This window comes from Phocoena phocoena, chromosome 1, assembly GCF_963924675.1.
Source record: "Phocoena phocoena chromosome 1, mPhoPho1.1, whole genome shotgun sequence".
NCBI lineage: Eukaryota > Metazoa > Chordata > Mammalia > Artiodactyla > Phocoenidae > Phocoena > Phocoena phocoena.
The window spans coordinates 1,343,224-1,406,732 of record NC_089219.1 but is presented as its reverse complement, the minus strand read 5'-3'; the positions used below and the strand labels follow the sequence as shown (position 1 = coordinate 1,406,732).

The 63,509-nt window shown below is 59.2% G+C and overlaps 2 protein-coding genes across 3 annotated transcripts; one reads left to right on the top strand and one right to left on the bottom strand.

Moving 5' to 3' along the window:
• The first annotated feature begins 8,041 nt into the window (after window positions 1–8,041).
• MMEL1 (membrane metalloendopeptidase like 1) lies at window positions 8,042–37,744 on the top strand. The gene is made up of 23 exons (XM_065881244.1): window positions 8,042–8,195; window positions 19,850–19,927; window positions 20,597–20,656; window positions 21,666–21,827; window positions 22,004–22,084; window positions 24,682–24,777; window positions 25,107–25,225; window positions 25,816–25,881; window positions 27,299–27,433; window positions 27,516–27,605; window positions 31,624–31,760; window positions 32,117–32,210; window positions 33,377–33,505; window positions 33,910–34,008; window positions 34,426–34,509; window positions 34,880–34,983; window positions 35,263–35,321; window positions 35,529–35,648; window positions 36,122–36,255; window positions 36,353–36,418; window positions 36,957–37,052; window positions 37,500–37,576; window positions 37,645–37,744. The coding sequence occupies exons 1-23, from the start codon at window positions 8,042–8,044 to the stop codon at window positions 37,742–37,744; spliced, it is 2,340 nt and encodes a 779-aa protein (XP_065737316.1).
• Window positions 37,745–39,137: 1,393 nt separating this feature from the next.
• Window positions 39,138–42,491, bottom strand: PRXL2B (peroxiredoxin like 2B). 2 transcript variants are annotated; one of them, XM_065879830.1, is made up of 7 exons: window positions 42,285–42,491; window positions 41,860–42,064; window positions 40,939–40,990; window positions 40,316–40,379; window positions 40,157–40,232; window positions 39,787–39,905; window positions 39,138–39,293 (listed from the first exon to the last, which is right to left on the bottom strand). In XM_065879830.1, the coding sequence occupies exons 1-7, from the start codon at window positions 42,345–42,347 to the stop codon at window positions 39,270–39,272; spliced, it is 603 nt and encodes a 200-aa protein (XP_065735902.1). In that variant the 5' UTR covers window positions 42,348–42,491; the 3' UTR covers window positions 39,138–39,269. The 2 variants fall into 2 exon arrangements, with proteins under 2 accessions (XP_065735902.1, XP_065735910.1); XM_065879838.1 differs by lacking the exon at window positions 39,138–39,293 and having other exon boundaries at window positions 39,860–39,873; window positions 42,285–42,347.
• Between the last annotated feature and the right edge of the window lie 21,018 nt (window positions 42,492–63,509).

The following is a 63,509-nucleotide window of genomic DNA, read 5'->3' as shown; positions in this document are numbered from 1 at the left end:
ATTAAACTGAACCACCCCCGCTCACCAGGTTGCTTGGAAAACCTTCTCTCCTGGCGGGAGCGGAGAAGCCCACCCTTCTCCCATCACTGAGGTTTCAAGGAAGCCAGGTCCGAGTTACGCAGTTTTTCTCTCCTGTTCCCGAACGCAACTGCTGGACGGGCCATCGGGTAAAGCCGGGGGCCATGGGGTGCGTTCGCCCCTGCTGTCCTCCCCCCAAGACGTCCTGCCCTCATCCGTCCCCTCAAGGGCAGAGATCCCCGCGATGAGCCTGCAGGTGCCCGACTCACCACAGCTCTCCAGGACCTGATGCTCTTTGCGGAGCCCCCGACGTGCCTCCCACCCCCGGCTGCTCACTGCTGAGCTGGAGGCTGAGAAGCCGGGCCTGGATGTGTCCCGACAGAAGGCACAGAGGGCAGCCCTCTCCCTGCAGCCTGGCCGCCTGGCCTCATCGCCTGCCCCTGCTGGGCGCCAGGACTGCTCACAAGTGTGCCTCTCAGCCCGCGGCTTCCTCTCCCCCCTCCTCCAGGGCAGAAGCTGGGAAGGTGGAGCTGACTGCTCTCAAGTCCCTCACCACCGAGCGCATCTCCCAGAAGCTTTTCACGTGTTACTGCTTCCTTTTTCTCACTGGAGGCTGAAGTAAGCTCGTCCTGTTCTGAAAGCTGAGGCTGGAAATGTCCAAAGGTTCACAGATGGTCACAGTCAAGTTAGCCGGGATGTCTGGGGACCACTCCCAAGCTCCCAGCTCTCCGGGCAGCTTCAACAGAAGCTGGCCTACGGGACCAGCTTCTGCAGGCCTACGGGACCTGCAGAGAGGGCTCATCCTCCCAGCTCCACGGGCCAAGTCTGCCCTGCCCCGAGCCATCCCCGCCCACCTCCACCTGGGCAGGGGGTGGTTCTCACATCTGTAGGTACACGTGAGGCCACTGTCCCAGCCTCCTGTTGTGGTGCCCAAGTGGACAAGGGCTAGCGGGCGCCAGACGGCCTCCAGAGCAGATGATCAGGTGGGTCTGACGCAAATCAGACTCCTCCCCCAGAGCAGATGCTGCACCTTGTTTTCTCAAAATCACATTTCAGGTCACCAAGAAAATGTTTATGATGTGGTATAGAGAGTGTTACCTACTCTCAAGGCGATAAAGCTATAAATTAATTTTTTTAAATTCCCTGCACGAGGGGCTTCCCTGGTGGCGCAGTGGTTGAGAGTCCGCCTGCCGATGCGGGGGACACGGGTTTGTGCCCCGGTCCGGGAGGATCCCACATGCCACGGAGCAGCTGGGCCCGTGAGCCGTGGCCGCTGAGCCTGCGCGTCCGGAGCCTGTGCTCCGCAACGGGAGAGGCCACAGCAGTGAGAGGCCCGCATAACGCAAAAAAAAAAAAAAATTCCCTGCAGGTAAAACACCTCTTGGATCCAACAGGAAATCAAATCTGGAATTGCAGAATATTGGAAAAAATAATTGTGACAAAAACAGTCCAGGGAAACCCCTAAGGGATACAGTGTCCAGAGGGAAGTTCACACCCTGAGTATATAACTGACCAACGAATATGAAGCACATCTTCATCCTGAGAAGTTAAAAAAAGACAATAAAATAGAGAAAATCAGCAGGTAGGAATTAGTAACAATAGGAGCAGAAATTAATGAATTAGGAATAGAAAAATGGAAGAACTCAGAAATCCAAAATACAATTCTTCAAATATCAAATAGGTGAACCAGTAGCTAACTTAATCTAGAAAGATGGAAAAAGCACAAAGACAAATTTTTTGTAAGTAATAAGGACAAAATAACAGGAAATTTAGAGAATCATAAGGCATTACTTTTCTCAATTTCTGTGCAAATAAATTTGAAGGGCTGGATGACATGTATAGGTTCCTAGGAAAACATTATTTAACTAAACTAAGTCCAGAGTAGACGTAAACATTACACAGGACAATTACCGTGGAGGGAAACAGAAGGTGGTTAGGGAGCTTTCCTCAAAGCAGCTCCAGCTCCAGATGGTGTCAGGGAAGATCTGCCAGCCTTTAAAGAACAGTCAACTCGTAATTGCTTTAAACTCCTTCATAGCCAAGAAAAAGAAGAAAAGCTTCCAAGTTCTTTTTTTTTCCATCGAAGTATAGTTGATTTACAATACTGTGTTAGTGTCTGGTGTACGGCAGAGTGATTCAGTTATACATATATATGTATATATCTGTATTCTTTTCTTTCGATTCTTTTCCATTATAGTTTATTACAAGATAGTGACTACAGTTCCCTTCCAAGTTCTTTTTTGAAGAAAGCACGATCTCAACCAAATGAAAGCCACAAACCAATTTCATTTAGAGATTTCCAGTTCAGAAACCCTAAATGAAATACCAACAAACCTGAATCCAACAGCACGTTAAAAGAATAACACACCACAAGCAACGTACACGGGAATGCAAGGATGGTTCACAATTGGGAAAGGTGTTCATATAGTTTGTCACAGAAATAGACCTAAGGAGAAAGTAAGTCCCGTGACCCTTCCTGGGTCTGTAGCGGGGGCACGGGTCACGTGTGGTAAGTCCACTCCAACATGTCATCTCCTTGTGCCATTGGGTTCCTTCCTCTGTGGCACACAAGGGAGGTTCTGGCATCTCAGCTTCATTAGCTACAGACCACCATTAAGTCCAGATAGAGTGACTGCCCGCAGCTGCCGTGAGGCAACACACAAATTCAGAATCTTTGGCAGGTGCACCCGTAGGAATGGAGCCAACCCAGCCCAGTGCTGGGCTCCCTCCACTGTGGTCTGACACCCCTAGACCCAATCCCCGCACATAATCTTCAGGTTTCTCAGTGTCGATTAATTATATCTTGAAATTCTTTGGGTGGATACGCTATTTCCTTCTGGGAAAGATGTACTTTCCCCCACCCTGAGCGTGCTGAGACTGGACCCTACTTATGGGTCTGGGGTCAACAGGGGCTGGGGGGTTGAGTAGAATGAGGATCCTCTTTCTAGGCACCTGATCCACGTGAGGTTCTCGCAGGGTTTATAGTGAAGAAGGGCTCGGGCTTCCCCGGTGGCGCAGTGGTTGAGAGTTTGCCTGCTGATGCGGGGGACACGGGTTCGTGCCCCGGTCCGGGAAGATCCCACATGCCGTGGAGCAATTGGGCCAGTGAGCCACAACTACTGAACCTGCGTGTCTGGAGCCTGTGCTCAGCGACAGGAGAGGCCGCAACAGTGAGAGGCCCGCGCACCTTGATGAAGAGTGGCCCCCGCTCGCCGCAACTAGAGAAAGCCCTCGCACAGAAACGAAGACCCAACGCAGCCAAAAATAAATAAATATAGTGAAGAAGGGCTCATCTCCTCAGACCCTGGAGGGGCTCAGAGGACCCTGGGGGTTCAAGGTTCTCAGCTTCATCTGAGCCCAACCAGACATCCCATTCCTCGTTTCAGGGTCCCGTTCCTTCCCAGTCAATGCCCGAACTTCCTCGTAAGAAACTTGGTGAGGCTGTGAAGGCACCAACACTGCTGGGATCGTACTACTCACAGGGTCAAATGCTGTGTTTGCCTTTCAGCCACATCAGCGCTGTGCTGCTGAGAAATGAGGGACTCAGGGCCGTGGCTGGAGCTGAGGGCAGACCTGAGCTCGCGAGTGTCCAGGACACCAGGGACCTCGGCTGCTGTCATTCCGTCAACAGTGGGGGCGGCCCTCAGCTCCCGAGGCCCAGATTCAGCTGTCACATCACAGCCGAGCTCGGTGGCAGCTCGGTCACTCCCAAAGCCACCATGTGCCACGAGTCACATCTCCCACGGCCTCAGGCCCAAGGACACAACTAGGCCAGTCCCCAAACCCCATCTCTGGAGGTACCTCCTGGGGCCACTCCTAGTGCCAACTTATGTGTCATCAGGGTCCACTCAGGAGACAAAAACCACACCCAGTGATTCAAATAGCGAGAATTTAATATAAAGAACAGTTAGTTACGGGGGTAAAATAACTCTAGGGTCACGGAAGTAGCAGCCGAGCTCCAAGACAGGCAACCCGGCCCTCGGCACGGGCCCCTCCCGCCCCCAGGTGTTTCCCAACCACGCTGTTGGGCCAGGCACTGCACATCTGTCTTCTCTGACTCCGTGGCAAACCTTGTAGGGGAGGGGACCAGTGTTCCAGCTATTGGGACTGGGTTGGGCACTCAGTGACGGAGCCCTGGGGCACAGTCAGACCGCCCTGGCCCCTTCCCTTCTGCCCAGGAGGCCCAAGGCCTGGCCTCAGGACGCAGCGAGCAGGGAGGGGGTGCGGGGCCTCCCAGAGGCCCGGCTCTCATCCCAGCTCTCCAACTGCCTCAAAACTATTTAACCTCTTCTGGCCTGGAGGTCTTCTCCAAGCGGGGCACCTCGTGCCTGCCTGCCGCGTGGATGGGCAGGGCCAGGAGAGGTCCGGTTCCCGTCGTGCTGAGGCCCAGAAACACGCCTGCCAGGGGATGCTGGGCTTCCTGCAGAGGACAGGACCTACCCCAGACCACCCAGCCCGAGAGTGTGGGGCAGGGAAGGACTGGACCCAGCAGTAAAGGGCAGGCGTCTACAGGGTCTGAGGGTAGCCCCAGGAACAGAGGCTACTCCCTGCCTGCCGTGGTCCCAGGACTGATGAGGGAAGGGGTGCCCACCACCTGCCATCATGGGGGGGCTGCCTTCTTGGACCCCAGAGCTGACGCTGGGCCTCAAACCTCCACATCCCGCATCTACTGACTGAGAGACAGGGAGGGGTGGGCAGGGAGCCCGCACTGACCCCTGAGCTCACCTAGGAGAAAAGACTAAAATCCACCTGACGGAGGTGTCCTGAGCAGCTGGGTCGCTGTCTGTCTAGGGACCTGGCTGGGGCTGGGAGTCTGTAGCTCCTTGGCCTGTGGACTCCCCCGCCCCGCTTCCCAGCTTCTCTTGGAAGGGAGCCAGCACTGCTAGGCTTGGCAGCCCCCAGAACCTGCCGGCCTCAGCGCAGGGCCTGCTAGGAGGCCGGACCAGGGCCCCAGGCTCCTTGCTCCCTCAAAGTTTCTATGTTTCACTGATGGAGCTATAGACGGGGAGGACCCAGAACGGGGCAGTGTGGGTGGGAAAGCACAGCTGAGCTCCTGAGACCAGCCAGCCTCTGCATCCAAGCAGCCTCTGGCAGGGATGGGGGCCGCTCTGGCCGCACTGCATCGAGCGTAGGTCCCCAGGGCCGTCACACTCTGGGAAGGAGTCTCTAGCTGGCAGGCTGGACCCTGACCCACCTCCGGCTCCCAGGAAGGGCAGCTGCAGCTTCTCAGTCCCCTGACCTTGACCTCATCCCCATTCAGGCCAGCAGCCCAGACAGCTTCCAGGCCAGGCTGCCAGCCCCTCGCTCTGCTGGGTTCGGGGGAGTGGAGGGCTGCCAGGGCAGCCGGGGGCTGAGGAGAGCCTTGCCTGGGGGTCGGGATGGGTTCTGGATCTGATCCCCGGAAGCGCTGCCCTCCTCCCAGGGAGGGGCAAACCTAAGAGGCCATCTGAACGTGGACTGGAATATTCCAACGAGGCCCAGTGCGGACCTTCTGGTGAGGGGTGGCATGAGCGGCTGTGTACCCTCAGACCCTGGCTCTGTGGCCTGGTCCCTGGCCTTGGACACCCTTACAGAGTCCCAGGGGCCTGGGTGGATCCCTCCGTCCGTGGGATTCTGAAATGGAGGCAGAACCATGCTGATGACTGAGTTGGGCCCAAAGAAGGGACATCTGGGTCCTGACTGGGGCCCACTCCGCACACAGCCCCCCAACCCGGCCCCCAGCCCTGGGCCAGGGGCGCCCGCCTAACGCTCTGAAGCACTGGGGTGCCTCTGCGAAGCCCGGAGGGCCCCTCCTGTCCCCCAGCCGGGCCACCTGCCTCCTAGGGGTTAGGGTCTGAGCCTTGAGACCCCCCAGGGGCGGAGAGGCAGCTGAGCCCCACACCAGCTGAATGTGGGTGTCTCTGGGAGAGGACCACCCTCATCATGATAAGCAGGGACGCCTCCTCCCCTGACACCCCGGCAAGACCCCCAGAACGCACCAGCCTCACTGGAGATGGAAGGGAAAGGACCCCGCGGCCCGCGTGCTTCTCTGGTTCCGACCTCTCTCGGGCAAGGCGGGCAGGGTGAGGAGAGGGGTCTGGCCTTCCTTCCCAGGAGCCGTGAGGCCCCTTCGGACTCCGAAGGGAGGGAGGAAGGAGGGCCGGGAGGCGGGGTCCTCAGCCTCCGGGGGGCGCCGCTCAGCAGGGAGCCTCGTGCCCCTCCCCCCACACCAAGCCCGGATAGAACCTGCCAGCTGTGAGCAGGGGGCGTCCAGGCCTCCAGAGAACCCATGACCGCATCACAAAGGAGGCCCGGAAGGAGCCACACCCCTGGGAGCCCTCCCGACCCAGCCTTCCGAGACCTGCCTGTGGGTAGCGGCCTTTCTGAGTGACCCGCAGGTGAGCCGGGCCAGCTTTCCTGGGCGGTGCGGCGGGGGGCACATTCTCCAAGCGCCGGCCCATTTCCCAGGCCGTGGGGCAGGCAGCCCAGCACCCCGGAAGTCAGCAGGACAGAGTGAAGTGAATTAACTGAGTGATGAGCGGACTCTAGTTCTGATCAGAGAAAGAAGACGCCAGAGACCCCAGAGCCACAGGTGCCGGGCGAGGCTCGGACCTGGCCGTTCATTCATTCGACAGTCGTCGATGGATGCCTCCAAGGTCGTGGGCACCCGTCTAGGTCCTGGGGGCCAGGCAGAAGGAGCCCCCTGCCCCGGCACTGACGTTCCCAAGGGGGCGGTGGGCAACAGAAATAGAAATAAAGGCCATAGAGGCTGAGCCGTAGGCGAGGTGGTGAAGCAGGTCAGGTCTGGGGGCAGGTGGACCCGGAGAAGGTCTAGCTGAGGTGACCTTGAGCATATGGACTTCCGGGGGCGAGGGGCTCAGGTGGGGGTCCGGGGTGGGGAGTGCAGAGACAGGTGATGGGGGCCGAGGGGGCTCCTGAGATCAGAGCGGGCCTGGCTTCTCCTCTCTGGTTGGGTCATGTGACAGGTGATGCCAGAGGTTGAGGGACCCAACCCCCCCACCCCCCAGCAGGTGAGAACAGCTAACCCAGCCCTGGGCGATCTCCGGGCTGTGCGGGCGGGTGGGACAGGGTCTGTCCTCTGTCCTGGGGCGGGGCTGGGCTCCCACCGACCCCGACCCCGACGTCAGGAGTGTGAGCTTGTGTGAGGACTGAAGCTCGGCAGAGCAGCCAGCTCTCCCCCGGGGCCCGGGCACATTTCTGGGTCAGGGCTCTGTGTGCCAGCAACAGCGGCATGCACACGTACACCCAGGAGCACGTGCAGCCCTTGGTCCGCCGTCCCCACCTGACAGGACACCCTGTCCTGCACACAGCAGGAGCCCTGGGTGTCTTCCACCGCTGCTCACCGCCCGGCTGTCACCGCCCAGCTGGCTGGAGAAGGCGTCCCTTCTGTAGTGACAGGGTGGGGAGACGGCGGGAACTGCGCGCCAGCCAGGTGACTCCTGGAGCTGCCCCGCCGGGGCCCGTCGTGGCCTGCGTGGTCACCGCTGCGTAGGTTCCAGTCATTCTCGCCTCCCCCTTGCCCCTTGGGCTCCAGGCAGGAAGAGTGGGCAGGGAGCCCAGTGGCCCAAGCCACCTCCCAGAGCGTGTCCCTGATGCACCCAGACCCACAGCTTCTCAGCACAAGAACCCCAGGCAGGCTCCACTGCAGAAGCCTCTTGACAAGCCTGGGAGCTGGGCCTCTGGGCCCTGCGTGCCCACCGCAAGCTGTGAGCAGAGCCCCGGCCAGAGAACCAGCTTGGAGGGGACTCCCTCCAGAAGGGACGGCCACCAGGGCCAGCAGGCCAGTCCCGCCGCACCCCCGGCACTCGACGCTGGCCCCGGGGGAGAGAGGAAAGCCCTCAGGCACAGGCCAGCTGTGGCCTTGGGATGGAGAGAGGTGCTGAGCATCCGCCAGCCTCAGGCAGGGCCTCGGGAGCTCCACGCCCGTCCTCCGGGCCCTGGCGCCCCAGGCTGGGTGGACGCCGCCCCTGGCCTCGGTCTTGGGGCTTCTCAGCTGTGCACTTTCCCCGTCTAGAGACTTGCGATGAGGAAGCCCGAGAGCCCGGTGGGGACGGTGGAGATCGCAGGCCGCGCAGGGCAGGAGCACCGAGGCTTCCTGGAGGGAGGGCTGCTGCTACTGCTGCTTCTGGTGACAGGTGCCCTGGTCGCCCTGGGCCTCCTCTACGCCGACAGAAGAGGTGAGTGAGGGCGCCCTCCCCTCGGGCCCGCCACCGACACACTGCTCTCCGCCTCTTCCCCACGCGGCCTCGGCAACGTCTGCGTGCCCGCCCACCTGGATAAGCCAGCCATCGAGCGGGCAGGTGGGGTCTGCTCCGGGCACCAGGGGCTGCCGGGCTGTGCTGCAGCCTGGAGAGAAGGGGCACTGACCTGCGGGGGCCGGGGCCCTTCCAGAAGGCTCTGCCCAGGCGCCGGCCGGCACAAGGCTGGTTCTGCCGGCTCTGGGCTGGCGGGCCCCTACGGGACTCCCGATGCGGCAGAGCGGTTCCCCACGCCGCATCTGCGCGGCCCCTCCCCTCCCCTGCCGTACAGGGCGCTGCAGTTCCCGGCCTGCCCAGCAGCAGGAGCCCGCGCTCCAGCGCTGGGGACCCGCGGCACGGCATCCCTCCAGCCAGCGGGGCTCGCCTGCCGCCTCCCGGGCAGCCATCCTGCAGAGAACCTGCTGGGATCCTCCTCGCGGCCTCCTGAAGACCTGGGCCCCCGGGGCCTCGTGGCTTCCCAGGCTCTGCTTTTTGCACAGTGATGGGTGGGGGCCAGGCCGGAGTCCTAGGGAGATGGGGATGCCAGGGCCACCCTGCAGGAACACCCCCACTCACAGTCCCTCCCCCGGCTCACCAAGGCCAACGTGGAGGAGCCTGGACTGTTCCCCCCTCGTGTCGGGAAGCACTGCGGGGGAGGGGGGAGGTGCTCGCCTGCCTGCACCTGGGCACCAGGTGGCCTGGGTCAAATCCCAGAGGCACCTTACTCCCAGCAGGCACAGCCTCGGGCACAGCTGGGAGGTGCAGTTGGTTCCTCCTGCAGGTGGGTGGGTGGACGGGTGGGCTCAGGACTCGGGAGGATCTGCAGAAGCCCTCCCCACGGCCCCAACAGTAGCAGCCCAGGCTTTGTTACTAGAATATTCCCTCACTGGCCAGAGCCACCTGCGCTGTGGTGGGACCATCCATCCACCACTGGACAAGGCTGTTTTTGAGAACCAGACGCGGGTGCTGCCTACAGATGTGGGTGCTGCCCAGGGCTGCTCCCACCTGACCAGGTGCCTGGCCGGACCCTGCCAGCCGCTGCCGTCTCTGGCCCCTCTGGGTCTCCTGGCAGGGTCGATGGACACTTCATCTCCATGGGCACGGGCCATGGGGAGAGACTGCTCACTGCTCGGAGAGCCCAGACCCCAGGGAACCTCTGTTCGGGACTACTGGGCTGCAAACACCTGGTTGAGAGGCTCCCAGGGGAAAGGGCTGACCCCCCCCACCCCACCCCCCAGTCCTCATCTAGGTGGTACCAGCCTGACAGCAGGGACCCTCCCTGCCCAGCCTGCCTCCTCCTCGTGGTCCCCTAAATACAAGTGGGGTCTCTGCCAGGGCCCCTCAGGCAGGACTCTGTGCCCCTACCCCCCCGAAATGACGCAAGCCGATCTTGGCCTCAGGTCCTGATGGAGCCCGTGGAAGAGTTTAAATGCTGCATTTTTATTTAGTTCTAAAGACTTTCTCATCCACTATGGTTTTGTGGGGTTTTTTCATTGATTTATGAGTTATTTAGATATCTCTCTTTTTTAAATTTCTAGATGCTTGGAGACTTTTTCTTAGTTACCTTTTTAAATTGGTTTCTAATTTAATTGCATTCTTGTCAGCAACCGTGGTGTATGTGATATTGATTCTCCGGTATTTGCTGAGGCTTGCTTTAGGGCCAACACACGGTCAGTCTTATACATAATCCACGTGCGCACGTGCAGTGCACACAATCACCCTTAAGTGGAAGTGGAGATACAGACAGCGGCTTAGAGGCATCCGTCAGGTCACTCAAATCGTCTATATGTTTGTTTTTTTCCATTTTCTTGACCTTTCAATTATTGAAAGACGTGTGTGTGCTAAAACCTTGCCCTAGAGAACTATCAGTCTTCTTTGTAGTTATGCCAAGTATTAATTTGTGTATTTCAAGGTTAAACTATGGGAATTCCCTGGCTGTCCAGTGGTTAGGACTCTGTGCTCTCACTGCCGAGGACGCCGCCAAAAAAAAAAAAAAAAAAGCCGCATTATTATGTGGATGTAAATTTAGAATCAGTGTATCTTCACTCTGTATGATTACGTAGCGCCCCTTTCTATCTTAACTGTGCCTTTTGCCTTAATATGTTTTGTTGTAAATTCTGTTTTGTCTGATATGAATTGGCATTTGTTCTCTATTTTTTCCATCCTTTTTCTTTGAGACTTTGTCTCTTTGGCTTTAGGTGTGTCTTTCGGAACCGTGTACAGCTGGATTTTGTCTCCATCTTGTACCTGGAGGATTTAGTCTAAGTGCATTCACACAGAAATGTACGATTTTTTTCTGTTGTGTTCTTCTGTGTTTCTGATGCCTCTTCTTTCTCTTTCCTTGCCTTCTTTTGGATTGATCTGTTATTTTTCACTCTGTTTTCCTGCAACTAACTTGAAAGTTTTATATTTCTAATCCTTTTAATGGTTACCTTAGTTTTTTGTTTTAATATTTATTTCAAAAGTTATAGATAAACCTTTTTCAGAAAATTGAGTGTTTTTTTTAATAAAACTTTGAGTGGGAAATACAATCCTACACCCACAATCCTGCCTCCTGGAATTCTGCTCCTCAGAAAGAGCCATATTCATTGTCTAGTGCAGAGGTCTGCAAACTATGGCCTGTGGGCCAAATCTGGCCCACTGCCTGTTTTTGTAAATAAAGCTTTATTGGAACACGGCTGTGTCTCCTCACTTAATGTATTGTCCGTGGATGTTTTCAGGCTACACGCGCTAAGTTGAATAGGTGAGACAGAGTCTGTATATGGCTCACAAAGGCTAAAACATATATTGTCTGGCCTTTTACAGAAAAATATTGCCAACCCCTGGACCGGAGTGTCTAAGCCTCATCTTTGGACCCTTCTCTCTTTATTGTCAGTGTTAGATCACAGGGAGGCATCGAAAGGTTGTGGTTAATGCCCAGGCTCCTGAATCTGACAGCCTGGTTGGGCTTGCCAGCCCCCCAGATCCCAGCTGTGTGACCTTGGAAGGTTTTCTTCACACCTCTGTGCCTCAGTTTCCTTATCTGTAAAATGGAACATAACATAGAGGCTTATTGGAGGGTTCAATGATTTAATACATCAGTAACACTTAGAAAAATGTCTGTCATGCTATCAGATCCGATTTAATAATAAAATATTAGATTTGTCATTGGTTCCCTATCCATGTTGTTATTGACATCCCGAACGGGCGGCAGATTTCGTTCCTTAAGCCACCCAGGCTTCCACTGTCCCAGTGTAGGTACATCATTGCTTTTGGATAAATCCATACACATCATTACAATAGTTCTCCTGAGTATTTTTCACAGCTGAGCTATGAAGGATAGTTGGATTACATTTCCTTTCCTTGTTATTATTTTGTTTTCTTCTCATTAATAGCTATCTTGTTTAAGGAGTTTCATTTCTCTCCTACCTCCCTCTCTCTCTCTCTCTCTCTCTCTCTCTCTCTCTGACTCTATATACATATCTGTGGGATGGTTTGATATTATCCCACAGTATTGGGGTGCCCTGTTCAGCTTTTGTTCATTCTTTCACTCTTTGTGATGCAGTTTGAAGAGTTTGACCCTAATCAGTCTTCAGTTCCACTGGTTCTTTCCTCAGCTGTATCCAGCGTGCTGCTCAGCCAGTCAAAGGAATTCTTCATCTCTGATAACATGCTTTTTCTTTCTGCTATTTCCATTTCCCTCTTTTTTATAGTTTCCATCTCTTTGGTGAAATTTCTTTTCTGTTCATGCATGTTATCCACCTTTTCCATTAGATGGAAACATATTAACGTATTAGCCGTAGTTATTTTGCAGTCCTTCTCTGATAACGCCAATATCTGAGCTACCTCTGAGTCTACTTCTATTGATTAGTTTATCTCATGGCAATGGATTGTTTTTCCTTGCCTCTGTGTGTGTGTGTGTGTGTGTGTGTGTGTGTGTGAGATACATTTTTACTGAAGGCTAAACATCCAGCAAAAGAGCAGAGACTGAGGTAAACAGCATTTGCACCAGAGACAAGCACGGTTGTTCCGTCTGTTAGTGTGAGAGATTGAATCCATCCAGTCAGGAGTCAGCTGATTCGGGGTTTTGTTTTCACTTTTGTCACCCTCGGTGCCCCACACACTTCACCTTTCTCTGGCTGTGAGCAATGATTACCTGTGCTTAGAGAAATGGGCCTGGGGGGGGGGGGGCAGAGGTTCCCCATTGTTCCTGCTCCAGCCTCAGCTCTCAGCAGTCCCTGGATGTGTTCAACACAGAGGGGTTCTGCCTCTGCCCCTCCACAGATGGTAGGTTGCCCTTGCTTTTTAGTGCTTGGTTCATGCTGGCGTGGGGGATCTCTGGTGTCCTGGCCCCGTCTCCGTCTTGGAGTGGGGGTGCCTCAGTATCCCTGCCCCGATCCCCATGTCCATCAAACTTTGCCTCATGCCTGAGTCCCCTGCCCCTCTCCTAGTGGCAGCAGACCTCAGCTTGACGTCAGTCTAGGATCCTGGGCCCACAGGGGTCTCCTGTGCCTCTCCCGTGAGCAGAGGATTTTTAGATCTGACTCTCCTCTGGGCCAGTAGGTTTTCATCTGGCCCACGGGAGTGAGAGGGTTTACTACGCTCCCCTCAGTGGTTTAAAGCTCTTGCTTCCTACAAGAGGAGGGTCCTACAAGCAGGAGACGCCTCACGCTGGCACCTCAGCAGAAGCAGATAACCTCCTGCATGCCTGTGCCACTGAGGGGGACTCTCTGGTCTTCTGAGACCTGCCCCAGTTTTTCTCATTGGCACCTGGTAAGGATCCATGGAAATAACTGGTGAATGAGTGCAAAATCCCCCTGTGTTGGGGCTTTCCTGGTGGCGCAGTGGTTGGGAGTCCGCCTGCCGATGCAAGGGACGCGGGTTCGCGTCCCGGTCCGGGAGGATCCCACATACCGCGGAGCGGCTGGTCCCGTGAGCCATGGCCGCTGAGCCTGAGCTTCCGGAGCCTGTGCTCTGCAACGGGAGAGGCCACAACAGTGAGAGGCCCGCGTACCGCAAAAAAAAAAAAAAAAATCCCCCTGTGTTGAGGCTCCAGCTGTTCCACACTGACAAGCTAACTCGCACTTGGCCTTCAAGAATTCAGTAAAATGTTAGCTGATTTCTTCTTACCCACTTGTGTGGTGACTGTCTCTTACTCCTAGGTCCTGTCAGAGTTCTCAGTTCTGCTTGGTGGGACGTGTCACTCTGTTTTCCTGGTCACCCTCTTACCTCAGGTCCTGGATGAGCTCCAGAAAAGCTGTGATTTCTGTAGACTATCTGGACTTTTCCTGTTGTTCGAAAGGGAATGATACTCTAGTTGGCTTTTGATGTTGTAAGCGGAAAGCAGAAGTAATATACCTTAAATTTTATATGCGTATTTAACTTAAAGTGTTCAGCTAGTCAGTATCTTCATATTTCTTCCAAACAATACAAGCATTTAGAACAGTTTAAGTCGTCCTCCACCCTGATCACACGTTATTGTGGGTGAGTCCGCGGTTTCTATCTTATTTTTTACTTACTGCACACAGGTAACATTCTCTAATATACTCAATTTAATTTCGATTTTCCCAAGTCCTTATCAGTTTCTTTTTTTTTTTTTTAATTTACTTTTGGCTGCGTTGGGTCTTCGTTGCTGTGTGTGGACTTTCTCTAGCTGCGGCTAGACTTCTCTTCGTTGTGGTGCGTGGACTTCTCGTGGCAGTGGCTTCTCTTGTCTCAGAGCTCGGGCTCTACACGCACAGGCTTCAGTAGTTGTGGCACTTGGGCTCAGTAGTTGTGGCTCACGGACTCTAGAGCGCAGGCTGAGTAGTTGTGGCGCATGTGCTTAGTTGCTCCACAGCACGTGGGATCTTTCCGGACAAGGGGTCAAACCCATGTCCCCTGCATTGGCAGGAGGATTCTTAACCCCTGCGCCACCAGGGAAGCCCCTTATCAGTTTCTTCGCTCATCGTTCTCCCTACTTCTCAGGTAGCCCTTATGAAATCATTTACCTTCTTTCTGAAGTACATGCTTTTGGAGACTCCCACACAAAGTGTGTCCATGGACCAGTGGTGTTGGCCTCACCTGAGAGCTTGGTAGAAATTCAGAAACTCAGGGCCCATCTCAGGCCTACTGGATTAGGATCTGCATTTAATCCCCAGGTAACTCATCTGCACTAAAGTTTGGGAAACGCTGATTAGGACACAGCATTTGTTGATCTTGCTTGACAATCAAGAGTAACCTGGGGCAATTGTTAAAAAGCCACACCTTGGACCCTGTCTCCATCTGCTTGGGCCCCTGTAACAAAATACCATAAGTCGGGGTGACTTAGCAGCAGAAATCTATTCTCCCCTAGTTCTGGAGCCCAGAAGTCCAACATCACGGTAGCAGCCAATTCAGTTCCTGGTGAGGACTCTCTTCTTGACTTACGGACAGCCACCTTCTCACTGTGTCCTCATGTGGTGGACAGGGCAAGTTCTGGTGTCTCTTCCTCTTCTTATAAGACACCAGCCCTACTGGATCGGGGCCCCAGGCTTACGACCTTATTTAACCTTCTTCGCCTCCTCGCAGGTGCCAACGCCAAATGCAATCACATGAGGGGTTAGGACTTCAACATAGGAATGGCGGGTGGCGGGGAGAAGATGCAAAAGTTTAGTCCATAACAGGACTCAACCTAGGCAGAACCAGGAAATCTTACAGGGTAAGACCCCCGATTCTGTACTGTAACCAGCATGTGAGGCCTTTCTTGTGATCAGGCAGATTTGGGGAGCACAGCTTTAAAATACTCTTTCAACTGTAAACCTTCATTTTTGTTTACTTGAAAATGACGTTATCTGGTAGTCATCCTTCAGTGATAGTTTAACTGGTTACACAAATCTGGGCTTAGTTACGTTCTCAATATCTTGAAGATTTAGTTTCGCTGTCTCTGACTTCCGTTGCTGCTGTTCAGAAATCTGGTTCAACCTAACTGGCCTTCTTGTCAGATGAACTCTTTCCCCTCTGAGCTGTTTTCTCCCTGGTACTGTGCATTTTTACCACGAGGTATCTAACTATGAAGCTCTTTTTATTTATTCTGCTTTGCATCTGTTGTGATTCTTGAATCCGAGCACTAATGACATTTATTAATTTTGGAAACTTGTAGCCACTGTCTTTTTAATATTGTGCCTCCCACATTATCTTTATTTTCTCCTAAAATTATGATTACATGTGCACTCAATTTTTCTCACTCTATCTTCCATATCTTTTAGAGAAAAGTTTCCATCTCTTTGATTTTGCCCCACATTCTGGGCAAATTCTTTAGAACTACATTCAAATTCACTAAATCTCTCTTCAGCTCTGTTGTATCTGCCACTTAACCCATCCATTTTGGATTTTTTCTTTAAAAAAATTATTTTCAACAATTTCATGTTTTTTATTTCTGGAGTTTCCAAGCGATTCTTTTACAAATGGATTTTTTCAATTTTTTCTTTGCCCTTGTTTTTAATTTTTATTTCTTTCAATGATTCAAACATAGTGGGTTATTTCTGCATCAGCTAGCCACTGCTGCCTAACAAATCACCCCAATACTCAGGAGCTTGAAACAACACTTATTTATCATGACACACATCCATCAGTAGGCTGCAGGGCTCAGCTGATGTAGGTCAGCCTCAGCTGGGGCAGCTGTTCCATGAATTTCATCCTCCTACAAGGACCAGCAAGCATGTCCCTCTCCATACAGAAGTTCATCGGGACAAGTGGAAACACACTTAGGGCCTAGGCTCAGAGCTGGAGTACATTATTTCCACCTCATTCTATTACCAAAGCCATAGGGGCAAACCCACAGTGAAGAGAGGGAGGAAATATTCTCTGCCCCTTCAGGGGAAGCAGCTACAATGGCATGTGCAAAGGCACAGATACAGAGAGACATTGAGGTTTGGGGCCTGTGATGCCAGCTTCCACATGTTATGGGTCAGATAATCCCAAACTATGAATCCTTGGGGTTCTAGTCCTGCTGTTTGCTGTTTCTCACTCATGGAATCTGGTCCTTTCATAAACCTCAGTCCATGTTCAAATTGGCTTTATCTGCGAGAAGCCTTTGTTACTTGGGCTAAGTTTCCCTCCAGACAATATGTGTGTTTGTTTCCATCAGGCACCTGGGAATACTACCAGCCTAAATTTAATTTCTCAGCTTGTGGTTTCCTTGACCACAGGGTCATGTAAGCTCACACCCCACACCTGCATGACAACCAGCCTGTGATGATACATTCTCCAGGGAGGACGGTTATTTTCCACCCAATAAAGTTCTTTGTATCCCTCTTTTGTTAGGTAGGGAGAGACAGAGACAGGAAGAGGAGAGAGACAGAAAGAGGAAACAAATTATTCACATCAAGGCCAACCTTTAGGAGAACAGATCTTTCAAAGGAAATGTCAGGTTTGTTTTTTTTTAATGTAGAGAGTCTATGTGAAAATAATTGGCATATTACAGAAGTTATTCAAGCAAATATAAAAATGAACAAGAGTAGACACATGTCAACTGGGCACAAGGAAGTCTACTCCCTTCTGGAATCATGAAGGGGGGAAATATCCCTGTTTGGGGTCTGTTTGCTGTGTGTCCTGTTGATCCTATTTTAGCATTAGAGGAAGACTTCATTTCTATTCAGCTTTTGTGTCAAAGGCCTTGCTGTTTGCCTCTTCTCTTGCTCAGAAGAACAGATTTTGAATGAGAATATGGGTGCTGGAAGTCCAACCTCCACCAGTCGCTAGTGACTGGCCGTGGGTGCATCACCCCACATGCCTGTCAGTTTTCTCATCAGAAAAATGGAGGTGGTGACCCTCACAAATGAGGTGGTGTAAGTTAAAGGCAAAGTGCACAAACATGGTGATCTCATCTCATTCAATTTTGGAAATGTTTTCTCAAGAGCCCACTGCATCCTCAGGAAACTCTTGAGCTGTAGCATCAGATGAACTTACCCCAGGAATTTCCCCCAACCAGAAGGTTACGGCAGCCCGTGCTGGGAATACAGTGGAGGAAATGGGAGGGGGACATAAGCATGGAGAAGGCATGAACTTACCTCCCCAGTGTTGGGTGTTTGTTCTGGTTTCGTCTGACTAGACTGGAAGCAGATCAGTCAGATGCACTGTTTGGGTTCCCACAATGCTTCATTCACCCTGTTTACCCTGCGCTCCCCTTTCTGGTCCTGGTCGTTATTCCTTCCCACCAACCTGGACTCCCAACTGGTTACCTGCTCTTTCTATGGGAAGACTTTCTTTGGTTATTTGTTGTAGTGAGTGTTGTGTACTGGAGACAAATTCTATCAGCTTTTGCCTGAAATGTCTTTATTTCACTTTCACTTTTTAACTATATTTTTGCTGGATATAGAATTCTAAGTTGGTAGTTAGTTTTCTTCAAGCATCCATTCAAGAGTTTGTTCCATCGTCTTCTGACCACCACTGTTTGTGATGACAAGCCAGCTGTCACTCTTCTTGTACCTCCCATGAATTAATATCTTTTTTCTCCTCTGACTGTTTTTATGAATATCTCATTCTCTGTAGTTCTCAGCAGTTTGACTTGATGCTGCTGCGTGCATGGTTTTCTTTGTATTCGTCCTGCTTGGGATATACTGCCCCTCTTGGATCTATAGGCTTATGTCTTTCATCAATTTTGAAAAATTATTAGCCATTATCTCTTCAAAGATTGCTGACTCATACCATCCTCCTGTGGGGCTCTAGCTACATGGATGTTAAGCTATTTAATATGGTTCCACAGATCTCAGATCCTCTGCTCATGTTGTTTCAAAGTAATTTTTCTAAATTTCTTTTTCTTTTTCTTTTTCTTTTTTTTGGCCATGCCACATGGCATGTGGGATCTTAGTTCCCTGACCAGGGATTAAACCCAGGCCCCTTGCATTGGAAGAAGCATGGAGTCTTAACCACTGGACAACCAGGGAAGTCCAACTTTTCTAAATTTTAAAACAGCTTTAGATTTACAGAATTATTGCAAAGAGAGTACACAATTCCCATATACTTCATCCCACATCTTATATCACATAAATGTGATACATCTGTCACAAGTAATGAACCAATGTTTATATATTACTATTAACCCAGTCCATGCTTTATTCACATTTCCTCAGTTTTCCCCTCATGTCCTTTTCTGTCCCAGGACCCCACATGATTTAGTTGGCAAATCTCCTTGGACTCTTGGCTGTGATGGTTACTCAGTCTTCCCTTGATTTTTATGATCTTGACAGTTTTTAGGAGGACTGGCCAGGTATTTTGTAGAATGTCTCTCATTTGTCTGATGTTCAGACTGGGGTGATGTTTTGGGGAGGAAGCCTACAGGCCAAGGGGACATAATTTCAATGACTTACCATGTTGATGTCAACCTTGAGCACATGGCTTGAGGTAGTGTTTGTCAGCTTTTTCCACTGTATAGGTACCTTTGTCCCCTCTCTTTCCACACTGTCCTCTTTGGAAGGAAGGCAGCACATGCAGCCCAAACTTAAGGGGTGGGGAGTTACACTACACATCCTTAGAAATGGAGTATCTATGTAATCTATTTGGAATTCTTCTGTCTGGAAGACTTGTCTGTTCCACCACCACCCCCATTTTTTATTTATTCAACAATTTAAAAAACAATTTGTCAGTACTTTAATGAAGTCTCACTTGTCGATTTTTCCTTTCATGGATCATGCTATTTGTGTCGTATTTTAAAAGTCGTCACCAAACCCTTGTTGATAATATTAGCAAATGTTGGATTCATGGATGAACAAATGGATGGGTGGAAAGAGCAGCCACTAACAGGTGGAGGACAAACACCTCTCCCCACCCCCTACCCCCCAGATCACACATCTCATAAACACTCCCTCCAATGGCCAGGCCCCCAGGGGACACCCAGCACATTCAGGGCCTCCTACACCCTCTGCGGTCTCAGGGGCCGGGCTGAACCGGGTCCCAGGCTTGCCCACAGCCCTGACCTGAATGAGGCCCTGTTCCCTCCTGCCCACCTCTCCGTGGGTCTCCCTGGTAGGGAAGGTGGCCATGCCTGGTGGGCTCTTTCCCTGGACCTGACCCCCTTCCCTGCACTCACGCCCCCTTCCTGCACCCCCTCCAGGCCGATGATGACCAGGCAGTGCCCGCCCCCCTACGTGGTGGACAAATGAGGGAGGGCAGCTTTGCACTTTCAGCTGCCTGCACAGGTGGAGGGGCTGGAGTTGAGGCCAGTGGGTCAGGAAGATTCCCCCCAGAGGACATCCTTTCCCCCTTAAAGGGCTTATCGTCCCTGTCTTGGTAGACCCCAGGAGCTGCCCACCCTCGCTTGGGTGAGGCCCATGACCCCGCGGTAGAGGAGGACGTCAGAGGGCACTTCTTAGGGGAAGAGGTCCTGCCTCAGGGCCCCTCTGGGCCCGGCAGCTGCGGCCCCCGGGCCGGTGGGCCTCCCCCTCTGCTCAGATTTGAGTTCTGCTGGAGCCCCTGTGTCTTGGTGTGCCTGGTGACCAGCCCTCACTACAGCGGGAAGGGGCCACAGCCCTACACAAGGAATCCCCAGAGACCCCAGGACCCCCTCCACAGGAGAATGCCTGTGCTGCCCCAGGTCGGCCCCAAGGCACCCGGGAAGCGGTGGCAGCAGGAGAGCTGACTTCTGTGTTTCTCCCCAGGGAAGCAGCTGCCACTCTTTACTAGCCGGCTCTGCTTCTCAAAGGAAGAGAAGACCATTGTAAAGCGAACACCCCGAGGTAGTCCCATCTTCCCTCCCAGCACGACCCGAGCAGGGGGGTGCTAGGAAATGGCACCCCGCATGGGCAGGCTGGGTTCCACTGCAGGCCCGGGGTGTGCGGCAAGACAGGGGGCCCTGCCCAGGGCGCCAGGGTCCCGTGGGAAGAAAGGGCAGTGGCAGGGATGCAGCCGTGAGCACCTGCTGGATGCAGAATGCTTCCTGGGCGCCTGGGAACCGGCAGTTTCAGGGAGCTGCACATTGATACAACCAGCAGGTGGGGGGGGGGTTGGGAGAGAGTAAGGGCGTGCAGGGACGGGGCAGCACAGGCAGGCTGTCTGGAGGAGGTGACGCCTGATGGGTGAGCGCTGGCTGGGCCGACAGGCAGGAGGGCAGAATGGCCAGCTTCAGCCCTCAGCTGTGGGGATCACAGGGTGTAAGGGGCTCCTGGGTCACTGCAGGGGTCAAGCCAGAATGAGCTTACCCTCACTTAAGGCCACCCAGGGAGGATGCGGGCTGCCCTCCAGATGCCCTCAGGGCCCAGGCTGGACTGCCCATGGGGGTGGGGGTGGCCAAGGTTTAACCCTGCCGGCCCCATCCCTTCCCACCCCACCTGTGCCCCGCCCACCCCTGCCAGCCCCACCGGCACCGACCATCCTCGCCAAGTGCTCACACTACTCCTTGCCCGCAGACATCCAAAAGCCCAGGGACACAAGCGAAACCTGCACCACCCCTGGCTGCGTGATGGCAGGTAAGCCCCCCTTCCCTCCGAGCCTTCCACAGCCCTGCCAGGGGGCTCGGGGCCCCCCGTGATGCTGGCACAGGCGCTGCTCGAGGCCACGGGGAGCCACCGCACTCCCGAGTCGCGGCATTGGGCTGGTGGGCAGACCCTGGATGTGCCTGCGGGCAGGGACTCTACTGCGGGTGTCTCACTTCCCCTGCCCCCCAGGAAGCTGCTCCCCTGCCTGCAGAGGCCCCCGTGACCACAGTGAAGCTGGCACAGGGACCCCAGGCGCTCTTTTTTGCACTTACAGAAAGAAGGTCACACACACACACACACTGTCTCAAGTTTTCTCCCAGGAATTTGTCTTAAAGTTGGGTGCCACGAGCCGTTACTTGCAGATAAAACACAGTGAAAATGGTATGAAGAAGCAATAGTGTAAAAACTCAGAAATGTGATTTTTCTGCCCACGTTGGGGTAGTGGATGGGCTCCTGTGGGGCTGCCCCCTGCGAGGTCCCAGCCAAGCAGAACAGAAGGCGAGGGAGGGTCCTGGGTGGGGGTCCAGCCTGGCCACCTCTGCTGAAAGCATCCTGCCGGGAACCTGGGGGCCCCACTGTCCGCGCCACATGGGGTTCTGGGAGCAAACCCATCTGCTCCAACAGAAAACAAACCCCTATGGTGGGCGAGAGCCGCCCACCCCCCACGGATGCACGGACCGGTGAGGGGGCTCCAGGGCAGGGCCAGTGCTGAGCGCTCGCGGTGAGCCGGGCGGGCTTGGCCAACACCCGGCCATCTGTGTGACCCAGGCGTCCCGGATTCGCAGATGTGTGAGTGGAGGATCAGAGAGGTCACGGGGTCCAAGCTCACGTGGCTGATAAGTGGGGTCCTTAAAACTGGAGGCCCTGCTGCTGACCTCCCTGAGGTCCCAGGCTGACTAACGCTTCTGAGGGCACAGGGCCGTGATTGAATACCCGACAGCCCATCGGGCTGTCCACACCGGATCTCCCCTCTTCCTCTGCACCCCCTGGGGACGAGCAGCCGCCAGGATCCTCCAGAACATGGACCCGTCCAAGGAGCCCTGTGACGACTTCTACCAGTACGCGTGCGGGGGCTGGCTGCGGCGCCACGTAATTCCCGAGACCAGCTCGCGATACAGCGTCTTCGACATCCTCCGGGATGAGCTGGAGATCATTCTCAAAGGTGAGCGTGGCCTCCACCCAAGGAGTGGGGACAGCCCGTCAGGTCAGTGGGCACAGGGGAGAGGGAGTCCCCTGGGATGAGGGCCTCCTCTGGGTGCGGCAGGGACACGGGCACCTTTGACCTGACCTCCCCAGCAGCCCCCTCAGGCCTCTGTCCAGTTTCTCCTCTGCCCACAGGGGTGCTGGAGAATTCTACCACCAAGGATCGGCCGGCTGTACAGAAGGCCAAGGTGCTGTACCGCTCCTGCATGAACGAGAGTGAGTGGCCGAAGGAGCTGCCCCGCCAGGACCCTGTTCCAGGACCCCATGGCCCTGAGACAGAGCACGGTGGAGTGGGCGCCTCTCCAAAGTCGTGCCGGTGGGAGCTGTGTGCTCCCCCTGGCTGGCCACCGGGCCCCAGGTGCCCTACGGGGTCCAGGCTGACTGCCAGCTGCCCGGGACCGGCTCACACCCTGACCCCAGCCAGCTACACTGTGCCCAGGGGAAATGCACACGCACACGCGTGTGTGTGTGCACGTGCCTGTGTGTGGTTTGAAGGAAACATTATTCAGGACGCTTGGTAAAGATAGAAAAAGGCAGACTCTTCAGGGCCATCTCAGTAGGTGCAGGCATCACCGCGGTGGGGTCTAGCAAGAGGGGAAGGAGATTGGGCTCCACTCCAAATACAGCGAGGGCAGGCAGGTGAGGGTTTATAGCCGAGGGGCAGGAGGGGTCAGTGAATGGAAGATTTTACTAACAGGAAACAATGGGGGGGGGGCGTGTCTGGCAAAACTAACCTAATGGGATTCTTGCTGAAGGCAGGCCAGGCAGTCAGACATCACCTGGGGGACAGTGAGGGGCGAGGACTGCGGTCAGCTACCTAGAGGGATCAGATATTCAAGGGGCAGGGGGACTTCTGGTTAAAACGACCACGCAGAGTTCTTGCTAAAACTGGATTTTACCAGGAGGTGTGGTGATGGGCCCAGCAGAAGCTGCAGGAGCCTGACTGAAGGCAGAATCGAGAGAAAATCTTACTGTGTGTGTGTGTGTCTGTGTGTGTGTGTGTCTGTGTGTATGTATGTGTTTTGTGTGTATATGTGTGTACACGTATATGTGTATTATGTCTATGTGTGTGTGTTTGGGTATATATATATGTCTGTATGCCTGTATGTGTGTGTGTGTATGTCCATGGGTGTATCTGTGTGTCTGTGTATGCGTTTTTGTATGTGTGTGTACATATATGTGTATATGGGTATTATGTCTATGTGTATGTCTGTGTATCTGTGCATGTGTGTATGTGGGTACGTATATATGTGTCTATGTGTGTCTGTGCGTATTTATGTGTTTTGTGTGTATATATGTGTACATATATATGTGTATATGGGCATTATACCTCTGGTGTGTATGGGTGTATATGGGTATATATGTCTACGTGTGTGTGTGTGTGTATGTCTATGTGTGTCTGTGTGTATTTATGTGTTTTGTGTGTATATGTGTGTACATATATATGTGTATATGGGCATTATACCTGTGGTGTATATGGGTGTATAAGTCTACGTGTGTGTGTGTGTGTGTCTGAGTGTGTGTTTGTGTGTATGTGTGTGTTGTGCGGCAGGGGTGGGGGGAGTTTCCCAGTGCTTTGGTTCCTGTTAAGAGGATTCACACACTTGGGGCCCCTCTAGCCCGTCTTCCCTTAGGCGCCTGCCTGGGGGCCTGCAAACACAGCCTGTGGTTCCGGCTGCTCTGGGGGACTGCCTCCCCTCCTCGGCACCAGGGTTTGAGGCTGGCTGTGTCCCCAGGGGTCTCCTGCAGGGTGGGGTTTGTTTCTGGTGTACCTAGTAGCGAGACTTGTAGGGCCCCCGGGGTGTCTCCATGGGGTCCTGGGCTGGCGCACTCCTCTCCTCCCCATGGAAACAGGAGGTCACGTGATCCAGTCTGGCCAGCACCTGCCAGGTGAAGGAGATGCGCTGTGTTCCCACCTGTATAGAGTTTCTGGCCTGAGAGACCAAATGTATGAAAGGGCAAGGGCCAGACCGTGTATAAAAATACAACTCTGACCCCCGGTCTGCAGCCAGGCGGCCAGGCCGTCACCTACAGGAACCAGCGCAGGAAGCCAAACAGTAACTCCTGTAACGATCTGCGACACGGCCAACCTGACCCGTCACTGGCAGCTCCCTAGGTTTTGTCCCTGCTCCCAACTCAGGACCCAAGAAAGCAAGCCCAGTGTGCCCCCACCAGCCACGTGGGACACTCTGCTTCTCGCTCCCCCAGGCCCCGGCCCCCATCAGGGTGCCCTTGGGGCCGCCCCCCTCCCCCTGGACCGCTCCCCTCCCAGCCCACCCCTCCAGGTCAAGCGACCAACCGGCGAGGCCCTCCCCGCCCCAAGCCTCCACCCTGTCAGCAGCGGGCCAGCTCTATTCCCACCTTCGCGGGTTCTTGTGCCAAGTTCTCCCAAGCTTCCTGGGCACCCCCATGCTGGGAAGCTGTGCTCCGTGCTCTGTCAGCAGTTCAGTCCACCCGATGCTGGAGCTGGAGGGCACGCGGGCTTCCCAGCCGCCGGTGTGGACCCCCACCCCTGCCTGTTCCTGGCCTTCCAGAGTGCCGCCTGGGCTCCTCTGAGCTTCGGGGCCTCCCCTTCCACACCCTCGTCCTGGTGGCGCCTGTGCTTTCATCAGCCCCAGGCCCCTTTCCCGCCTGCGTCCCGTCTCTGCTCTTTCCAGGCCCCTGCGTGTCCTGTGCTGCAGAGTCTGGGCCGGGAGGGTCAGGCTCTGCGCTGGGCGTCACATCCCCGCGGGTCCGTGTGCCGGCGGGTGTCACGCCCGCCCCCCACCTCCCCGCCAGGGCATCGGGTGAGCGACCGCTCCCTCCCCTCTCAGGCGAGATAGAAAAGCGAGACTCACAGCCCCTGCTGGACATCCTGAAGGCGGTAGGAGGCTGGCCAGTGGCCACGGACAAGTGGAGCGAGAGTGTAGGTAAGGCAGGGCCTCGCGGCCTCGCGTGGGCGGGGGGCCCCGGGCCTGGTGGCGGCCTCGCGTGGGCGGGGGGCCCCGGGCCTGGTGGCGGCTGCTGGCGGGCTCCCAGCGGCTGGGCCCCTCCGCTCTGCAGAGGGTCATCCCTTCCAGAGCCCTAGGGAAGGGCCGGGGCCCCGGCTCTCAGCGTGGACTCTGCTCCCTGCTCTCGGGGGGTGGGGGGTGAAAAGCGCTGCTCTCCGGGCCCTGCTGATCCCCGTGGACTCTGGACGAGGGGCTGGGCTAGGACCCCAGGTCCTGACAGGTCTCCAGCACGGGGTGCCGGCCCCCAGGCGCCCGGTGGGAACTGGAGCAGCAGCTGGCCGTGATGAACGCACAGTTCAACCGGCGGGTCCTCATCAACCTCTTCATCTGGAACGACGACCAGAACTCCAGCCAGCACGTCATCTATGTATGAGCCGCGCCGGGGGTCCGGGCAGGCCGGGTCCCCTGGGCCTGGCTGGGGGCTCCCGCAGGGCAGCGGGGAGACAGCTGTTACCCCGGGGGGCGGGTGGCCCGCGAATGCTCCCAGGGCCCTGCTGTCATCCACACCTGCAGTTCAGGGGACCTGTGCCGATGGTCTGGGTTTCTGCTGGGCCTTCCGGGGCCCGTGCCCTGACCAGAGGGGCGGCCCAGGTGCCGAGCTGGTCCTCGGGACGGTCCGTCCAGGCCTTTGGCAGCAGCGCAGAAAGCCCGACCTCAAAGAGCCACCACTGGCCACAGATAGGCCACAGAGGACCCCGCGTGGAATACACACTCCACTCTGGGAGGAGGGCTGTCCGAGGCCCCGTGGGTGGCCCGCACACCCTGGCCACCCCTCAGCCCACCTGCGGTCCAGCCCCAGAGCCGGGGTCGGGGCCCAGTACCTGCACATGCTCCAGATGGAGCACCCGTTCCCACCAGGCACAGCATGGGGAGAGGAGAGGGGAGAGGGCTGGGCCCACCTCGGCAAGGCTAGGGGTGTCCCGGCTCCATGCCCAGGGTCCCACGCTCTGTCTCCAGATAGACCAGCCGACCCTGGGCATGCCGTCCCGAGAGCACTACTTCAATGAGGGCAGCGACCAGAAAGTGAGTCAGGGGCAGCCGACGCTGGACCTACCCCCCTGGCGCTTTCCCGCCGGCCCCTTCCACTCTGGGCGCCCTCCGCCCGTCACTCCAGGGCCCACCTGTGGCCCGGCTCCCTGTGTGTCGCTCAACACCAGCCCCACAGCTAGCCTTTGTGGGCACCTGCGTGGCTCAAGCCCGGCACTGAGGGCTGGACATGCAGACGTGGACCCCTGCCTTTGTCATCATCGTAGGGGTGTCCCTGAACCCCCAGGGGAAGGCTCGGGGATCCACTCAGCCCTGCAGCCCCGAGGGGCACACCTGCCATCCCCATCTCGCCAGGGCAGGACTGCAGTCCACACCGCCGGCTCACTGCACGTGGCCTGTAGAGATCTGAGTGCAGGCCACCGGGCCCTGAGCCTGCTCCCGGAGCCACCCCCCTCCTGCACCCAGGAGAAGACAGATGGGGAACTGAACAGCAGCAAGGCGCGCGGGACAGGGCCGGGGGGTGTGGAAGGAGGAGTCAGGGGGGAAGGCCGGGGAGCAGACTGAAAGACAGGAGGTGACATGGCCCACGGCCTGGAAGCAGTGTGGTGGGCCTCGTGGAGGAGGTGGGCTGTGAGCTAGGCTGGGAGGGTCCAGCCAAGAGAAAAGACAAGCGTGGCCAAAAGAAGGAGCTGTGGAGTGGGCAGTGGGGCTGGGAGAACAGCCCAAGGAACCCAACTCAGAGCAGCAAGGACTGGGGCCCCTGCAAGGGCTCACGCCTGGCAGCCATGGATCAGACCCGGCAGCTGCTGGCCAAGACCGGCCTGGCGACATCAGCCCAGCCTGATGCCAAGTAACTGGGAAGACATGGCCTCTGTGGTCCCTGCCTGCAAATGAGGAACCCCCCCCGGCCCAGACAGGCCCCAAGAAGGTGGGTCCAGGAGGGACACACAGCCTCAGGACCCAGCTCCTGACGCCCGGCCTAGGCGAGCCTGGCTACGGCAGCCCACCTGAACCCTGGCGCCCGATGGCTCTGGGCCTTTACTAGCACCTACTGTGTGCCCCGCACTTTATATGCAGCCGTGCCGTCCGCTGGAATAGGTCTCCGGTCCCGTGCGAGCTGCTCACACACAGGGTCACACGTAGAAGGGATGCAGCAGGGAGCCCGGCGCTGAGCGTCTGGCTGTGGGTCGGCGAGCAGCCCATCCAGCAGGTGTGGGGAGCAGGCGCCATCCACCCACGGGGCTCACAGCCTCCCACCCGCCGGCTTGCCAGCAGCATGAGTCCCAGCGCCGAGGGCCCCTGGTCTGGGGGGCATGGGCCGTCTGGAACCCCCAGGCCGATGAGCGTCCCGAGGGCTGCTTTGTGGCATATGCCCACCCCACCCCCACAGAGAGCTCCGTGGGGGCCAAGGTGCCCGAGGCTGCCAGACTGTGTCCTGCACCCTTTGGCTCAGGTACGGGAAGCCTACCTGCAGTTCATGATGTCGGTGGCCACGATGCTTCGGGCGGACATGAACCTCCCCCAGAACAGCGACCTGGTGCGGGAGGACATGGCCCAGGTGCTGGAGCTGGAGACGCAGCTGGCCAATGTGAGGCCGCGGACCAGGGGCGGACGGGGTTGGGGGGATCAGGCCAGCTGCCCCGCCCCTGTGACCACCCACCCCACTGCAGGCCACGGCCCCCGAGGAGGAGCGGCAGGACGTCACCGCCCTGTACCACAGGATGGACCTGGAACAGCTCCAGAACAAGTTCGGTCTGAAGGTGAGCCCCAGCCGTACCCACCCCGCCGCTCTCCCCTAAGCCTCAAGTACGCCCACCTCAAGCAGGGCCCACGGGACGGGTCACCCAAACAGGGACACGTCCACACGAGGACGGCAGGTGTCAGCTGGCTGCCTGGGGATGCGGGGCCACCCGCCTGTGAGGTGCCTGCTGCGACGTCCCAGGTCTTCCGAGCGGGAGAGTGGCCTGCGAGGGGCTGCTGACTCGCCCGCCCGAGTCGGGCAGGCCCCCCGCCCAGGGCTTCCTGTCCCCAGGCCCGGCTCGGGGCCCCAGCGCAGCTCTGCCCCTGACAGAGGGCCCCACGGCCGGACCCTCGGACCCTCCCCTCCCGCTGGCCAGGCCCGGGAAGGGGGAGCTCAGCCCTGCACCCCTCAAAGCCCCGCACTCACTCAGCCTGTCCTGAGCCGTCAGAGGGGCCTCCTCCTGTGGAAGGAGGGTCCGGACATGGCTCTAGCCACCGCCAGCTGACTGCGGCGACCAAGGCCCAGGTCAGGGGGAGACGGTGCAGCTGGGGACGGAGCCCCCCATCAGAGGCAGGGCCTGAATGTCCTTCCTGTGACCAGAACACCTAAGTGTCTGGAACCACAGAACAAGACGGGAGAACTCGGGGAGACCCTGCCCGGGGATCCCGCACCTGGTGCTCCAGAAGGCCCTGTTGTCCCCCGCGCTTCCTTCCCGGCTCCCAGTGCTGGCCTGCTGTGACACCACCCCGCACCGCCAGCCAGCTCGCCCCCTCCCAGGCGGGCACTTTGAGGGGCCAGCCGTGCTCTGGCACCGACTCCATCCACAAACAAAGCAGGCAGCCCCCTGCCCAGGGCTTGGGTGGGGGAAAAAGAGATGTGGCCTGCAGAGTGTGTCGGAGAGCAGGCAAGGCGGGCACAGAGGAACAGCGAGTGAGTGCCAAGGTCCTGAGGCCGGGGCTGCAGGGCGGCTGGGGCCGAGCCGAGGCCAGGGAGGGAGGGTGGACCGTGTCGGGCCTCCGGGGCCATTTTGAAGGCACCGGCTTTGATGGGACAGGACTTGACTCATAGAGAAGAGAACCTGGCTGCTGAGGACCCAGGGAAGGGACTGAGGGCCAGAAGCAGGGAGACAGGTCAGGAGGCTACAGCACAACCTAGGCGGGACCAGGTGGCGGCCTGGGACAGCGGCAGCGGAAGGGCTGAGAGGCGTGGCTCGTGGATTCATTTGGAAGGGAGAACAGCAGGACATGCCAATGGACCAAACGTGGGAAGTGAGAGGAAGGGGGGACGCAGATGGCCAGAAGGTGCCGCGGAGACTCCCCGGAGCAGGGGTGGCCACGTGCAGGAACGCAGGGCTCGGGATGTCTGGACTATGATGCGTTCGTAGAGCTTAGAATTGCCACACGTGAGCCCCTCCACACAGCCCCCTCCCTGCCCTCCTCCCCAAAGCAGCCACCACCCGGCCTCCACCGCACGCGGGCGCCAGGCTGCTCTCTCCTACGTTCTGTAGGTGAGACGACTTCTCACCGTCGTCACGCCTCATCTCGCCGGGGCAGCGGCGGCCTCTCAGTCACCCTGATCCCTGTGCGATCGATGCTAAGAACACACGGCAGCTGTGCTCCTGGTCTGCTCCTGCTGGGCCTCTGGCTGTTCCACTTCCGGACTTTTCTGAGCGATGTTGCTACGCTCACTGCCATGCACGCCTTTTGGCACACACGTGCGAGCATTCCTGTCAGGTGTCTGTAGGGACGAAGTGGCCAGGTCTTAGGACACAGGTCATTCAAAAATCATCATACAGATGTACCCTCCCCAACAGGAGCGTGTGAAACACCCCCTCCAGTGCTTGGCGGTGCTCATTCCTTCCGTCTTAGCCCATCTAGGGATGTGTTGCAGGTAAACATGTTGTGGAATTTCATCTGGGTTGGATTTGACTTTCCCTGAGCACTGCTTCACACTGACTGGCCAGCGGTGGCCCCCTTTCGTGAAGTGTCTGCTCAGGCCTCTTGCCCATCTACACTACTGGGATATCTGCCTTCTTCTCACTTTTAGTTCTCTGAATACATTGGGTGTGAGCCCTTGGTCAGTGTCTGTGTAGTAAATGTCCTTTCCAGTGGGCAGCCTGCTATTTCACTTTCATAGTGGTTCTTTTTTTAAAAGGAGGGCTTAAAATAGTCCAATTTATCCAAAGACAGATGCATCCTGTCTCTATGGCTAGCGTTCATTGTGTTCTGCTTAAGAAATCTCTGCCCGCCAAGGTTGTTTAGGTCGACAGTCTACCTTGAGTTGTTTTTTATGTACAGTGAGAAGGAATTGTTTCATCTGCTCCTTTTGGCTGTCCAGATGATCTAGCACCATTTATTGAAAAGACTCCCCCATTAGCCATTGCGCCGTGTGCCAACTTGATTAAAGACCGAGTGCCTTTTTGCGCGCTTGTGCCTGTGTGCAGGTCTAGGTCTGTGCGTTTGTACCCGTGTGTGTATTTCTGAACTCTCCTCTGTTCCAATGGTCTGTCTATTCACGTGCCGGAACCTACCGCCTCCATTGCTATAGCTTTGTGATAAGTTTTGATGTCTACCAACTTTGTTCTTCAAATCCATTATTCTTGATCTTTTGCATTTTCTTACAAGACTGTCAGCTAGTCAATTACACACACACACACACAAAATGCTGCTGAGATTTTGACCGGGATTGCTTGAAATCTAAGCATCGATTTGGGGAAGATCCACATCTTTCCAAGGTTGAGTCTTCCGATCCATGAAACTTCTATATAGTTACTTCCATATATTTATGTTTTCTTTCATTTCTCTCAATAAGTTTTATAGTTTTCCACTTCAAGGCCTTACATATCTTTCATTACATTTGTTCCTGGGTCCTTGGTTTTTTAATATGATTGTAAATAGTACCATTTTGCAATTTCTCTCATTGTTTGTTGCTAGTATACGGCAATACTTTGTATACAGCAATTTTACTCAAAGCATGTAGTAGTTCTAATAGTTTATCCTTTAATATGTTATAGACACAGAATCATGTCCTTTGTAAAAAAATAAGTTTTATGTCTTCCCTTTTCAATCCTTATTAATTTTTTTCTGAACTGGCTAGGACTTTCAGCATAAGGCTGAAGTCATATCTTGTTTCCCTCCTGATCTCAGAAGAAAAGCTTTGCAACATTTTGCAAGCGTTCATTTAATTTTGTTTGCTGTAGAATTTTGTGGGGTTTTGTTTGTTGCCACTGTTGCTGTCGTACAGACCCTTTTATTAGATTACAGAACTTCTATTTCGATTTGCTGAATCTTTTTCGTGAATAGTCAATTTTAATATGCCTTATCTGCATCTATTGAAATTACCATGTGATTTTCCTTCTCTGTTCAGTTACCATAGTGAATTATATTGATTTTCAAATGTTACACCACACTTGTATTCCTTGAGTAAATCTAATTTGGCTGTGTTGCATTATCCATTTTATATAGGTACGGATGAATTCCAATTGCTAATATTTTGCTTAGAATTTTTGTATCAATTATCATAAATGAGACTGGCTTATTTTCTTTTCTTTTAATGTCCTTATTTTGGTATTAAGGTTATTCTTGGCCTCACAAATCAAGTTGAAAGAGTTTTCTCTTTTTTCCTTCTCTGGAAAGTTTAAGATTGGTGGTATGTCTTCCTTAAATGTCAGATAGTATTCACTGGAAAAGCCAGATGAGTCTGGAAATTTCTATGTGGAAATATTTTAAATTAAATAATCCAGTTTCTTACATACGAAACTATTTATATTTTCTATCTCTCCTTTCATTTTTTGCTGAGTTGTGTTTTTCCAGGAATTCTTCCATTACACTTGGATTTTCCAATATATTGCCATAATCTCTTTTCACTGTTTGTAGGCTCTGTAGTAATGTCACCCACCTTTTTCCTGATTCTGATTACCTGCACCTTCTCTCTTATTTTTTGAATATTCTTTAGAAGGGGCTGGGTTTCTTGGATGCCCAAGAACTGTGTCTACCTCTCCATCTCTCCCTCTTTCTCCTCACTCCCTCCTTCTCCAGGGATTTAACTGGACTCTCTTCATACAATCTGTGCTATCCTCTGTCAAAATCGAGCTGCTGCCAGATGAGGAAGTGGTGGTCTATGGCATCCCCTACCTCCAGAATCTTGAAGACATCATCAATGTCTACTCACCCAGGTGAGGCTCAAGGAAGGTCCCAAGAGGTGTCAGCATCTTTCCCCTGCTCTCTCCTCATCCCCAACAGTTCCTCCTCTCAGGAGAGGACCCCATAAAGCATTACTCTGAGGCACGAGGGACATGACGGGGTCAAATGTTTGTGGCCAGTGGAACCTTACGTTAGAGATGCGAACCCCTCCTTGAGTCATCCAGGGGCAAGCAGGATGTATCTGTGGGTCGTCTTGGAGATTTTCTCCACCACCCTGAAGTCTCTGTTTGGTGTGGAGCCTGCTGTCCAAGGGCCCATAAACCACACCCTCTCCCTGGGCAAACGGCGCGCACCTGTTCTATCCGCTGCCCTCTGCCTCCTGCCCCAGGACCATGCAGAACTACCTGGTCTGGCGCCTGGTGCTGGACCGCATCAGCAGCCTGAGCCAGAGATTCAAGGATGCACGCGCAAACTACCGCAAGGTGAGCGATGCCCTGCCCCTGCACCGAGCCTGGACTGTTTCCTTGTTAACACTGACCACCTGCTGTGGGCCAAGCACCAAGGTCCACCCTGGGATCAGAGCTGTGATCCAGGCTCATGAGACACGCCCTCTCGGGGCAGCCTAACAATAAGCCATCGACAAAGCACAATCTGTTCTTTCAAGACCAGCAAGTACGATGTGAGGGGAGGGGGTGAGGGCAGGGAGAGCCTCTCTGTGAAAGTGACCGTGGAGACCTCAAGGCACGAACGACCCAGGCCAGATTCCCAGGAGCAGAAACAGCTAGTGCAGAGGTCCTGGGGCAGGGACCCCGGGGTCACACGGGGGAAGGAGGGAGATGAGGTCGGGGAGGAGGGGGAGGCAACCATGGGCCAGAGCAATATGCGATTCCACGTGCACTGAGAGCCACTGGGGTGTTAAGAGCGGGAACCACAGTCCGGTGTCGCGCCTGGTGTGGTCATTCTGGCCGCTGCGGGGGCACAGGCCGGGTGGACGCAGGGGTCCGGCCCCGATCGGGGAGATGGGGGCAGAAGCTGTTGTGGCACCCAGGCCTCCTGCTTTGCTGTCTTGGGCTGAGGACGCTATGAGCCAAGCGTGGAGAAGGGAGCTGAATCCCAGAGCTCAGAGGACAGAGAATGAGTCACACTGACTTGCTAAGAGGCAGGACACCCCACGGCCCCGGAACGTGTGGCCAGATGCTGGGCAGAGCTCCGAGGGGGCCAAGATTGGGGGCCAGAAATCTGACAGGGGGCACATTTCCATCTTGTGCCCTGTGTCCCCAGGGACAGATGGGCAGACATTCTCATCGTCATCTTGGAGACGGGAAAACCAGGGCCCAGACAGCTGGCGGCTCACGGCTGAGCTAGACAAGGCCCCCAAGGTCAACGCCAGCCTGTGCTTTGGGGTAGGGCTGGAGTCCTTGAGAGCAGAGTCGGCCAGCCAGCCAGGCCAGGGCGGCAGGGACAGGGGCCAAGGAGGAACTTGGGGCCGGGCAGGGCACCCAAACTGCACACCCGGTCCTCCCACACCAGGGGCGGTGTTCACAGGGGGTGTCTGAGTTCACCAATGTCCCCCACTGGCCCCTGGGCACGCTGGGGCCGAGGCCAGGGGAGCAGACGTTGGTAAACGTGGTGAAATGAAACGTGCCAGGCGCTGTACGGCACGTCGGTACAGGAGGTGCGCTGGCGGGAGTGCGTCAGCTACGTCAACAGTAACATGGAGAGCGCCGTGGGCTCACTCTACGTCAAGGAGGCCTTCCCCAGGGACAGCAAGAACATGGTGCGTGCCCGGCGACCCCGCCCTGGGCCAGGAGACACCAGCCCGTGGCACCTCTCGCCCCAGCAGCGCCTGTGTGCTCAGCGGTACCGGGGAGCATGTGTTTGCCTGGCGCCCCATCACACAGTGGGATGCGGGGAAGCCTTGCCCGCCCCAGGCCTCTGGCCCCCAACAGCTATTGGCCCCGACCCCCAGCCCTGAGGGCCTGCCTGGGAAGGGGGCAAGTTATACGAGGTGTGGGTTCAGGGCCTGGCAGGCCCCAGGCCCACCCAGGACAGAGTGCTGCCGTGGGGACCCTGTCCCAGGGGGTCAGATCCCGCCCCCAACCCCCCACCACGTTCGGAGTGGCCCCCTGCAGAGACCCCAATGCCGATCAGCCGGGCACCAGGGTCACGCGCTCCCCCCAGGTCGGAGAGCTCATCGACCAGCTGCGGGCAGTGTTCGTGGAGACCCTGGACGAGCTGAGCTGGATGGACGAATCATCCAAGAAGGCGGCCCAGGAGAAGGTGGGCAGGAGGCTGGGAGAGGGCGGCCCCGGTGTGAGGGGCACAGGGTAATCGTCGCCACTCCTTCTTCAGAGATGAGGGCAGTGAGCCTGGCGGTGGGGGGCTCAGGAAGGGGCTGCGGGCAGAGGTGAGACCCCCCAGCAATGCGCGGGGGCGGCCACGGCCACAGGGAGCAGGACCCCCTCTGGGCTGGCGTGAGAGCAGCCAAGCAGCTCTGCCCAGCCCGACCCCAGACCCCTGGCTGGCAGCCAGGTGCGAAGGTCGGTCTCTGGTCGAGCCCTTCCACGTTCTGTCCCCATTAGCCTCCCCACAGCCTGCAAGGAGGGCGAGTCCCTTAGCCCCTTACCCACACGGCGGGGGCAAAGCCAGGATGCCCACAGTGGGGTGGGCAGGGACCGGCCCCCATCTCCTCCCTAGGCCATGAGCATCCGGGAGCAGGTTGGGTATCCCGACTACATCCTGGAGGAGGGAAACAAACACCTGGACGAGGAGTATTCCGATGTGCGTGCCACCCACACAGCCCCACCTGTCCCCTGGCCCCAACCCAACCCGCCCCTGAGCCAGCCCCCAAGGACCTTGGGTCCTCAACTACCGGGGGTGGATTCCGTCCATAACTCAGCCACTTGGCCGCATGCTGGGGCTCTAGCATCACCTTCCATTACAGATGGGGAAACCATGGCTGGGAGGGACTTGGATCTTGCCCGGTAAATGCACAGAGCCAGGCTTGGCCCTTAGTCCACTGCATGCAGAGCCTGTGGGCCACATTTGGGACTGCCTGGCGAGTCCTGAGGCCAGTCCCCAGCCGCCCTTGACCTCCCTTACCCCCGGGCCCCTCGAGGACCCCGCACGCATGCCCACCCGTCTCCTGTAGCTGAACTTCTCGGAGCACCTGTACTTTGAGAACGGACTGCAGAATCTCAAGGCTGGCGCCCAGCGGAGCCTCAAGAAGCTTCGGGAGAAGGTGGACCAAAACCTGTGAGTGGGGATGGCACAGGGGAGGGAGGCAAATGGGCCAGTGGGGGAGGGCGATGGGTCTGACTCAGAGCCCCCCTGCACCCGCCCTCTGCTTCTGGGGTCCCAGGGAGAAGCCAGGGCTTTGGACTGGCCTAGACCCTGCCCTGGCCGTTGGCCGTGCTGGCCTCGTGGCATGACCGCTGTGCATGGGTCAGGGTGGGCTCTGGGCAGCTGAGTAGGGGGACCTGGAGGGCAGGCCCAGGAGACCTGAGCTCTGAATGACCCACTTGTCTATCACAGCTGGATCATCGGGGCCGCTGCGGTGAACGCGTTCTACTCCCCAAACCAAAACCAGATTGGTATGTTCACCCCGCGCCCCATAAGCCCTGCCGTCTTGCCTTCAGAGCCTAGGTTTTCTGCTCTGTAAAATGCGGCAGGGGATCATAACCTTTACCCCCCCGGCCGTGAGGTTAAATGCCAGGACGCCTAGGTGCGCCCACCCCGAGCCTGGCGCACAGGTGTGCTCACCCACAGCTTACTCCGTCCCCCACCGCCTCCTCGCACAGTGTTTCCTGCCGGGATCCTCCAGCCTCCTTTCTTCAGCAAGGAGCAGCCACAGGCCTTGAACTTTGGGGGCATCGGGATGGTGATTGGGCACGAGATCACCCACGGCTTTGATGACAACGGTATGGGGCTGCCTGGAGGTCAGAGCTGCACCTCCAGTCACAAACACACCCCTCCCACCGCTGCGCGGGGGCCCCCTGCCTGGTTCCTGCCTGGTTCCAGGGGCCTCCAGCTGCCACCCAGCGAGGCTGGCTTTCCCATTGGGCTAGACCAGCGAAACCTTCTGAGGGCAGCCCCATGTCCCCAGGGTCCAGCGCTCCCCTCCCCTGGGGTTTAGAGAGTGCGGACACCACAGCAAGGCTCCTTAGTCCACAGTGCCTCTGGGGTCCTGTGACCCAAGACCCCAGGCCCTGACCTTGGGGATGGCATGGACACCACTGAAGCCTTCCGTCCCCCAGGGTCTGAGCAGCCCCGTGACAGGGGGCCCATCCTCTGCTCACATGAGCTCTAGACACTGGGGTTCCCGGGAGGACGTGGGGGAGAGGCTGGCGCTGCGCAGGCCGGGCCTTGTGGGCAGCCCCCCGCCCCCGTCCAGGCCGGAACTTCGACAAGAACGGGAACATGATGGACTGGTGGAGTAACTTCTCGGCCCAGCACTTCCGCAAGCAGTCGGAGTGCATGGTCTACCAGTATGGCAACTACTCCTGGGACCTGGCCGACAACCAGAACGTGAGCGGCCACCGCCCGGACACACCGCAGCCCTGGCCTGGGGGAGGGCGGAGCTGGGGAGCCCGGGCACCCCCGCCATCCTGTCTCCCGCCTGCAGGTGAATGGCTTCAGTACCCTCGGGGAAAACATCGCAGACAATGGAGGGGTGCGGCAGGCCTACAAGGTGCGTCCAAGCAGGGCCCCCGAGGAGGTGGGGCGGGGAGCGACCAGGTCCAGGCAGGGATGGCCCCTCAGCACGGCAGGGACTGACCCCTTCCCAAGCCCAGGCAGATCCCGGGACCCTCCTCCATCTGACAGGGAGGCAGGAGAGCCCTGGGGGAGCCTGCCGGCCACAGGCGGGCAGGCCCACACTTTACCCCAACCTTAGCTGAGGCCTCCGCGCTCTGGGGAGACCACCGTCCACTGCCAAGTAAGGCAGTGCCAGTCACTGAACGCCCGCCAGCCTCAGCGACACCCCTGCACCGGCAGCCTCGGGCACTGGCCGTCAGGCGCTCATTCATGTGGCGGGCTGCCCGGGCAGTGGGCTCCCACCGAGCCCGGGGTCAGTGCTCAGATGGTCCCTGGGGTTCTCAGAGGCCCCACGCTGCAGGGGCAGGATCCCCACCAGAGGAGGCCCGGAAGCCAGACCTCCCTTCCGCCCCAATCCAAGGACCCTGTAGTCCTGGGCAGGCCCTGGCCCAGCATCTGCTTGGTGCCTGCAGGCTTACCTAAAGTGGGTGGCGGAAGGCGGCAGGGACCAGCGGCTGCCAGGACTGCAGCTGACCTACAAGCAGGTGTTCTTCATCGGCTACGCACAGGTGGGGGTCAGTCCCCTGCCCCGCTGGCTGGAAACCGGCTCCCCCACTTGCATCCTTGGCGGGCCCCCAATGATGCATGCCTCCAGGGACACCCTGGCGGGCAAGCCAGGCAGAACCAGAACTAGTGGGCCAGGAAGCCTTCCTGGAGGAAAAGGAAGGTGGCGGTGTTGGAGCTGGGCAAGATTCAGATGTAGCTGTGGAGGGAGAGGAGCGACCCGCTGGCTTCCCTCCCCCCACCCAAGAAGGAGCAGCGGGGGTCCTGGCGGGACTCCTCTGTGCCCAGAGAGGAACCAGGCCGCACTCCCTCCGTGCCACGGCCCTAGGGGCGCCCGCCTCCCCAGGCCCACGGTGCCCCCCCCAGCACCCCCTCTGGTCCTCCTTGCCCCTGCACCCCATCCCCCCGCCCCTCGTCCAAGTCCCGCAGCCACGCCCCTCATGCACCCACAGGTGTGGTGTGGGTCCTACCGGCCCGAGTTCGCCATCCAGTCCATCATGACCGACGTCCACAGCCCCCTGAAGTACAGGCAAGTGGCCCCCGCGCCCCGCGCCCCCCCGGGCCGGCGCTGTCTCAGGCTCCTCCGTCCCCCCGCAGGGTGCTGGGCTCGCTGCAGAACCTGGCCGCCTTCGCAGACGCGTTCCACTGTGCGCGGGGCTCGCCTATGCACCCGAAGGTGCGATGCCACGTCTGGTAGCCAAGGCCGACCCGAGGTGCCCGGTCCGCGCGGAGACGGTGCTGCCAGCGAGGACCCGGCGTGCGCCCCGCTCCTGGCGGCCGACCCACCCGCAGCCAACCCACCCATGCCGTGCCCGGCCTCCGCGCCCAGCCTGGAGTGCGAGCCGGCCCTGAGCCCCCTCCGCGCCCGCCTGCGAGGATCTACACCGCCCACTGCAGCCCTGTAGACACGGTTATCAGTCTTCTGCCCGCTCGCCAAAGCGCGTCCTCCTCAGATGTCCACGAGCTTCAGACTTGAGCTAAGTAAAGGCTTTAAAGCAGTCGGCTGCCTTGTCTGTGTAGCAGAGCCCAGGGCCGGCTGTCACGGTGACATACCTGAGAAAGTGCCCCACTCTCCCGCTGCACCTGCCGCTGACTGCTGGTGGCCAGGTGAGGAAATGGCAGGGCGCTCCTGACAATTTCCCCAGGGTCTCTCTGCCGGGGGCACAGCAATGACCATGATGCCCCCAAATGCCCGCCCTCGGGGATCACAGTACAGGTAGGGAGAGGGGATCCTGACCCAGGAAGGAGCTGAGTTCCAGGAGAGGGGCGGGGGGATCTGAGCTGCAGCCCAGAATCTGGATTTGGGGTTTTGTGTAACTGGAAGCCAGTGAGCGGTTAAACCTTGTCACCTGCCCTGAGTTTTTAAATGACCACAGAGAGGCTCTGTTGGGGGCCGGGGACGCTGGGACGCCAGCTAGAAGGCCACTGTGGTTGTCCAGGCCTGGACCAGGGTAATGGAGGGTGCTGAGAAAGTCATCTGAACTCAGACAAGAGAGCTCCTGACGGGGCAGGACAGGAGTTCTGCTCTAGACTTGTTAGAGCAGAACTCCCCGCCTCGTGACAGGGGCATCGGGGGAACCGGACATCCCCCCCCAGGCTACCCCCCACCCCCAGCGGGGCGCACATGACAAGTCCCACGTGAGTAAAGGGCCTACTGGCAGAGCAGCCCTTTCCCTAAAAGTCCCCGACTGTCCACCAGACTCCAGTGGGTGGAATGGAAACCATCTCCTCCCTGGAAACCCAGTTAGCTCCCACCCCTCCAGGCCAGGCTCCCACCTGGGGCTTGGGGAGTTTCCTCACTATCAGACAGAGCCCATCCCACCCTCGTCTCCCACACCCTGGACCTGTTCTCAGACCCCTGACCCACATGTGCCAAAGGCCTAAGGTCTCCAGAGAGGCTGCAGGGGCGCGTCCACCAACAACAACCCACCAGGGAAAGCGACTCTGCTAGCGGGGAAGGTGATGCCTCGGGAGGCATGACCGCCCCGCTGGCCTGGATGAAACCAAGAGTGATCAAGGCCGGGGTGGCCAGGGCTGCCAAGGACGCGAGATTCAGAGGCGATGAAGAAACACTGTCCAGAAAGTGCAGGTTAATGCTCATCGCTGCCTGCAGACCAGGCAGAGTTGAGCCCCAGCCCAGAGATTCTGGAATTTGTTCACATCCAACTCCCAGTATGCCCAGGGCAGGAGACGCCGCTCAGATCCTTGGAGGCCCGGGGCCTTCACCTTGAACACGCCTCGTCACACTGCGGAGCCAGCAGAGGCCCCGTCAGCCTGGCCACACTCCCCGGGGCCAAGAGCAGCTGATCCCACCCCCCAGGGCTCTGTGGCCCAAGTAGAAGGAGGAGTGTGCCGGACAGTCCCCTCCATTCGGGGCACAGGAGGTCGACCACCAGCACCATGCTAACCTAACGTGGGCAACGGTCACCTGGGACAAACCCCAGCCCCCCCAGGCTGAGAGGACGGGCCCCTCCTCTGCCTTGCAGCCCCTGACCAGGCCCCTGTCCCCTGGAGAGGGCCCTGCTGTGCCTGCCCATCTGGCCACCCTGCCCCTGGCCCATCACCACAAAGTGGGGTGGCAGTGACATCCTGGGGCTGCTGTGAGCCCAGAATCACCTAAAGCCAACGAGGTCCGGCTCAGCATTTGGCCACAGCAAGCGCTCAACCCAGGGGTTGGCTGGGGGCGGGGGGCAGGGGGGGGCATTCTTGGCACAGCGCCCACCCCAGGCCTGGGCTCACCTTGGGCGGCTCACTGGTACAGACCTCCGCAGAGACGCCCAGGGCCTGCAAGATGCTCTCCTGGGGGGCGTAGTCACCTGGAGACTTCTGGACGAAGTGTAGCAGCACTTTGTCTCCACCTGCAGCCGGCGGGCGGGGGGGGTGGGGGGGTCGTCAGGGTGCCCCTGTGTGGCCACACCCCGCCCAGCTAGGATGACACTCAGAGCTGGGCCACTCCACCAAGGGGGTAACTGTGCTGAGGTCAGTAAGCCGGAGGGAGGGAGGGTGAGGGCAGGCTCGAGTTCATCAAAACCTTCCCACCTGAGTGTGTGGCCCTGCAACCCCGACCCGTGACCCTGCGGTGGCCCCTGATGCCCCGCCCTTGGCCCACCTTTGGCGACCACCAGCAGCCCTCCACTCTGCAGCAGGTCCCCGGAGAGGTTGCCCTGGATGCCGACAGCCTTGGCCTGGGGGGAGGGGAGCAGGCCCAGGTCAGTCCTAGACAGAAGCCCCTGCACCTGAGTCCCACACGACCTTGGCCGTCACAAACCTTGGCGGCCACATCACGAACAGGCTTCCCCAGGGAGGCCGGCAGGACGCTCAAGCTGTTGTACCTGCCGAGACACGGCTGGCTTGTCCAGGCTCTGCCTCTTCACCAAAGACAGCCCCAGCGCCTGCCCCCGGTCTCTGCACAGACCAGTTCCCACAAGCAGGCCCCGCCCCATCTCGCCAGGGGCTCAGGAGGCACGGGGCAGCCAGCCTGTGCGTGTGGGGAGTGTGGACTGGGTGAGCCCGGGGGTGCCGGCTCAGCTGGCACTGCCAATCAGAGGAGGCAGCCAGCCGGTGGGCTGGCAGGCCTGGGGCCCCACAGAGGGTGTGGGGAGTGTGGACTGGGCGGGCCCGGGGGTCCCGACTCAGCCAATCAGAGGAGGCAGCCAGCCGGTGGCAGATGCACCCGAGGTGGCTAGGGTGGCCCCTGACTGGGGCGCTAAGCCCAGGTGCCCTCTGCAGCCAGTTGTGGGGAGGCCAGCCCGTAATAGACACTCGGCACCCAAAAGAGAGCCCAGCAGGGCTGGCTGGAGCAGTGGATGCCCCCAGAGCCCGCTTGGCCAGGGAGAGGGGGAAGGGAGAAGAGGAAGAAGGGAGCGGTGAAGCCCCGAGCCCCCAGCTCACCGCTTGAAGCCCAGCTCCTTGTAAAACTGCTTGCTCTCATCCAGGTAGAGCTCTGAAAAGTAGAGGCCACAGGTGGGTGCCCCAGGCCCACCTGCCCCCCTGGCTCACCCTCCTGCATCCGGCCTTCTGTCCACCCTTGGTACCCAGCTCGCCCACCAAGGACCAGGAGGGGCAGAGCAGGGCTGACTGTCCCCATTGTTAGAGGAGAGGCAGAGGCCCAGAGGTACAGGTGGAAAGGGAGAAGCAGGACTCGTCCGGACTCTGCCACTGGGCCCAGGGCTCTGTGAGGGGAGGGGTCCAGCAGGGTGGGGTCGGGAAGCAGCAGAGCCTGGGCTCTGGTCCCAGATACTCCTTGGGGAAAGCATCTGGAGAAGCTCAGGATCTGGCTCCTGGGGAGGCGAGGAGCTGGCAGCTGACGCAGTAAAGACCTTTGCCCTGGACTGCAGGCCAGAGTCACCACTGAGCCCTCCACAGTGGGAAGAACATCACGTCTGGGGCAGGCGGGTAGAGGCCACAGCTGGAGAAGGCAGGGGAGGGGGGAGGGGGGTGGAGGGGGGAGGGGGGTGGAGGGGGGAGGGGAGGGGAGGGGAGGGGAGGGGAGGGGAGGGGGGAGGGGAGGGGAGGGGAGGGGAGGGGAGGGGGAGGGGAGGGGAGGGGGGGAGGGGAGGGGGAGGGGGAGGGGGAGGGGAGGGGAGGGGGGGAGGGGAGGGGGAGGGGAGGGGGAGGGGGAGGGGAGGGGAGGGGGAGGGGGAGGGGAGGGGACGGGACACAGGAGCCTATCAAGGCCGCTCCTGGAGAGAGAAGGGCCTAGGCTGTGCAAGAAGGAGGCAGCGAATGCCCTGAGTTTGAGGAGTGGTCTCAGGGCAGGCTAGGCATTTGAGGGAGGGGCTGCAGGGGGAGGAGGGTAGGGAGTGCAGGCACCTCCCGCGAAGTAGCCACCGTCCAGGAACTCCTGCAGGCCCTGGGCCTCGGGCTCCACGCCCACCAGGCGCACGCCGTGCTGGTCCAGGAGCCCCTTCAGGCTGCTGAGGTCCCGGGCGATCCAGCGACACACCATGCAGCCAAAGCGCCGCAGGCCGGCCACCACGCACGCCTGCTCCTGCCACAGGCTCCGCAGCTCCACGGCCTGCGCCGGGGTGGGTGAGGGGCGCCGTCGGACCACCGCCCGTGCGCACGTCCTCACCCCCGGCCCCGCTCCCGCGCCCCGTGCCCCCAGCCAGCGCCACGCACGCCCAGCCTGCACGCCCAGCCTACGCCCCCAGCTCCACCCTGTGCCCCAGCGCCGGCCTCGGATGCAGCTGCCAGGTGCCGGGCGCACCCACCACCCTGAGCCCGTCCAGCCTCACCTCCCCGGTCACCGCGTGCTTCAGGACACACGCGCCCACGCGCGCAAGGTCCACCGTGCTCATGGCGCCTGCCACCCCGGACCCCAGCGGCAAGCCCGCTCTCCAGCAGTCCGCTCAGCCTTCAGTACTACGCGCGGCCCGGCTCCGCCCCGGACACGCCCCCAGACCACCGCCCCGGCCCGCCCCCTCCGCCCCGGCCCCGGCCCCGGCCCCGCGTACCGCAGCTGCCCGTAAGCAAAACAGGCTCCCGGGCACTCGTTTTGTATATGCATGAGCCCGTCAGCCAATGGCGCCGCTGATAGTGGGCGGAGCTTGGCGGTGCGCCTGCGCAGAGTGCAGCGCCCGGCCGGGGGCGGGGTCAGTCGTGGAGTGCGGGGTGGTAAGGGACGGAGCGGTGGGGGCCCCGGAGTTCCGGCGGGGGTCCCATCTGGTGGAGGAGTCCGAGGGCTTACCTTTTCCCGTGGTCTTGTTTCATCTTGAAAATCCATGAGAATGCAGCGTTTTCTCAGTTACACGTTCGTGTTGGCTTTAATCATAAAATACTGTCAATTTCATGCCAGCTAATACCGGCCTTTAACCCCCAAACTTTGGGTGAAAGGGACCCGAAAGGGATAACAGCAGTTTACTAGGTGCCTTGCCGATTTGTCTTGTTTTTTCCTCGCGACAGCCCTCAGACACCTTTCAGTATCACCCAATCTTACCCATGAGGGCCCTTGGCACAGAGGCTGAGGGGTGGAGCAAGGCGACTCGGACCGCGGGGTCCCACCTGGCCATGGCCCGCCCCCTTCCGAGGGACTGCGGTTCCTGGCACTCGGCCTCACTCCCCAGGGCCCACAGACGGCTCCAGGCCCTGGACAAGGCTGGAGAATGAAGGGGCAGCAAGCAGCCCGCCCTGGGTTTGGGGAGGGGGGAGTCCCCCTCTTGACACCACACTATTCCACAGGGCTTCCCAAGAGAGAGGGGGAAACTGAGACCCAAGGGGGTGCTGCTGCCTCCTTAGCCTGCCCTTGGGCCTGGGAGGATGAGGGTGCTGGGAGTGGCTGAAGGTCCAGGCTCCAAAGCCAAGTTACTATGCCGAAAAGAGAAGGATTTCAGTTTCTGGTTATCGAAGGCAGAAAGGGCAGGCCATGCAGAAACTAGTAGCAGCAGGGGGCCGTTTGCCCAGCAGAGACAGAGAAACAAGGGGAAAATGCCACAGTTCCCAAACCCAGCCGTGCGGCCCCCGAGGCCGAGGTACCTCCCGTATCTCTGTGAGCATCAGGCATCCTGGTGCCACGTGTGCTGTTCCACATCCCGCCTCTCCTGTCTCCAAAGTGCGGCAACCCTTTCGAGTTGGAGGCAAAGCCTGGGACCAGCAGCACATCACGTGACATGTTCCTCCTGGAGTATTTATCTCGTGGTTATCATGCCCGTCGTTCTTGTGGGACTTGTCATAATATACTGGCAATGCATGAAAACCAGAAGGCTACCTGGCGAGCAAAGCCTGTGGTCCTGTCAGGGCTCAGGTCCCAAGGAGTCACAGCCCAGAGACCCTCCACGCTCTATCCCTCAAATCTAGAGGAGGCAGACCCCAAGAGTATCTCCAGCATTCCTTGCCCCTTAGGGATGTGGACCTCCCACAGAGCCAGAGACACCGCGTCATGAGATCTCTCAATGGTAGGGGGACAGGATGGGGAGCCCTCTTCCTCCCTGATGCCCACTCACAGCCATGAACTCTGAGCTCCCATCCTCCCTGAGGGGGCAGTGGGGGCACAGGGCAGGCTGCAAACAGCTGGGAGAGGCACTGGGATAAAGGGTTAGAAGCCCCGTTGTCAAGGCTGTGTCCCCACCAAGAGCCTAAGTGTCCTTCATTCCTTTACTGGTTCGTTCATTTCCCTTCTCTTATCTGCCGTACTCTGGGCTCCTCGTCTGCACCAGGTCCCAGCTGGACACCAACATCCGGCCTGTGTAGACCCAGCTCTGGCCTTTGGGAAGCCCCATGCACACCCAAAAGGGAGCAGGTACTCAGCAAAGATGTCCAAATTAGGGAGGTCGGCGACCATCTCCGGATGTGTCAGCAGATCCTTGCTGTGTCCTCACCCGAAGTCCCCCAAGGTGCAGAGAGGTCTCGATTTCCAGGCTCTGAGCAGACCGGCCGGGCAGTGGCCAGTGTCCCTTCTCACCCCAATTCTGTGGCACCTGCTCCTTGAGGGGTGGGGGGGAACCTCCTCTCTGAAGTGCTGACCCCCTGTCTGTGCCTGACGGTCAAATTGGAGTTAGAGACCAGGGTTTGGCAACTGAGGAGGTGGGCAGGTTTGCCCCTATATCTCTTCATGTGTCCTGGGCCCCTGGGGGTCAGGCCTGCAAGAAACCCTGTCCGCTTTGGCCTGGCCTGTCTCTGAAAAGCTCAGTCTCCCGGGGAGAGGCCCCACATCTCTGTCTGGTTCCTCCTCATGTGTGTCTCTGTTTCACAGGAAGACCCACCAAAGGGAGATTCTCCCTCCAGGTATTAACACCTGTCCCCCCAGCTGGAGGTGATGCTGTGGGGGTGGGTAGACGCTCCCAGGCCTCTGATGGTCTTGAGTCTTTAGTCTACAGCCCTGCCTGCTAAGCTGGGAAGAGAGACACAACTCCTCCCATACAAACTGGGTCCCCGGGACACCTGGGGGCTGGAGCCGGGCTGGAGCTGAGCGTGTCCAGCAGAAGTGGACACAGTTCTCCAGGCTCTGCAGGCCCTGCCGGGTGTCACCACAGGGGCTGTGGAGGACACTGCAACCAAGTTCACTGCGAGGGCCCGACCTGCTGATCAACGGGTCCGGGACGCAGGCGCCTGAGATACCTCGGGCCATGCCTGCTGGGAGCTTCAGCCCCCCTGGGCCCGAGCGTGGAGGCAAGGGGAGCTGGTGGGACCCCTCCTGAGCTCGCTTCAGACTCCACCCAGCAGAGAGAGGGGCCGCTGCTCAGGGGGCTTTGCAGACCCCTCACACACACCTCCCTGTCAGCTGCAGGAGGCCTCGCTCCTGAGCCGCCCAAGCACTGAGCCAGCCCTGTGAGGAGGCAGCCACTAGCACTTCCTGGCGCCCCAACTCCTAACCCTCCTCCCTCTGGGCCCCAGGCGCTCATCCGGAGGACGGACCTGTGGGCACGTCCCTCCCGGGGCTGGGACTGGACCGGACGGGCCTGAATGTGGCCTTATGTGAAGGGAAATCCCCTTTGGAGGGGATTTCTCTAAATTGGAGTCGTGTTCTGCTCCGTTTCCTCATTTGGAAGCTCTGGCCTCCACTGGGGGTCAGACAGGTGTGGACAGAGGCCTAAGTCTCCCTGCAGGGAAGATCCCCGGAAGGCGGGCTGGGGCAGGGCAGGGGGCAGCACCTGGTCCTCCACATGCTGGGGGTGGGGCAGTAGCAGGATCTGGGGGCCGGGGTCAGCTTTCCTACCTGGGTCACAGACTTGGCACTGCAGACCCTTGATCAGGCATTGAGGTGGGCCATGGAGGCCCTGGGGTTGCAGGGAGCAACTCCCCACAGGGCAGCCTCGCCCGGTGCCCTGCAGCCCAGGGACCCAGGGTACTCAGGGCTGGGAGGGCCGGAGGGAGCCCCCCATCACTGGACACCCCCGGCAGGTATGACCCCGTCTGCAGTGACCTAAAGACACCTGGGCTCTTCCCCACGCCCTGGTGAGCATGCTGGGGGAAGTCAGACCGTTCTGGGGGAACGTGGAGCCCTCCTGGGACACCTGAGCCTGGTTCTGTCACAGGGGCTGCCCTACAGGGCTCATGGCCCACTCCTGCCGTCTGTGCCCCCTGCCAGGGGCTTCATGCCACCCCTGGTGGTGGGTGCTGTGAAGGGAAGGACTCCTGGACAGGAAAGGGGCGGGGGGATCTGCCCTCAGCCCACAGCGCTGGACCCCCAAACCAGCCCCACAGAGAGGGTCCCTCCAGGGCTGCACTTGGGCCGCCACCTCCTGTTTGCCCAGGGTCATCGCTGGGAGCAGGAGGTACAGCACCTAAGGGAGATGGCACCGAGCCTCAGTCTCTCTCTCTGTGAAATGGGGCAGCAGCCCCTGCCTCTGGCCATGCCCTGCAGGGATGCCATGGGTGGACCCAGGACAGACTCCGGGAATGCCTGAGTATGACTATCCCGCTCAGGTCTCGGCACCCCCTGCCTGGCAGTGTGGGAACGCCACCCTCAGGGAGCCCAAGGCCCTGTGGTCTGGACAGCATGCCAGCCTCCCTGCTGGCCTGTGCTGGGCCTGCTGAGCCCTGGGGAGCCAGAAGCATCAGAGCAGGGGAGGCCCCCAGGCCTGCCCAGCTGGGGAGACAGGCTGCTCCGGGCCCGGGGCTGGGGGAGGCCACGCTGGGGCCCTGGTTCCAGGGCTGGCTCTGCCCGGCAGTCAGGGGCCCTCCCTGAGGAGTAACGGCCTGCGCTGGCAGGGGAGCCACGCTGGCCGGGAGCAGGCGGCCTCTGGCCCGGTGCATGAACGTCTGGGCTTATCACCCAGGACAGGGCTGCCGGCTGTGGGTGGAGATCGGCTGCCTGCTGCAGAGCCCCACCCCAGGGGCACGTCCCAGCCAGGCTTTCCCAGAGCAGCCAGGCCAGGGAGCATCCTCGCCTGCAGTGGGCTCGCCTGAGACTCCGGAATGGGGCTGCGGCGCGGGGGCCTGTAGAGGGCGGCTTCTGCTGGCGGTGGGCCTGGCTCTCCTGAGGTCAGGGGGGCAGGGTGCCAGGGCCTGGGTCAGCCCGGGAGAGCCACATACTGGGGGACAGAGGCCCATGTGAGGTCAGGACAGGGACATGGCCCAGGCCGGGATGGGGAGGGAGGGGTCAGTGGGGCACACCCAGGGGGCAGGAGTGGGGACACTGCTGGGTGGTGGGACAGGCAGACAAGCTCTGGGGTCTCCCCAGGCTCCAAGCATTAGCCTTGGGCACCGGGCACCAGGGTGGCAGCCCCCCGCCTCGCAGAGGCTCCGTGTCCCTCCACGGGACCATTCAAACCCTGGCTACGGTCCCCCAGAAAGCCAGGGAGGAGGGGTCACCTGCCGCAGGAAGTGTTTGCTCTCCAGCCCCCAGGGTCCCCTGGGCCCACAGCTGCTGGGGTAACAAGCCCTCTCGGCGACAGCTCAGACGGGGGTGCAGGCTGCATGCAGGGGAGAGGCGGGGAGACCGGAGTCAGGCGGGGGGTGCGGGCTGCCGACCGGGCGGGGGGGCGAGGGGAGGGGCGTGTAAGCGGGGAGGTCAGGCCCCCACTGGTGAAGTCTCCGGGCACAGGTCCTCCTGCCCCAGCCAGTGCCAGCTTCCTGGCCCCACCCCTGTGCACTAGCAGCCACACTTCTGTTCCTGTAGAAGCAGGTGGCCCCCCAGAAGTCATCTGCGCTCCGCCCAGTGCTCTGACCCCACAGCACTGAGCCCACAGAGGGCGCCCAGCTTGGCTTCCCTTTACCTGTGCCAGCCTCCACAGGTGACAGTCCCCGCCCGCATGCCGTGTGTCCCATGCGCGTCCCCACCGCTGCCAGGCTGTGAGCCCAGTTGCCTCCCGTGCCTTCCTGAGCTCAGCTCTGCGGAGTCCGAAGGGATGCGGGAGCGCACACTTTGCCATCTTTGACGGCCAGAGGGCCTCCCCACCTTGTCCACGTCCCACCTGTCCCTGGAAGGGGGCAGGGCTGGGTCATTTTGCTCCATTTCATTGAAGGGGAGACAGGGGCTCAGAGAGGGACGGGCCTTGCCCAGAGTCCCCCGTGCAAGCTGTGCTCAGACCCAAACCCCGATCTTCCCATCCAGTGGGGCTCGGGGCTCTCCCCACCCAGGCTTCTCAGCTCCACCGGTGCCCTCAGAGCTGGTGAACAGGGCAGGCATGGGGGTGGGGGGGGACCACCACTGCCACCCTCTTGTGCCTCTGGGCTGCAGAAGGAGCGTGTGAAGAGCCCCACCTCACATGACACTGGAGCAGGACGCCGGGAGGGTGGGGACCCCAGTGGCAGGTGCGCGTGTCGCCAGGCTGCAGGCACGTGGGGTCAGCCAGCTTTGCCTGGATCTCCCCAGGCAGGAGCTACACCAGTAGGACTGGCCAACGGCCACCACGTCCTCACGGTCGCCACCTACTTCCATTTCCAGGGGAGCCTGGGGAGGAGAGCCTGGGTGCCAGGGAAGGGATAGGGCAGGGGTGCAGTCATGGGCGTTGGGGGGGGGGGGGCGGTGTTGACTACCATCCTGTTTGCAAAGCTTCCCAGAGCTCAGACGCAGAGCTAAGCACCAGCCCCTGTCCCCCAGTACAGCCAGCCCAGCCCCACAGGCTCCAGGAGTCTGAGGCAGGGTGGAAGACAAGTGTGACCCAGCAGCTTGGGAGTCCCTGTGAGACGTCCACCAGCACAGGCTCCCGTCCCCCTGGGAGGGCCTGTCCTGCTATTTACCTCTCCACTGCTTGCAGGCCACCTGGGGGTTTCCAGTAAAGGGGAAGGGGCACCCCTGCATCCTTGGAGGAGGCTGGGGCGGGGCCCTTCCCCACTCACCATGTGTTCCCATCTCTGGTTGTCATCTGCTGGGTGTCCCCTCTCCTCCCTCGGCCCCAGGCCCCCAGGATCAGCAGGCAGGGTAGGATCGGAGGGTGTCCCCCAGAGAGCCCTGTGTCTGTCTGAGGTTCTGCGGGGCTCCTGTACCCAATCTATGCTTGGGGGGATAGAGGCAGAGCCCGCATCCCAGGGCCTCTCCTTCCACTTCCCTGTATGACTGCGGCGCTGGGACCCAGGGCCTCCTCTCCCCTCTCCTGACTGAGCCAGAGCCTGTGCCAGAGACCCCCCCCCCGCACCCTCAGGGCCCAGGGGAGGGCTGTGCCCGGTCGGGATCACAGACCCTGACACAAGGCTGAGCCTCTTCCCCATCCCAGTTCTACCGCAGCTGAAGGAGCCTCAACTCCAGCCCCCATCACCTGCTGTCCCCTCAAGATCCTCCCACAGCCCCAACTGTGCCCTCCAAGGGGCTGCCTCTCCCACTGTGTCACCCAACACCCCAGCCACCCTGTCAAGACACCTCCAGATGGACTCCTGGAAAACCCTGATCACATTTCCCCTCTCTTCTTGAGAGGGAGATTTCCAGGGTCTTGAGGGTGGAGAGAGATTGGGAGATGAGCCACAGTCCTGGGGGGCGGGAGGACGGGGCATCCCAAGCCCCACTCTGGAGGCTTCCCTTCCTGTCCTCTGTGTTCAGGCTAGCCTCAGCTCCCCCTGCTCTGTGGCAGCCCCAGGCTGGGCATGGGGCTGATAGGCAAAGCAGCCTGGTGCCACCTTCCTGGGGCTCATGGTCTAGTGAGGAAGCCAAGTCTAAAAGCCAGAATAGCTTCATGTGGTGAAGGCTCACTTATAGGCAGCAGATGCCAGGCAGGGCTCCGAAGGATGAATAGGAGCCCTGCGGGGGAGTGGGAGGGACAAGGTGAGAAAGGCGTTCTCTGAGGAAGGATGTGTGCTGAGCAATGTGGCAGGGCCCACTCCCGGTGAGGCCTGCAGTGGGTGGCGACACAATGCCGGCCATGGCCCATCCTGTAGGAAGGCCGGAGCGAAGGCAAACCACCTGCCAGGAGAAAATATTCACATCACATATGTCTTGGATCCAAAAGATGTAATTCTTCCAACTCAATAAGACAGACAACCCAATCTGCAAGAGATTTGAACAGATCCTCCAAACCAGAGAAGATGCATGGACAGCACCCGCAAAGAGGCTCAACGTCATTGGTCAGCGGGGAAACCCGAACGACAGCCATCGGAGCGGCTGAGGTTAAAGTCTGACCAAGTGTTGACGAGCATTTGGAGCCACTGGGACTCTCAACACTCCCGGTGGGAATGGAAAGTGGAACGGACACTTTGGACAATGGACTGGCAAATCGTTACGAAGTTACATACACACCTACCATAGGACCCAGCAATTCCCCTCCTGGGTAAATAACAAAGAGAAATGAGACCACGTGTCCACACCAGAACTCGTTTATTGAAGTTCAGAGCAGCTTTTCCTGGTAAAAACCACCCAGACAGACAGGTGAGTGGCTATGCAAAGTGTGGCATATTCATACAATGGGATACTAGTCGGTAATAAGAAAATGAATTTTGATACGCACAGCATCACGGAGGAACCTTGCAGTCACGATGCTGAGTGAAGCGCCAGGCCCAAAGGAGCCAGGCTGCGCGACTGCATGGATGTGAAATTCGGAAGCAGGCAGATATAACCTAGAGTGACAGCCGATCAGGGATGCTTGGACCAGGCTGGGGCCTGCCTGCAAGGGGCCGGGGTTAGTGGCAAGGGCTGCCATGGCAACGTACCGGGGCTGGAGGGCTTAAACAATGAGAACTTATTTCTCTCCGGTCTGGAGGCTGGAAGTCTGAGATCGAGGTGTCACAGGGTTGGTCTGAGGCCTCCCTCCTTGGCTTGCCAATGGCTGCCTTCTCGCCACGTCCTCACCTGGCCTTTTCTCTGTGCACATCCCTGTGTCTCTCTTCGTACAAGGACACCAGTCTTATGGGATTAGGGTTCCTGCCTTTCGAGCTCCTTTAACTGGAACCACCTCCTGAGAGCCCTGTCTCCAGATCCAGCCACCCTGGGGGTCAGCGCTTCAACACGTGAATTCAGAGCAAACAGTCTCCGAGCAGAACGCCAGTTCCCCAGGGCAGGGAACTCTCTCCCCCGCTCAGTGCTATGTCGCCGGCACCTGGCATCAAGAGGGCACTTGGAACAAATCTGCTGGGCAATGGTGAGGTGGAGGAAAGCCACCCGGTGCTTTCGGCCAGCATCACTGCCCTCCCGGTGAATTGAACCACGTCACACCTGCAAGGACACGCCGACCAGGTCTGACCTCAGACTGAACTCAAACACCGTCACCGCGCAAAAGTGACCAGGCTGATGCGGTGACCGCAGCTCCTTCCTTCCACACCCACAGCTCCAGCCCCGCTCCATCCACTGACGTCCTGGATGAGATGTACTGAGATGCCCCATCACGGACTTACCCGGCCCCTGACAGTGAAACCGAACAGGAGCCTTTGGGGATCCTGGGCACAGAAACCTTTCTGTGTCCCCCGTTTCTTGTTTGTAGGGAATAGACTCCAGCCTCCGTGACCTTCCCTGAGTTCCAAAGGGCAGATTTGAGCAGTTGCTAATCAGGGAAGGGAGGGGATGCAGAGACAAGGGAGGAGACCACCTGAGGCCAGATTAAAGGAGCGCAGGCCCTGCACCCCAATCCTTATCAGCAAGCCCCCCCTTGAACCATGGCTATAAATCTCCTCACCAAATCCCCCCAGGTTGGGACATAATTTTTCAGGGCATGAGCCCACTGTGCCCCTTTGCCCGGCAGAGCAATAAAGCTATTCTTTTCTACTTCCCCCAAGCTCTGTCTCTGCGATTTGATTCGGCACCTGTGCCCAGAGGCCGAGTCGTCGGCATCAAGAGTACTCCATTCAGCGCAGCTTGAACCCTCCGCCAATCACCCTGCACAGTGCCACACCCCAGATCCCTGTCTGACACCCTCACCGGGACACCCTCACTGCACCCTTGTGGGATGCGGACGTGCTCCCAGCACTTGGCTGCAGCGCTCTGGCTGGTATTCGGCTTCTTCAGGTAAAGTAGCGACAGATGCTCTTCCTATTGCCTGTGGTGATCCACCCTGGGGCAGAACTGAGGGATCGATTTGCTAAAAGATCTGGGACACCCACACACACAAGTGTGCGCTAGCATCCACACACGTGTGTTCACGCACATCCCAGCCACAAGGACAGGGAGGCCCAGCCGAGGCTGTGGACCACAGAAGTCCCTCCTGCGTGCGTACGCTTCTCCATGGCCTGAAAAACGCCAGGTGTGCTTCCTGGCTGGGGCTGGGGGCGATGGGGGAAGTGGGGGGGGGGGGACTGCCACGGACAGCGTCTGCTTTCCCCTCTCTCCTCGTCTGCATGGGGTGAGCGTTGGTAACCGTAAGTTTCGCTTTTTACAAGAAAAAGGCTGATCAGGACACAGATTAACATTCACTTCTGGTCAAGGCCAGGTCACCAGGCCAGCACCGGGGGAGCCCCATGCTGTCCCCAGAAGGGAGCCCTGCCAGGCACTCCCTGTCTGCTGTACCCCCCCATTCCCCACTCTCCACGCTGGGCCCCCAACTCCTCAGTCCTGGACTGCAGGGCTCGGAAATGAATCGGGCCCAGCCCTTCCCGGCCACATCCAGGGCTTCGTACACCCATGTGGCAAGTGGCAAAGCAGCATTAGTCACCCCATCACCAAAAGGTGGGAGACACCTAGGAATCCAGCCACAGAAGAATGGCACCCCTGCACAAGGGAGGTTTATTCACCCAGAAGAAGGAATGCAGCTCTGACATCTGCTGCAGGGTGGATGAACCTTGAGGACATGCTGCTATGTGAAATAAGCCATCACCAAAGGACAAGTACCGACTAATTCCAGGTATGTGAGGTGTCTGGAGTTGCCAAGCTCACAGAGACAGCAGGTGGAAGAAGGGCCACCAGGGCCACCGGGAGAGGGGAAAGGGGGAGTGAGTGTTTAATGGGGAGAGAGTTTCTACTGAGATGGTAAAAATGTTCTGGAGACGGATGGTGGCGATGGCTGCACAGCAATGTTTATGTCCTTAAGGCCACAGAATTGTACACTTACAGATGGCTAAGGTGGTAACTTTTATATTATGTATGTATGTTTTATCACTATCTGAAATCAATGATTCAATAGTTTTTTGTGTTTTTTTTTCTCCCAAAGAAAGCAGAAGTGATCCTTGCAGGGATGGGATGTTCTATATCTCGACCCGATCAGTGCCTGTTGCTCTCATCCCTGTACTATAGTTTTGCGAGACGTTACTGACAGGGAAACCAGGTGAAAGGTGCGTGGGATCCTTCTGTGTTGTTTCTTACAATTCCCTGTGAATTATCTCCAAGCAAAACGTTCAACTAAAAGAATACAAATAAAAGGGAAGCACTGTGAATTGAAGTTTGCTCTCGAGGTGCAGGAAAAGTTGGCCAACAGGTGCCCAAGTTCATGGGCCGTGGACCCTGCACCTTCGGAGATGCCACCTGGGGTGTTTCGCCAGCTTCGGTCCTCCGCCAGAAACAGGAAACGCTGCCCCCCGAAGGTGACCTGGGAGGGTTAGGTCCCTTGGGCCTGGAGGGCCTGTCCTGTCCTCCATCTTCAAGAGCTGTAGTTTCCTTTTTTTTTTTTAATGTGAACCTTGAACATGTCTTTCCCCATAATCATGTTTGTCACCAAGAAATAAAAAAGAAAAAAAAAAGAAATAAAAAAGATAGCTCACCCTGGCCTGTCGCCTTTGTTTAAACATGGTCACAGGATGTAATTTCACAAAGAAAACCTGGGACAATGAAGGGGACGTTGGTGTTGAGGCAGGAGATAGATGGGCCCCAGGCTGAGCAGCTGGAATCTGTCCCCTGTGGACAGATACTCCGAGATAAAGAGAATCACAGAAGCAAGGAGGAGCTGAGCCTTGCCAGATAAAAGATAAAGAGACCACACAGTCCTCTTACTCGAGGTCAAGGAGACCTTCCCGACTACACATGCGCAGAAAGCCTCCTTGGGGGTCAAGAGGGAGGGGGTGCCACCCCATAGTACGTGGTGCCAATCTATCCATAGGCCTCTGCGCTAGAATCCATCTTGGCTAAGAGATGAACACGCACACAGGGGAGGACCCTGAGATAAACCAAATACGGATCCAGAGCCAGGCAAACCAAGATGACTGGCCAGAGGAATCCAGAAGAAATGCCCCATATAAGTGATTCAAACTCTACCCCAAGGGCACGACTCTTCCTCTGAGCCCGCCTGTGTGTGTCTATCCACACGTACCTTTTCCTCCTTTTTTCCTGCTAATAAACACTTCACTTGTTTCACTACTTTCCATCTCTTTGTTGAAATTCATTTCTACAAAGCAGGCAAGCCAGGGTCTTGTCACTGGCCACTGGCCCTCGTGGTCTAGTGGCTAGGATTCAGCACTGTCACTGCTGAGGCCCGGCTTCAATCTCTGGTCCGGGAACCGAGATCCTGCTTCAAGCCTCTGCAGGCTGAGGCCGCCGGAGATCCGTGTGTGGCAACAGCCTGGTGAGAGGCTCCCCATCCCCCACTCATTCTCTCTCGCCCCTTCGAGCATTTTTGGGGCAGCCCTGAGTCCCCACCCACCTGTGAAATGGACACGCTGGCGCATATCCGTGGAGAGTCTGCGACACCCAGGGCCGGGCTGCTCTCCCACTCCACACTCAGTGTACGTCCCACACCTGCGTTCCTGTGTCCCATAGAAGGTCCTCCGCACAAGCCCTCGATCGACCCCCAAATAATCCATCTTGTCAGGGGGACACCCCCCCATACTGCTGCTGAGATATCTGACAGGTGACAGATCGGATCCCGGGATTCGCCATCCAGCCACACTGACCAACTGCCCAAGTGACCCAGAAGCAGGGGGTGTGTCCACGGCCCCAACCCTGCCCCTGGGCAAAAGCCCTGAGATAGGCTGCCGGGGAGAGGAGGGGGCATCGGCCCAGGCACGCAGTGGTCGCCCGCTGCGTGGCTGAGGGTCTCTGCCCCCGCCGCCTTAGGGAAGCTGGAGGGCCCTGAGCCAGCGCGGCCTTACCCTGAGTCCAGGCTCCGCAAGCCTCCAGAAAGCCATGCTCTGTTTAGCCCACATTTATTAAGCACCTACTGCATGCCAGGGAATGGGGCAGAGGCATGGCCCATTGGGGCTGTCCCCTCCCCCAGAGGAGTGATGTGCTGGTAGACAGGGTAACTAGAATCCTGAGTGTGGACAAGGGGGCTCAGAGGTGGGCACCTTAATAGGAGTGGGAGCGGCTCACGACCCCATGATCTGGAGCTGCTCCAGGCACAGAGGCAGCAGCGGTATCCACAAGGCGGCCGCAGGCTGCTGTGGTCACCACACACCCCTGCCCGCTGACCTCCCTCTCTGGTCCCTCTCCGCGTGAGGCCGGCCTCTGCGCCCCCCCCCCACGGGGCGGTGCTTCCCGGAAGGTGACGCCCCTCTGGTTTCAGCGTAACCCCACCCCTTTCCCAGAACTTGCCTGAAGGCCCGCCCAGGCCGGGGCGGTCCCTGGCTGTCTGTCCCCACCCACCGTGCCCTGCACACACCCGGGGCTGGGGCAGGCTTGAGCCGAGGAGCCCTCCGCCAACGCCTCCGCCTCCGCCTCCGCCTCCGCCTCCGCCTCCGCCTCCGCCTCCGCCTCCGCCGCGGGAGAGACCTCGGCGCCCCTTCCCTTCCCGGGAGCTGCCAGGCGGCAGGGCCAGGCCGCGAGCCGCCAGGGGGCAGCAAACCCCACACCTGTGCCCCGGTCTCTCCTGGGCCGGCTTTCGCTTCCACCGCGGGGTCAGGGAGCTGGTGGGCAGGGGTCTGGGGCCACACTCCCTTTAACACTGTGACCCCACGCCCCCTCCTGTCGGGTTCAGTGCAGGACACTTCTCAGCCCTGCTGCCACGTGGGAGAAGGTGGGGAATAACGGGGGGCGAGATTTGAGGGACCAGGAAGAGGTATGCAGGGGGCGTTCCACCCCCTGCTCTGCTCCGTCATGCTGGGCGGCCACAGCAGGGGCGGGGAGGGGGCGAAGGAGGTCAGGGCGAGCCCCCACTGCTGAGGGGTACCAGCCCACCCCCGACTCCTGGTGTGTACGTGGCAGGGTCCCTGAGTCAGCAAGGTCTCGGAATGCTCCGCTGTGACAATGACGTTCCTGCCTTGGAACCCAGGACTTGGGCACCAAGCGGGGCTCACACAACGGAGGCTCCCCCCGGGAGGCCTGGGGAGGGAAGGAGCTGTGGCTGCCTCAGAGAATCCTGAGGGTCTTCTTTGTCATTAGGGGCCAGGGGAGTGGGCTGGGCACTGACCACGGTTCCAGAGAGGAGGCCAGTAGGGCAGGGGTCTAGCCCAGGATACCCTGGCACAATGCCCCACCCCAGCAGGCCCAGTTCCCTCCCCACGCGCTGGGCGGGGGCCCTGAACCTCAGGGGTGGTGGTCAGCTTGGGGTGGGGCAGAGACCCAGGGGGAGTCTGCAGACCAGAACTTTTACTCAAGCCCCATGTTATCCAGCTCTGAGACGTACACGGTATTTATCCGCAATGCATACACCTGCATCCCACAGGGATCTCACGTGCCCCGCGCCCCCACTGGCGTCGGGCAGGTGGCCACGCCCTTCAAAGGCACAGCATGCCCCCAGCCCACTCCCTCTCTAACGTAAAGCATCCAGCCCTTTCCTGGCCTGGAAGAAGCAGAGGTCCAACTGCAGGGCCTGGCTGGGATGACCAAGCACACCTACCCTCCCCCAGGCCCCTCTCCACTTCCCTGCCACGGACGATCTTGACCAGTTACAGCCTTTGGAACACACAAAACCCTTGTCCCCAGGACCCCTCCTTCAAGGTTAAGACCCAGGCACTGCCTGCAGCTGACGGCCCCGCCAGTGGCAAGCTGGCTGCTCAACGTCGGCCCTGGCGCAGGCAGGAAAAGGATGGGAACAACGTTCCTTTCTTCAGAAGAAGCGCTGCGCCTGGCCAGCCCGGGCCCCCTCTCCTTAGGGCCCAAGGGGCCTGGCAAAGTCCCCACCAGGGCCTCACCCGGACCCTGTGGGAGGGGGCTGCACGGGCGTGCTGCTCTGGGGCGGCGGGAGAGGGAGGCTCTTCTGCAAGTCGCTCTTCAGCTCCGCCTGAGTCTCCATCCTCGCCTGGTGATGGGAGAGTTCAGGAAGGCTTTGCGGAGGCGGCGCACCGTGCCTTCCCTGGATCCATCCGTGGTGCTCTCAGTGTTGGGGTGCTGCAAAGAGTGAGCCCAGCTAGTGACCGCGCAGGGGGAGCGGGGACTGGCGGGGCGTCGAGCCCCCGGTTTGGGTGACACCCCCGTCACAACCCCTTCCACCCCCCAGGCCGGGCGCGGAGCTCACCAGGGAGGGTGCCACCTCCTTCTCCGTGATGTCCCTTCCCCAGCGCAGGCGCAAACATCTCGAGCAGGAGGGAGAGCAGAGCGGTGGCGTGGTGTCCACAGTACCCTGCCGGGACCCCCGGGGGCGTCCTGTGCTGCTGTCACCCCAGACCCTGATTGGACTTCATTTTGGGGGTACTCACGGGGCCACGCCTGCCGCCGGGCGTGAGGGGCTGGAGCGCCTGGAGTAGGAGGGTGGCAGAAGGCGGTAGTGGTGGTGCCTTTATGGGACTGGGTCGGGGTGGGGGGGCCCAAGGGCAATCGGGCTTCCGCACCTCCCCACTCTCGGCAGCCAATCGGAGGCTGGAGCTGGACAAAGCTCGGGACACCAGAGGCCGCTGGGCTGGGTAAGGACGTGCCTCCGCCCCCAGCAGGTGGGGGCGTGGGCAGGGCGGTCGGGGACACGTGGGGCGCAAGCTGGATGCCCTGCCCCTGCGTCCAGCCCTCAAAGCCCCACAGACCGGCCCCCAGCGGTCCAGCAGCATCCCCAGGATGCAGGGCCAGGAGAAGGGTCCTTCCCTGGGGTCTTAGCATACGGAGCAGCTCCTTCCCTGACACCAAGGACAAGCGTCCCCACTGGCCACCCTCTGGTCACTGCCTGTCCACCGGTGCACCCTTGGTCCCTCTTATGAACCTCTCCAGTTCCTCACACCTGACCAGGAGCTCTCTCAGCCAGGGAACCTGCTGGACCTGGTCATTCTCACTGGGTGACAAAAGTGGTGCAGGGGCCGCCCAGGATATGGGAGCAGCATGGAGACACATCCTAATCAGAGAAGGGTCCTACCAGCAGAGCTGCACCCAGGGGTCAGGGCCCCCGGACTGGGCCAGCACCTCTGCCCCTGGGAGTTCCCACCCTCCCCCTTGCTTTTGAGAAGCCAGGCTCCACCTGCCACCTCCTCCAGGAAGCTCCCCTGGCCTCCCCTGGCCTCCCCCAGGCTGGTTCTCTTCTGATTTGCTCTGGGCAGTTAATTCCTGGGGCCAGGTACCCTGCCTCCCCTCCCTGCCAACCCCACCCCCGCTTCTCCAGGACCTGCTATTTTTAAACAGCTGAACTTAGGGGGCTCTTACACCAGCCCAGGGAAGTGGCAGTGCTGTCCAGCACGTCAGATGAGGAAGCTAAGGTCAGGGAGGAGGCCTTGCCCAGCCCTCTGCCCCCACCATGTCCCCCTCCTGTCACCAGCACTGTGGGGCAGAACGGGGTTGGGGTGGGTGAGGGTTTCAAAGTAAATGGGAGGTGAGAGAAGCAAGGCAGTGTGCCAGCGAGGTGACGGCCCAGCGCGGATGGCGAGGTGGGGGTGGGGGCAGCCTGATGGCAGCGGCAGGCACAGCAGCAGGAATGTGAGGGCCCAGGAGAGAAGGCCCAGGATGAGTGACGGGGGCCCCAGGAACCGTGCCAGCCTCGGGCAAATGGCGGGGGTGGCGAGTGGCTGGCCTGGGTGGCCCCACAAGGCTCTCCCAAGGGCCCAGCCCAGGGACCACTGGGCCCTCGGTGGTCAGCGGGCAGGCACCGCCCCATGTACACAGGCGCTGCTTGGGGGTGGCCAGGTAGGCTGCGGCTGAGCCTATGCTCACCCCGCCCGCCTCTGGGCCCTGAAAGGCTGGGAGCCTTTTGTGGGAGAGCAGCTGGCGGCCCGGCCTTTATGTGGGGCTGTGGGAAAGTCCCCGGGCCAGCCTCTCACAGCCTCTCAAAGGCAGGGATTATCTTGGGGCCTGCAGGACACCCTCTCAAGGACATCCCTCCCAGCAGGGGTGGGGGCAGGGCGCCTCCCAGAGGTCCCGTCCACCAAGCCCCTTGGCCAGGAAGGGTCCCCTGGGTGGAAACCCTGCTCCCAGCCGTCCAGCTGCCAGGCTCGGAACCGCGTGCCACACAAGAGTGCCCCCCACCATGCCCCTCTGGGGCTCTCCCCTCCGATTGTCCAGGCCCCTGGCCCTTTGGGGGGCTGGGCAGCAGAAGGGCATGCTCGGGGCTGTGCGCGCACTGGGCTGACTCAGGGCAGGCCCAGGGATGAGGTCAGGAGGCCTGGAAGGGGAGGGTGGGCACACTTATTTAGCACCTACTGCATGCAGGCTGAGCCGGACGTGTGCCTTCTCCCTGGAATTGCTTGGAATCCCGAGAGGGAGGCAGGACCTCTGCTGCTCCACAGAGCAGGGGACAGAGCAGGCCCAGCTCCCTGCTGAGGTCACCCTGTCCTGGGTGCACCTTGGCACCGTGCCTGGCCTTTTCCTGTTCCATCAGCTGGCTTCCAGGTGGCGCAGACGTAGGCGGGGATCACCCACCCAAGAAACGGAACAAAGTGGGGTGGGCGGAGGCAAAGGCTCAGGGTGACCCTGGTGTTAATACCAGAAGCGGCCGCGAGGCCACCTGAATACTCTGCTTTTGACCCCTCTCCCCATCCTCAGCACATACCCACTGTGGGCTGTTACTAGGCCCATTTTACAGATGAAGATACTGAGGTCCGGAGAACCCAAGTACTAAGTGGCAGCACCTGGATTTGAATCCTGAGCCCGCAGCGCTGTCCCAAATCCGTGCTGGTTCCAGAGGCTCTCTGGCGGGCGCAGCCAAGGGGTAGCAATCCGAAGGCTGGGGGCAGGGAGGCAGGTGGCCCACTGGTCCCCTCGTCCTGCCTCCTGCCGTCATGCTGTCATGCCTAGCGATGCCAGGCCGGGCGTGCACAGGACACCCGGGGGCTGTGGGGCAGGAAGGCGACGCTGGGCCAGATGTGTGGCCTTCCAGCCGCTGCTGCTTCCCCAACCTTCAAAGGCAACCCGGGGCCCCGCCCTGCTGGGACGACTGCTCCCCAGATGGCCTCTGGGCCCACAGCTCTGCATACAAAGCCAGGCGGCCCATGTAAATGAGTTTGTCGCCGGGCACGCGCCTTTTGTGCCAGATGAATGTCCTCAGCGGGGGGGCGGGGTGTGGGAAGCCACCCGGAGCGGCCTCCCGCCCGAATTCTCTCACAAGACTGGGGGCGGGCAGGGCTCTGGGGCGGCTGCTGGTGGAGGGGGAGCCCCAGAGCCAAGACCCGGTGGCACAGCGGCGGGCAGCCCGCACCCCCCCCCACCCCGTGCCCCATACTCCTGGGCCTTCTCAAGTGGCATCAGACAAACAGGGCTCCATGAGGCCAGCGAGACCACTGGAGTTCTCTGCGCAAACAGAGAATCAGAGGCCCTTGGGGGACTGACAGCGGCAGTCCTCACTCTCCCATGGGAGTGGGCTCCAGGGTAGGAGGCGGCTGCCCCATGGGGCCCAGAGCCTACTGGGCGAGGCCAGGTGGTGACCTTCTGGACGCCTCTGGTTGAGACCAGGTGCCATCTGAGTCCTGGAGGGCAGGGGCAGGAGACAGGATGAGGCCACTGCCAAACTCAGGGACAAGCAGAGAAGGGAGGGCCAGATTCCGGAGCCCTCACCTCTACCCAGTACCCCCGAGCCCTACCCCGCGCCAGGCTCTGGACACTCTGCCTGGCACAGAGCAGCTACTTCAAGTGGGTCATCACTGCCCGGCTGGGGGTGGGCAACCTTGCTCCGGCCTCCTCCCCTCAGCTTTCAGCCAGCTGCGAGCCCAGGGCCGGTCTGGCCACACTTGCCTTCATCTGTGGACCAGGGTGCCATGTCCCCTGCCCCACTGAGTGGGTCCAAGGAGTCCCCCAGCCCAGTGGCTGTAGGAGCATTAGACGTGCCCTGGGCCACTGCTGAGCCTCACCGAGGGGTCCCCACCATGGGCTGGAAGCCCAGAGCCCCTGACAGCTGGCTCTGACTGCCAGTCTAATGCGGGGTCTGCAGGAGGTGGGAGCCCCAGCAGGTACCCACAGGGAATGCTGATGAAGTTGTTGTTTGGTGTCAGGGCAGGGGTCCTGTGGGGGGTTGGGGAGGAGCTGGGGCATCCAGGGATCGGGGAGCCATGACCATGAAGGGCATGGAGCCTGAGTCCCACATCTGTGATCCCTCAGGTCCCCATAATACCTGGGAGCCGAGGGTCCCAGCTGGGATGGTACCTGCAGGGCTGGGGTTCTTCTCTCCTTTCAGCCGTCATAGGATGGGGGGAGGCGGGCCTGGGTCAGCCCAGTGAGGCAAAGAGAAAGGACTTCCAAGCCCAGCGCCCCACAGCTGCAGGTCCCCTTCCCACCCCAGCCCCCATAACGGATCCACCAGCAGCGGGCAGCCCCCAACCCCCACGGGGCCCTTTGTCCTCTCCTGCCAACCCCTAAAGCCCTCGTCCTCTGAGCTGCTGCCCTCCTGTACTTCCTGCCCCTCAAGAAAGCAGGGTACTCCCAGCCCCGTGCTTGTTTGCAAGCCCCCAGTGACCTGACCAGGAGGCAGGGGAGCTCCCTAAAGTTCAGCCAGGCCAACGCAACCATCAGTGGGGAAAATGAGGCCCAGGGCAGGCTGCCTGGTCTCCAGCAGGCCCACAGCGGGACTGCTGGTGGAGGAAAGGAGTGGACGAGTCAGTCTAGGGCCCCCGATGAGAAAGTGGGGGCAGCTGTGTGAAGGTGACCTTAGCCAGGGACGGGGAGCTTGATGCTTTTAGGACAAAATGGATCTTCCCCAGGTGTGCAAGAGCACACATGCTCGGGGAAGTGGGGAGGCACGGACCCACCCAGCGGGTGTGAAGGGGAAGATGCCCCCCGGGCCGTGGAGGAAGCACAAGGAGGGGCCTGGGGGCTGAGCGCCCACCTTGGTGCTTTCTCCGAGGAGGGGGAGCTGCCCCATCTGCCCTAACCCGGGGTCCAGTCTGGCCTCAGCCACCACCTGGGCCTCAGTTTGCTTACCTGTACAACGTGCAGGAAGACCCTCAGCCTCAGCAAGGCAGCCACCCCTGAGTGGGGCTCCCACACCAGCCCCAGAAGTGAGAGGGATGGGCGGGGCAACCCCCCTCCCGCCCCCCGCCCCCCGTGGGTGGTAAGGACAGCAGTTAACACAGCGACAGCGTGGTGGGTGCCATTCCACCCTGCAGGTGGGGCAAACCTGCCCCACAGTAAATATGTTAGGGTTTAGGTGACTGTTTCACGCACTCGATTCTGCCTCGCGTCAGGAAAGCAACACTCCCCATAGTAAAGGAATGGCCTGGCTGTGTTCCAGTAAAATGTTATTTCTGTGTGCTGAAATTTGAATTCCATCTCATTTTCACTTGCCTCAAAATATTTTTCTCCTTTGGATGTTTTTTTAAGGATTTAAAAATGTAACAGAGTCCTTGGAAGGCACAAAAATGGTGACGGGCCTGATGCTTGCCCGGCCCTAAAATGGTTTGATCCTCCAAAACCCAGCAGGTGTGCGCAGGCATCGTCCTCGTTTTACAGGTAAGAAAACCGAGGCACCGGTAGGGTACATGGTCTACCCGAGTCATCCGGTGCCCAGACACCCCGGGAGGGGCCTCCGGGAGTCCTCCCGCCCCAGGCCCCGACCCGCGAGCCTTCCCCTGGGCGCCGGGCAGCCCCGCCGGGAGCTGCGACGCGCGCGCCCACCCGCGCCCCTCCCGCGGCCGGCGGGCTGTGGGTCCGCGCTGCCAGGCGGTTCCCACACTGCGCGGCGGGCGCGGAAGCGTGCCTGCCCCCCGCGGCATTAGTGCCGGGGTCTGCCTCTGAATGAATGGGGGCGGCCGCGGGGGGCGAGGGGGGGCAACTCCCAAAAGACCATCTGGCTCCGCGTTATAATAGAGCAATAAAGGGCTTGTCTGCCTTTCAGAGGTTGGGAACGAGCTGCTCTCTGACACCGCGGGGTTTTTAACCAGCTGGGGACAGCGACCCGGCCCTGCCCCGGCCTCGCGGGGAGGGGGCGGGGCGCGGCCACGTGGGCCCGCGCGGCCCCTAATCCGGAGGCGCCCGTGAGACGCGCGGCTCCCGCGCTTTCCCACCGCCCACCTCTACGCGTCCCTGTACCCACCGCCCCGGCCCCTGCTTTACACCTGGGAGACCGAGGCCCGGGAAGCGGGGGTTTGAACGAGCCTGGGGTCTATGCCCATGTCTGCCGAGTCTGGAGTGCAGCCCTTCTGGGAACCTGGGGCCTGGTTTGGTCCCCAAAAGCGGGGGTCCCCAAGTCTGGCCTGGAGACTTGACAGGACTGCAGAAACTGGCTAACCACCGTCCCCACCCCCCACCCCGCCTTGGAGGGCAGGGGTCCCTCAGATCTACAGACACCCTGCCCCAACCCCACAGTCAGGTCCCAGGGTAGAGCCTGACCTCGGTGAGATGAGAGAAGGGGGTGGGGGAAGCTGGGCAGCCATCCGAGGGCAGCTTCGGGGGAAGGGTCCAAGCCCCCTGAATCACAGAACCTGATCGAGTCATCAGGTTTGTGACCTGACCCCCCAGCTGG

What these genes read in the sequence shown, in the direction of transcription:
- PRXL2B (XM_065879830.1), bottom strand. Translation starts at nt 42,347, where the DNA reads ATGAGCACGGTGGACCTTGCGCGCGTGGGCGCGTGTGTCCTGAAGCAC. An exon ending in AGCACGCGGTGACCGGGGAG is followed by an intron (nt 42,065 to 42,284) that starts GTGAGGCTGGAC and finishes ACCCCGGCGCAG; the next exon opens with GCCGTGGAGCTGCGGAGCCT. An exon ending in GCTGCTGGTGGTCGCCAAAG is followed by an intron (nt 39,906 to 40,156) that starts GTGGGCCAAGGG and finishes CGCCGGCTGCAG; the next exon opens with GTGGAGACAAAGTGCTGCTA.
- MMEL1 (XM_065881244.1), top strand. Translation starts at nt 8,042, where the DNA reads ATGAGGAAGCCCGAGAGCCCGGTGGGGACGGTGGAGATCGCAGGCCGC. An exon ending in CCCTGGCTGCGTGATGGCAG is followed by an intron (nt 20,657 to 21,665) that starts GTAAGCCCCCCT and finishes GGGGACGAGCAG; the next exon opens with CCGCCAGGATCCTCCAGAAC. An exon ending in AGAAGGCGGCCCAGGAGAAG is followed by an intron (nt 34,009 to 34,425) that starts GTGGGCAGGAGG and finishes TCTCCTCCCTAG; the next exon opens with GCCATGAGCATCCGGGAGCA.